At 38.8% G+C, this 72,089-nt stretch overlaps 1 protein-coding gene across 3 annotated transcripts; it reads right to left on the bottom strand.

Annotated features, from left to right (window-relative positions):
• Window positions 1–30,425: 30,425 nt before the first annotated feature.
• Window positions 30,426–38,906, bottom strand: LOC132644026 (protein NLP9-like). 3 transcript variants are annotated; one of them, XM_060360566.1, is made up of 6 exons: window positions 38,441–38,906; window positions 36,871–37,992; window positions 35,641–35,685; window positions 34,730–35,482; window positions 34,355–34,478; window positions 30,426–32,001 (listed from the first exon to the last, which is right to left on the bottom strand). In XM_060360566.1, exons 2-6 carry the CDS (start codon window positions 37,795–37,797, stop codon window positions 30,854–30,856), a joined length of 2,997 nt encoding a protein of 998 aa, XP_060216549.1. In that variant the 5' UTR covers window positions 37,798–37,992; window positions 38,441–38,906; the 3' UTR covers window positions 30,426–30,853. The 3 variants fall into 3 exon arrangements, with proteins under 3 accessions (XP_060216549.1, XP_060216551.1, XP_060216550.1); XM_060360568.1 differs by having other exon boundaries at window positions 36,871–37,926; XM_060360567.1 differs by having other exon boundaries at window positions 38,461–38,906.
• Window positions 38,907–72,089: the final 33,183 nt, after the last annotated feature.

Raw genomic sequence — 72,089 nt, 5'->3', positions numbered from 1 at the left:
AATGGCATATTGGTTAGATTATTGTGAATATTGTGCGGATTGTTTGAAACGTTCTTGAATGGATTCGGATTAGTACTTGAATGTGTGAGCAAATATGAATTGAATATAAATGGGACGCCGTTGAAGTTGTAGGAAGAAGTTGCTAAGGTTAGTATGAGTTTTGAATCGATTGTGGATATTGTTAGAATAATGTTGGCATTGTTGTTGATATTTTGGCCGAGTTAAATTCTCGGATTTGTTGTTGATGATATAGCCGAGTTGAATTCTCGGGGATGTTGCATTTACAGAGGAAATGCTGCCGAAATTTCTGTAGATAAAGTGTTGGTTTAGATTTGGATTTTTAAGTGTTATGGCTAATGTTTGGTATATATGAATATTGTTGTAGATCTTGCGAAGCGAAAGCCTTAAGTTCGGATTAGCGTAGAAAGCGGGAAAGGTATGTAAGGCTTACCTTTCTTTCTTTTGGCATGATCTTTATGAGACGAGCAAATAATGTATATGTATGATTCTAAAGAAAATCCTGCTCTTAGAGCCACTAGGATGGCTAACGTTATTGATTTCCATAAGCTACTCCATATGATTTTGATGCGTATTTATGATGTCTGAAGGTCTATTTGATATGTTTCCGAATGGTATTCGAAAGATAATCGATATGACTAGAGTCTTGATTTTCCAAATGCTAGCACGTCCGACTATTCCATCGAGTCTTTGATATACTTTGATATGTGCATATGATTCTAAAAGTTATATTTGATTTGATCTATACGATATCCGAAAGATACTTGATATGAGTGTTGCTTCGATTTTCCAAAAAAATGACTTCTGAAATGCTCGTAGAAGGTTCTGTACTTCAACGTCCATAACTTTTTCATACTAAGTCGGAACTTGTTTCTGAGCCTTCTGGAGTCGGTAAGTATGCTTGTCTATCGAGTCTTGATTTATGTGCATATGGTTTCGTATTATTCTGTTCTTGCAAGCCTCAGTTTGGATTTGACTGAGCCCGGGCCAGGACATGTTCTCGTGCGTACTCCATTGCATTATTCACCGAGTCCCTCTCACTTGCGGGCCGGGACACGTTATATGTATATGTATATGATGACATGATGATAGGGGGATGGCGGCCAGGATGGCATATGATGACTTTATCCACCGAGACCCGCAATAGAGGGCCGGGACACGTTATGTATATATGGTATATGATTCTGCCATGCATGATTCTACCCACCGAGTCCCTTAATAAAGGGTCGGGACACGTTATATGTATACATGATGCATGATGTTGACATACATGATTCTATCCACCGAGTCCCTCATTAAAGGGCCGGGACACGTTATATGTACATATGGCATATGATGTTGATATGCATGATCTCATTCACCGAGTCCCTCGCTAAAGGGCCGGGACACATTATATATATATGTATATGTGTATGATACATGATTGGAAATATACTACTTCCTTACATAAAGGAAACGCTTTGATAATTTTACACAGTCATACTGGTTCTGGAGAGTTTCTATTTTTGGCTATGATCCCCTGTACTATACTTCATGCCTTACATACTCGGTACATTTTCCGTACTGACCCCCTCTTCTTCGGGGGGCTGCATTTCATGCCCGCAGGTACAGACGTTCACTTGAGTGACCCGACAGCTTAGGTCATCTTTCTGCTGCTTTGGAGTGCTCCCTTGTTCTGGAGCCCACATTTGGTACAGACTCTTTCATTGTACATGTGTATGTATATATTCAGGGGTACGGCGGGGCCCTGTCCCGTCATATGATTCTGTTATGTTTGTTAGAGGCCTGTGGACATATGTCTGGGTCATGGGTCGCTATTGTTCGATTATGTCTGTGATTTGCGCCTAAGTGGTCCTATTTGCTATGACAGCCTTAACGGCTTGTATGTATATATATACTTATGTATATGCTTTGGACGATATGTTCTACGATAGCCTTGGCGGCTCCTATATGAGGTGTTTGATATGTGCGACCGCTTAAGATAACATCTGCCCTTAATATCTGTAATAATTAATATATGTTGGATATGGATAAGTCGTTGATATGCTGATTTGGTAATTAAGTGCGTATGGGTGTCCAGCTCGGGCACTAGTCACGGCCCACGGGGTTGGGTCGTGACAATAAGCACCTCCGAACAAAGGAGTGCTTTCAATCAGCTGATGGCTACTGCTGGTCTGGGTCGAGCTCTCCTCCCTGTCTACCTGTGGGCATGATCACAGCGTCCAAAGAAAACGGACGTCAGTACGAATATTGTACTGAGTATGAGAGGTATAAACAATTAAATAGAACAATGACATAAAGAAAATATCAATATGGAACATCTATATCTAACTGTCATGTATAAATGAATTAAGTCATGCTGTCTTACTCATACTCGTCGTCATATCATGTATGCATAATGTATAAGCTGCCCGCTCATAAGGTGCGGTGTAGTAATGTATAAGCTTCCCGTCCATATCGGATCGGTGTGATTATCATAACATTAGCCTGCGTCCAGGCCTCCCACATCCGGGGTATCATCTCATGCCGCCCACTAGTGGTGTCTGCCCATACCATTTAGCCATGGTGTATCGTATAGCTGCCCGCCTTAGTGATGACTGCCCGGCCAACTAGGCACAGTGTTATATCATCATCATACATGCTCATCATAATATTCTTATCGTAACATACTTATCATAATACATGCATAAGGCTTATGAACAACTTTACTTTATCGGGGTGACGTAAGGTCGTGATCCCCCGATTTCATTATGGAGCGATTATCGACATCCTGCCTCACCTTGAAGGAACTAACATATAAGTTGAGTGTGAGCAATAAATAATATCATGTTGTTTTAGGATCATCATATCATATCTCTTATCTTATATTACCATTCATAGATATAGGCTTTTAGCTTTCCGGAATATAGGAACTCATGAAGAGGAGGAAAATTATGCTATGAGATTCATGCCATTAGAAAGAAGGGACTAGCCTCACATACCTTTGACGTTTAACTAAGCTATTGTTCGCTTGTTCTCCTTCGATATCGCATTTCTACCTTCAAAAGAGAATTCGCATTTACGTTAGTTAATCGACTATAAGAACGCGCTACTTGTTCTAGGGAAAATTGGGCGGCACTTCCTTTGGTTATACTACTTTTCCCATATATATAATACTTATTTCATGGCCTAAATGTCATTTATAACGTATTCAAAATCGCAACACTCCATCATTCATAATCCAACCCCACTACTATCCAACCATGACACTATTCACTCACAAATGACCCATTTCCTATGTCTTTTACAATTCAAGTATCTTAACCTTCTAATACTTCAAACAACATGTTTTAGTCATGAAAATTACCTTAGATAATGGTTGAACAAGCTTTGAATGGAATTACTCCTTTAGCACCAAAACCCTACTTCACCTCTTTTGGGTTTTCTTGAGAAAGATGAACTTTAGCGTGATTCTCACACTTGATTTTGTGGGTTTCATGTAGTTGATCACTAATTTCCTTTGGTTTTCTTGTGATGAAGAGTAGAGAGTATTCTAGAGGCTTCTTGAGAGAAATATCGTGGAGTGGAAATGAATTGAATGAGGTTAGGTTTCCTTTTAATGACTTAAAATCTAATCCGGAATGAACAGTGACTGAAGTGCACAGTGGTCGTAAACTCAGTTTACGGTCCGTATTCCATTTTACGGGTCGTATATCGTGGTCGTATTTAACATGTCAAAACCAGAAAGGTAAGCTGAGGATCATGGCGATTTACGATCGTAGTTTACGGTCCGTATATCAATTTACGGTCCGTATTCCAACTCGTATTTAACCATTTGAACATTTGGCAGAAAGTTGAAGTTTCGTGAGTTGGAATACGACCTGGTGGTTTACGGGCCGTATACCACTTTACGGTCCGTATTTCACTTTACGACCAACTGGCCAAAGTGCAAATGTGCAACTTTCAAGTCTTCAAAACCTATAATTAGCCATTGTGGAGCATCACCTATCTCTTGTTCCCATTTCCTTTGGAATCTTGCTTAAGGTCATCAAACGTCGTTCCCTTCGCATTAAAACATCGTATACTCGTATTCTTCGTTAGTCTATTCGTTGTACGTTCACGGGGAAATTTTCGAGGTGTAACACCGTATAAGTGAGGTATAATCGGGTCGGGTCTTCTTTTTTTTTTTACTTTTTTCTCTTTTTATATATAGATGACCCTTGTGTTTATTTTTCATTTCCCACACTTTCCACAAGTCTTGAAGGCTCTAGAACATTCCCCCTATCATATTAATCCAAACCCAAGAGAAATCAAAGATTAAATACCAAGAATCAAGAGAATCAAGTGTGGAGAGACTCCCTAGGGTTTGTAGAATTCAAGATTTCCTTTAGTGTTGAAGTTGGAGTTTCATTCAAGTGAGATTCATTAATCCAAAGTTCATCCTTGTACAACAAAAGGTGAGTTTTACATTTATTTCATGTCATTAAGAGTATTTGGTTGTTGAATAACTTGGATGAGGGAAGAAAGTAGAAGATGAAGCTCAAATATGGATTTAATGATATTTTTGAGTAGTAAATTAACTTGAGTCATGATTTTTAGTATGCTATGAGTGTAATCTTGTTGTTATGTAAGTGAATATGGTGTTGTGTTGTAGCTATGGTTATGAATGACCTTAAAAAGGAGTTTTGAGGATTGGACAATGTTTAACTTGAAAGAAGCCTCTTGATTATGATATTATGGATGTTGCTATTGATGTTTGGGAGTTGTTTATTATATGGAGAAAGTTGACGAAAAAAAGGAAATGCTGCCCAAATTCTGTTAGCCCTTAGTTACTTTAGTTTAAGCTTAATCACGCTTTCAATGACCTAACCTTATTACGAATTCTCTTGAATGTAGAGTCGCGAGCTTGAGAGGAGAACGTTTAGTCGTTAAGGAGACGTGAAGGTATGTTAAGGCTAGTTCCCTTCTTTCAAGGCATGATTCCTATGTTGTAATTCTATCCATATTTTCCACAACCTTCTTACTTCCAAAAGTTAGAAGTTCTTGAATCTTAAAGCTTCATATGATGTTAAAGATGAGATGTTTTCTATGATGATCATGATGATGATGATTTTCTTTCTAGAAGTCCCAAAGCTTATGATTGTGATGCCATTATGAGATTATTGAGTTATTTCATGAATCCCTTGATTTTATCCATTGTTGTTGAGCTCACCTTATGAATTGTTCCTTCGAGATGAGATATAGCGATTATGATTATCCCATAATATAAATTGGAGGTCACCGATCGTATGTCACTCCGATAGAGTTGTAGCTTTTAATTGGGCTCTCATGCATGCTTATTTTTATGTATGATTACACCGTGCCTAGTTGGCCGGGTAGACACCACTACGGTGGGCGTAGTAGGCGGCTTATGGATACTAACACCGTACCTTGTTGGTCGGGCAGTCAACACTAGTAGGCGGCATGAGATGGTTACCCCGGACGTGGGCAAATGATGATTACACCGTACCAATATGGTCGGGCAGTTTATATATATGTTATGATGTTGTTTTAAAAGGTAAAAGTTAGCATGCATAGTTCCACCTTAAAAGGCAATCAGTTACAGGTTATCTCTTTATCTCATATTTCTTATTTCTTTATGATGTTCTTATTCATGCCTTACATACTCAGTACAATATTCGTACTGACGTCCTTTCTTTCGTGGACGCTGCGTTCATGCCCACAGGCAGACATGGAGAGGGTCCAGGTCTCTAGGAGCTTTATCAGCAGATATACCGGAGCACTCCACTTCTCCGGAGTTGTCGTTTATTGGTATATTCTTTTGTGTTCATATTTGGGGCATGGCGGGGTTCTGTCCCGTTCTTACGATTTTCAGTACTCCAGTTAGAGGCTCGTAGACATGTGTGGATAGTAGATATTTCATGACCTTATTGGAGTCTATTTTGCATATCATTTTGTAGCCTCGCAGGCTTGTTCATATATATATTTGGAGGTGGAATCGGAGATTGTTTCATAATGAGTTTTATTATGAGAATTACATATATTCGGATTGTGTTAATTGATAATTAGAGAAGTGGTCCACCGAGGTAGATTGGAAGAAGTATGACAAGTGGTGCTCAGTAGGCTAGCACCGAGTAACCGTCATGGCCCTCTGATTGGGTCGTGACAGTCAATCAATATAGTGACTTCATAATCTTCATCCACAAAAGCCCAAATCTTATCTGATATATTGCATAAAGCAGTTGGTAAGGCCAATCTCCTTCTGTAACTTTCTAACTTAAAAGCTTGTTGAAATAGTTCCATCAAGCCAATAAGAAAGAACTTGTACTTAGTATGCATTGTCAAAAGCCTCTTAAAGGATTTTTTAGTATCTACTGATCTAATATTCCAAATTAATGCATTCAACATCATTAAACACTGGATTTAGCTGCAATTCTCCTTGTGTTCATGTCAGGAACCTGATGTGCATTATTTTCCTTGACTGGTTTTCTCCTAGTTTTTCCTATCACCTTTTCCTGCTTAGGAGACAAATCTCCCTCTCTTGCAGCATTCATGAAGTTCTGAGCAGTAGTGTCACGCCCCGAACTATGGCCTGGGCGTAACACGGCACTCGGGCCTTGCTTGCATGTGTCCGAGCGAACCTCATGGCTTGCTTGTCAACATGGGCATCAAAACAATATAATCTATATGATGCAATTTAAATAAATCATGAAAATGTAATTTGCGGAATAAAGTCTTGAAATTTATCTCATAGCATGAAATATCATGGAAACACAATAGTTTGCAAACATAAAAGCATAACTGACTTTGTGAACTAACATATGTCTATGAAACCTCTAAAACATGTCTGAACACTAACTACCAGGACATGGCCCTGGACTACCATAAACTGAATACTAATGCAGACTCCATGTTGAACCCCGAGAGAAGTGGGGCTCACCAATAAGCTGATATCTGAAGTGATCCTACTGCGCAGATGTATGCCCCTGAAAACCGGTATCTGCACCGTGAAGTGGAGCCCCGGGCAAAAGGGAAGTTAGTACATGGTGAATAGTACTAGTATGTAAAACCTGCTGAAATGAAGAACATGGCACAACATAGATATAGGATACGAACTAAAACTGAATGTAACTTGAACATGAACATGAAACGTGAGTGAAGTCTTAAAACAGTAATCAATAGAAATACTTGTATGTAAAACTACTTGTAACGTGGGGAATGCTATAGTATAACCGACAACATGGTCTGGTACTTGCGTCCTACCAGCAGAACACTCACAACCTTGCCAGGGATATGAGATTTAAGTAATAATAAGCATGTAAGGATCCAAACTGCATAATGAAAGTGTTGCCTCCTTGCTGACAACCCTTATCCTACGGTGGCTACGTAGTTTTAGGCTATCTGAGCCTTCTCGGTTAACTAAGAAATTCCCAAAAACATGAACATAATATAGTTGGCTAAGAAGCCCATGATTTTCATGAAATAACTTGTAATCATGATTTCACGAAATAACTTGTAAACATGGTTTCATGAAATATCTGATAATATGGTTCCATAAGATAACTTGTCATAGTCTTGCAAACATGTTCTTGATTCATGAGTAATAACAATAGTTCATAATTATATATATATATAAAATTTACTTGAAAACATGCTTGTAACTTGCTACATAAAATCATAAACTTTCATATAAACATAATGAGAATACATGCGGAAGAATTCATGATTCATGGATTAAGCTAGGGTTCCTAATAACCGTAATGGAAGATTAGGAATACAATAACGAATATAGATACAAAATTCATGTACATAAATACATAAATACGGGCTACCAATATGTTGGGTTTAATGCCCTAGGGTTTGAACTTCATGGATATCAAGAAATGGAGCATGGGGAAGAACGTAGAGATTCCCACATGTGGATGGAAGTTCTACATACCTTAATTGCTCCAAAACTTGAATTAAAGACTTGAGCTTTGAAGAAGATTTTCAAAATCTTGAATTCTTGAACCTTGAGATGGGTTTTCTTGAAAACCCTAGTTTTAGAATGATAATTTCTTGTTTAGATTACAAGGATAGGTGTTAGAATTGAGTTGGAATAATTAGAGTAGGCTTACCTTGGTGTTCTTGATGATGGGAGAGGGTAGGAAGTCGTTCTAGGGCTTGAAGGAATGAAAAATAATGATTTGAACTGGTATGGACGAATATATACTGTCCTGGGAAAGTGTAGTTTACGTCCAGCACAGTGCTGGCCGTATTTCCAGTTTACGGGTCGTAAACTGAAATACGGGCCGTATTTTGCAATACGGACTGCACTGCGTCTCTTCAGTAAAATGGCCATAACTCTTTGCACAGATGTCCGTTTGATGACCATAATATACTGTTGGAAAGGTATTTCAAAGCTCTACAACTTTTATTAAGGACGTCTTCCCAAATTCCAAATAGGTTTTGAATTACGGGCCGTAAACGGAAATACGGTCCGTATTTAACCATGTGACATCAAAATGCCAAATTCCAGAATGTTCAGAAATTCTTGGTTTCAGTTTATGATTTGAAATATGGGTCGTATAGTGAAATACGGTCCGTATTTAACCATATGACATTCAACTGCCAAATTCCAGAATGCTCAGAAATCCTTGGTACCAATTTACGACTTGGTTTACGGCCCGTAAATTGAAGTACGTCCACTGTTCATGGGCGTAACCCACTATCTCACAACTGAACAGGAAAAATTCCAATCCCCACATTCATTATCTGATTTTCCAAGTCTAGGATCATGATTAAAGCTTACGTTAAAAGTACGAGGTGTTACAATACCCCCCCCCCCTTAGGATCATTCGTCCTCGAATGATGGGTCATGGTTAAGAATATGGCTGAGCATGGCTTGAATACATAAACGTAAAGAAAACATGAGACATGAAATAATGTGATTACTTGAAAACATAGATACTTCTGGCATGAGACAAGAAACATGAGTGTTGGATATATGACATGAGCGTGAAACATGAGACATAACATGACATGGGCTACAGAAAGTTACCTTGAAGGTTTTCTGCTTGCTGTTCAAACAAAAATGGGTACTTGGATTTCATATCCTCCTCGGCTTCCCATGTAGCTTCCTCAACCTTCTGGCTCCTCCACAAGACTTTCACTGAGGCTATTTCCTTAGTTCTCAACTTGCGAACCTGACGGTCAAGAATGGCTACGGGGATCTCTTCATAAGTCAACCCATCCTTAACTGTTATAGTATCAGCAGGAACAACCAACAACGGGTCTCCTACACACTTCCTCAACATGGACACATGAAACACGGGATGTACGGCAGCCAATCTTGTGGCAACTCAAGTTCATAAGCTACTAGACCGACCCTTCATATAATTCTGTAAGGTCCAATATATCTGGGACTGAGCTTCCCTTTCTTGCCAAATCTCATAACACCCTTCATGGGTGAGACTTTAAGGAACACCCAATCATCAACTGAAAATTCTAAGTCCCTTCGCCTCACATTTGTATAAGACTTCTGGCGACTCTGAGCTGTTTTCAAACGCTCCTGTATTAACTTGACTTTCTCCATATCCTGATAAACCAAATCTGGTCCTAACAACTCTGCTTCACCAACTTCGAACCAACCAATTGGTGATCTACACCTTCGCCCATACAGAGCTTTAAACGGTGCCATCCCAATGCTAGCATGATAACTGTTATTATAGGAAAACTCGATAAGAGGCAAGTGATCATCCCAATTACCTTTGAAATCCAAGACGCATGCTCTCAACATGTCCTCCAGAGTCTGAATAGTACGCTCTGCTTGGCCCGGTCTGCGGATGAAAAGTTGTGCTAAGGTTCACCTTGGTACCCAATCCTTTCTGAAAAGATTTCCAGAAGTTCGCTGTAAACTGAGCACCACGATATGAAATAATGGACACTGGTGTCCCATGCAATCTGACAATCTCATTAACATACAGCTTGACATAATCTTCTACTGAATCTGTGGTCTTGACTGGCAAAAAGTGCGCCGACTTAGTAAGCCTGTCAACTATCACCCAAATAGAGTCGTGTCTCCTAGCTGAATGGGGTAGACCTGATACAAAGTCCATATTGATCATTTCCCATTTCCAGACAGGAATATCAATATTCTGAGCTAAGCCACCAGGTCTCTGGTGTTCGACTTTCACTTGCTGACAATTCGGACACTTAGCTACAAAATCCGCCACATTCTTCTTCATATCGTTCCACCAGTAAATCATCTTAAGATCATGGTACATCTTAGTGGAACCTGGGTGAATGGAATATCTGGAATTGTGAGCTTCTGACATGATTCGCTCTCTGAGCCCATCTACATCTGGAACACACAATCTACCTCGGTACCTCAAGGTACCATCATCTCCCCCTTGTTCAAAAGTCGTCATCTTATGCTTGTGAATTCCCTCTCTCAGCTGCAACAAGTAGGGATCACTAAACTGTTTCTCTTTGGCTTCAACCACTAAGGAGGAAAGGGCTCTATTCTGAACAACTACGCCGCCATCCTCGGAGTCTAAAAGTCGAACTCCATGACTAGCCAAACGGTGAACTTCCTTGGTCATAATTCTCTTATCTGCATCAACGTGGGCTAAGCTCCCCATGGAGTGCCGACTAAGAGCATCGGCTATAACATTCGCTTTCCCTGGATGATAGAGAATATCCACATCATAATCCTTAAGCAATTCAAGCCATCTCCTCTGCCTAAGATTCAGCTCTCTTTGCTTGAAGATATACTGCAGGATTTTATGATCTGTGAAAATATCAACATGCCCTCCATACAAATAATGACGCCATATCTTAAGTGCAAAAACTACAGCTGCCAACTCTAGGTCATGAGTCGGATAATTATTTTCGTGAACCTTGAGTTGACGAGATGCATAGGCTACAACCTTACCATGCTGCATTAAGACACATCCGAAACCAACTCCCGAAGCATCACAATAAACCACGAACCCTTCAGTTCCCTTTGGTAAAGTTAAAACTGGAGCAGAAGTCAATCTCTTCTTCAGCTCTTCAAAGCTTCGCTCACAAGCATCTGACCATTGGAACTTAACTTCCTTCTTCATCAGCTTGGTCAATGGTGCTGAAATAGATGAAAACCCCTCTACGAAACGTCGGTAATAGCCTGCTAGACCCAAGAAACTACGGATATCTGAAACTGATGCGGGTCTGGGCCAATTCTTAACGGCCTTAATCTTCTGAGAGTCAACCTGAACACCCTCACCAGAAATCACATGACCTAAGAAGGCTACTGATTTGAGCCAAAATTCACACTTAGAGAATTTTGCATACAACTTGCGGTCCTTAAGAATCTGAAGAACTATATGAAGGTGTTCTGCGTGCTCGGCCTCACTACGGGAGTAAATGAGTATATCATCTATGAAGACAATGACAAAGAGGTCGAGGTATGGCTTGAAGACTTTGTTCATGAGGTCCATAAATGCTGCTTGGGCATTGGTCAAACCGAAGGACATGACACATAATTCGAAATGACCATATCTGGTTCTAAAGGCTGTTTTAGGAATATCTTGTCCCCTAACCTTAAGCTGATGGTAAACTGATCGGAGATCTATTTTGGAGTAACATTGGGCACCCTGAAGCTGATCAAATAAGTCATCTATTCATGGAAGAGGGTATTTGTTCTTGACCGTGACTTTATTGAGCTGGCGATAGTCAATGCACAGGCGCAAATAACCATCCTTCTTGCAAACGAAAAGGACTGGGGCACCCCATGGAGAGACACTGGGTCGGATAAAACCCTTGTCTAAAAGATCTTTGAGTTGAGCCTTAAGCTCGCGTAATTCAGCTGGAGCCATCCTATAAGGTGGAATAGATATAGGTTTTGTACCTGGGAGTAGGTCAATTGCGAAATCAATTTCCCTATCAGGAGGGATTCCGGGAAGATCCTCGGGAAAGACTTCTGGGAACTCATTAACAACAGAGACTGACTGAAGAGTTGGGGTCTGGGAAGATGAATCCCTAACCCGAACGAGATGATAGATATAACCCTTAGACACCATCTTTCTTGCCTTGAGGTAAGAAATAAACCTACCCTTAGGACTTACAGAATCACCCTTCCACTCTAAGACTGGCTCATTACGAAACTTGAAATTCACAGTTTTGGTTCTACAATCAACTGACGCATAACATGAATATAACCAATCCATGCCCATGATTACATCAAAATCTACCATGTCTAACTCACATAGGTCAGCTGGAACAACATGGTGATAGACTCTGATTGGACAGCCCTTATAGACATGTCGGGTTATGACTGACTCACCAACTGGAGTTGACACTTCAAAAGGTTCTTTTAGCTTTTCAGGTTCAATACCAAATTTCCTAGCAACATAAGGGGTGACATAGGATAGGGTGGATCCAGGGTCTATGAGAGCATAAACATCGAAACTGAAAACTGTGAGTATACCTATGACAACATCAGTACGGTTATCGATATCCTGGCGTCCGGTCAAAGCATACAAACAGTTTGGGCCACCGCTTGTGTTGCCAGATCTAGCTGGTACACGTCCTGCCTGAGTCTGGTTATTATGAGGAACTGATGAATTTACTGACTGAGTCCGATTACCTCCTGTGCCCTGTCTGACTGAAGGGCAATTTCGCTGAACATGGCCCGGCTGGCCACACCCATAGCAAATATTTGATCTAGAGCGGCACTCCCCAGGATGCCTCTTCCCACACTTAGCACAAATCGGATTGGTGAAGTTACTCTGAGTCACACTGTCCTGAGACTAGGAGCCTGACCACCTGAAATTCTGTTGACGGTTATCTTTCCTGAACTTGGAAACTGGAGCACTTGCCGTGGACGGAGTAGGTCCGGCTGACCTGTTCTTAAAGAACTTCCTGTTTTCATTACCGCTGAACTGTCCGGTAGACTTGGCCCTCTTGTTAAACTCCTTGTCTTTCTCTTTCTACAAGGCTTCCTCCTCCTTCAGCCTTGTCTCATTTCCCTGTACGAAAGCAACTATCTTAGAGATAGTCATTCCCCCATTCTGTGCGGCAATATTGGCCCCATCGTACAAATAGGGATCAAGACCTCCAACAAACCTCCTCACTCTTTCCCTCATATCCGGTACCATATATGAAGCATGCTTAGCCAGACTGATAAATTCTAAGTAGTAGTCCTGAACTGACCTACCATTATGTTTAAGCTTCAGGAATTGTTCAGCCTTAGCTTCTCTGACTTCTATTGGCATGAAGTGGTCCAGGAAGGCACTTGTGAATTCATCCCATGTAGCATCAGGTGCATCCTCACCTCGGGATAATTCCCAAGATTCATACCAGGTGTTAGCAATGCTCTGCAGCTGATGAGCTCCAAAAGTAGCTGCTTCGGTCTCCGTAACTGTCATAATCCTGAAGATTTTCTGAAGAGCATCGATGTAGTCCTGAGGGTCTTCATCTTTCTTTGTCCTCGTAAAGACTGGGGGATTCATCCTGAGAATGTCCTTAGTCTTAGAAGACTCTCCATTACCTCTTGAGCTTGAACCAGATTCCTGACGTTGGGCCTGAGCTGCTACCAGTTATGTGAGCATATTAATAGCATTCCTAACATCCCCATCCGAATCAATAGGAGGTGTTACTGTAGGAGCGGTTGGTGCTACTGTCTGAGTCAGAACAGTCTCTTCCCTAGTTGCTTCCGTAGTAGCCCCTTGGCTGGTGGCTGTAGCCTTTTTGGTGTACTTCCTTTTCGCAGGCATTTTCTAAAAATACGTACACGCACGAATTAGAAAGATATCCTAAAAGTACTGCTCTAACTGCACGATCTAGAATATGAAAGAATTGAGACAATCCTGAATGTCTTGGTGGTCAATTGTTTATATGTGTGGGGCCCTCACACATATAAAAGTGACCCCACTGGACACAGTTTAATAGACTCCCTAAAGACACTTGAACCTAGGCTCTGATACCAAGCTTTGTCACGCCCCGAACTATGGCCTGGGCGTAACACGGCACTCGGGCCTTGCTTGCATGTGTCCGAGCGAACCTCATGGCTTGCCTGTCAACATGGGCATCAAAACAATATAATCTATATGATGCAATTTAAATAAATCATGAAAATGTAATTTGCGGAATAAAGTCTTGAAATTTATCTCATAGCATAAAATATCATGGAAACACAATAATTTGCAAACATAAAAGCATAACTGACTCTGTGAACTAACATATGTCTATGAAACCCCTAAAACATGTCTGAGTACTAACTACCAGGACATGGCCCTGGACTACCATAAACTGAATACTAATGCAGACTCCATGTTGAACCCCGAGAGAAGTGGGGCTCACCAATAAGCTGATATCTGAAGTGATCCTACTGCACAGATGTATGCCCCTGAAAACCGGTATCTGCACCGTGAAGTGCAGCCCCGGGCAAAAGGGACGTTAGTACATGGTGAATAGTACTAGTATGTAAAACCTGCTGAAATGAAGAACATGGCACAACATAGATATAGGATACGAACTGAAACTGAATGTAACTTGAACATGAACATGAAACGTGAGTGAAGTCTTAAAACAGTAATCAATAGAAATACTTGTATGTAAAACTACTTGTAACGTGGGGAATGCTATAGTATAACCGACAACATGGTCTGGTACTTGCGTCCTACCAGCAGAACACTCACAAATTTGCCAGGGATATGAGATTTAAGTAATAATAAGCATGTAAGGATCCAAACTGCATAATGAAAATGTTGCCTCCTTGCTGACAACCCTTATCCTACGGTGGCTACGTAGTTTCAGGCTATCTGAGCCTTCTCGGTTAACTAAGAAATTCCCAAAAACATGAACATAATATAGTTGGCTAAGAAGCCCATGATTTTCATGAAATAACTTGTAATCATGATTTCACGAAATAACTTGTAAACATGGTTTCATGAAATATCTTGTAATATGGTTTCATAAGATAACTTGTCATAGTCTTGCAAACATGTTCTTGATTCATGAGTAATAACAATCGTTCATAATTATATATATATATATATATATATATATATATATATATATATAATTGACTTGAAAACATGCTTGTAACTTGCTACATAAAATCATAAAGTTTCATATAAACATAATGAGAATACATGCGGAAGAATTCATGATTCATGGATTAAGCTAGGGTTCCTAATAACCGTAATGGAAGATTAGGAATACAATAACGAATATAGATACAAAATTCATGTACATAAATACATAAATACGGGCTACCAATATGTTGGGTTTAATGCCCTAGGGTTTGAACTCCATGGATATCAAGAAACGGAGCATGGGGAAGAACGTATAGATTCCCACATGTGGATGGAAGTTCTACATACCTTAATTGCTCCAAAACTTGAATTAAAGACTTGAGCTTTAAAGAAGATTTCCAAAATCTTGAATTCTTGAACCTTGAGATGGGTTTTCTTGAAAACCCTAGTTTTAGAATGATAATTTCTTGTTTAGATTACAAGGATAGGTGTTAGAATTGTGTTGGAATAATTAGAGTAGGCTTACCTTGGTGTTCTTGATGATGGGAGAGGGTAGGAAGTCGTTCTAGGGCTTGAAGGAATGAAAAATAATGATTTGAACTGGTATGGATGAATATATATTGTCCTGGGAAAGTGTAGTTTACGTCCAGCATAGTGCTGGCCGTATTTTCAGTTTACAGGTCGTAAACTGAAATACGGGCCGTATTTTGCAATACGGACTGCACTGCGTCGCTTCAGTAAAATGGCCATAACTCTTTACACAGATGTCCGTTTGACGCCCATAATATACCGTTGGAAAGGTATTTCAAAGCTCTACATCTTTCATCAAGGAAGTTTTCCCAAATTCCAAATACGTTTTGAAATACAGGCCGTAAACTGAAATACGATCCGTATTTAACCATGTGACATCAAAATGCCAAATTCCAGAATGTTCAGAAATTCTTGGTTTCAGTTTACGATTTGAAATACGGTCCGTATTTAACCATATGACATTCAACTGCCAAATTCCAGAATGCTCAGAAATCCTTGGTACCAATTTACGACTTGGATTAAGGCCCGTAAATTGAAGTATGTCCACTGTTCATGGGCGTAAACCACTATCTCACAACTGAACAGGAAACATTCCATTTCCCACATTCTTTATCTGATTTTCCAAGTCTAGGATCATGGTTAAAGCTTACGTTAAAAGTACGAGGTGTTACAAGTAGACTCCTCATCAGGATCAATTTGACCTTCATCCTTTTTTCCACCTGGCACTGCAATTTGGAGATTGTTAGATGAAGGTCCATTTTATTTTCTTCAACACTTTCCAAGGACAAAAAATGAAGGTTTGAACTTTTTAAAGCAAATCACTAATCAATGTTTGAACTAAAAATTTAAGCGCAAATATCAATACTCAAATAATTTTAACAATAACCAACTATTAATTTTGAAATTTCACCCCAAACAAGAATTTCAAGTTTCCAAAATGGAACAACTGTGCTCTTTGTAAAAAAGAAGAGTTCGAGAAGAAACAGAAGAATGGGAGGGTAAAAATCTCAATTGTGCTATATGTAAAACCAAAGAAGGTTCATTTGCAACATATGCAAAAATGGAGACAAAAAATGAATACCAACCTCTTAGGGGGTGTTATAGCCCGTATTTTGCACGTTTGGATATTTCAAAGTCGTCGTGGAAAGTTAAAGGCGAGACCATTTTCAAAAATAAATTTGTGCACAAGTTAGTTATGAATATCATTTATGAATATTATTGGACGGAAATATTGAGAAAGGTTAAGGGCAAAAAGGAGAAATTTCAAAATGGTAAATGGTAATATTGAGGAAAGTCGAGGGGCAAAATGGAAATTTCACAAGGCATTCAAGAAAGTTATTGAGGGACCAAAGTGTACATGGTAAGATATTAGGTCATCTTTTATTCTAAGAAAAATTCAAAAAAAAAAAAAGGGGGGGGGGGGGGGGGGGGGGGGGGGAATTCTGTAGAGAAAGAAAGGATGGCCAAGTGTCCACATTCTTACTTAAGGGGCCTAAGTGTATATATAAAGAAGTGGTGGCTAAAATGAAACATGTAAGTCATCTTTTATTTAAGAGAATTCAAGAAAAAGGATGAAAGCTCTAGAAGAAGAAAAAAAAATGAATAAAGAGAGCATGTGCTTCTCACATGCTTGAAGAAGCCAAGTATATATATAGATAGGAGAGGTCATCTTTTTAAATCAAGAAGTTGTAGAGAAAGGAAAAAAAAATATAGAAGAAAGAGGAGGGGCCAATACGGCCAAGAAGGAGGAGAAAGAGAAGACCAAAAATCTTGCCCCAAAAATTTATTTCTCATAGTATTTCTACTAATTCAAAGATGCTCTCCAATATGGTATGATTGTTGAAGCAAGAGAATTATTCTTTGGTGCAAAACTCCAACCTTAGCTAAGTTGAGAAATTGTGAAGGAAAGGTAAGAATTCATCTCCTTAATTGTGTTATGAATGGTTTGGTATGTTGTAGTATGTGGGAAAGAATAGAATTCATAAGAAAATATGGATGTTGAAATTGTAGCCGAGCATGGTGTGTGTGTGGCCTTGTATGTGTTGTTGAATGTAAGTATAATGAACTAAATTTATGTAGTAGGTTGGTTGTTGTTGTAATGCATGAAAAAAAAATGAAAATCCATGGAAATATGCATGATGTAGTTGTGGCCGACTAAGGGGCTGTTTTGATAGCTATGGTAAATTGATTTTATTTGATATTCTAGTTGTAGTTAATGTGGATTCTATGATGAAAATGATGGTTTGGTAGTTTGAAATGAAGTCGTCGACGTGTAGATTGTTGATGTGGTTCTTGAAGTTAAAGGTATGAAATGTGTTATTGATGTTTCATTTAATTTGGAAGGTTGCGGATTATGTTGTGGTAGTTGGTTGGAATCTAAACAAAACACCGTTGAATTATGTGAAACGAGTTATTAATGTTAGAAGGTGTTTTGAGTAAAATTATTGAAATTGTTGGTATGATTGTTGGCATTGTGTTGATAGTTTGGCCGGGTTGAATTCCCGGATTGTTGTTGATTGAAATTGGCCAAGATAGATTCTTGGGGACGATGTATTTACAGGGGAAATGCTGCCGAAATTTCGGCAGACAAATGTTACTTTAAAATCCCACTTCTAAATGCTCTAATTAAGGTTTGGTAAATGTGACCAATTTGTAGATTTTGGTGAATTTGGAGCTTGAGTTTGGAGAAACAAAAGGAGCGGAAAAGGTATGTAAGGCTTCACCCTTCCTTCTTTGGCATGTCTTAGACATAATAGGTCGAATACGAGCCTCGGAGACAACTCTATTCTCCGGAATCCGCGCCTAAAGTTTCCCTTTTTTCATTCAGTAGAATTGAATTAAAAAGTGTGCAAAATGTTGGAAGAATTTCCTAAACCTCTAGAACTCGCATAAATAGGACCCGACTACCCTAAAACCCTCACAAGTAACGCCATGACATGTAACATATGTAAATTTGGTACGCCGCCTCATTTGATCCGAGGTGGGCCCACTGGTTCCCGGATTTACCTTATTGTTCCGCTTGACTTACTTTGAAGCTGAATCCAAAAGAAACCTTCGATCCTTATTCCATTACCAAATGACAAGTACTGTACCTATCCCAACGAGAATACTTCCATGACGATAATGATAACGATGATGTCAGAAAAGAGAATATGCCTATGATAAGTACGACAAGAATGATTCCACGACTAAGAGCCTTGAGCTAAAAATCCAATGTGAATATGAAAGTGTTATACTAGTTCTTGAACCTTAATTTTATTCCGTAGCTATGACACTAGTTTCTAAAAGACTTCAAAGCATATTTATTTGACGGATATAATGCCCATGATTTCATTCTATGCTCTCTCTTAAGGCTATTTTCCGTTGGTAGTCTCGCCTTAAAATACTCGTTCCTTCAAGGTGAGACAAAGTGACCATGATTATTCCATAACGTAATCGGAGGTCACCGACCTTACGTCACTCCGATGGACACATGACTTTCTTTGGGCTCTCATGCATGCCAATTGTATGACATATGTATATGAATGTGAATATGTATATGTATATGTATATGGGGAAAGGGGAAGGGCCACTGTTATATCACCACCTAATTCAGCTGGATTTCGTCCCGGACGCGGGATATGGGAGAGCCGGATACGGCGTCTGTATATGTGATATATATATAATATGTTGGGACGCTGTTGGGGAGGGGGTGGGAGAGCCGATGTACACGGCGTCTGTGAATGTAAATAAAGGACACCGTTTTCTGAAATGTTCTGTTTTCTGTACATGTAAATAAGAAGCACCGTTTTTCTGAAAAAGAAACTAAGCATGCATGGCATCCGCAGAAAGGCATTCATATGTACAGGTTACTTCTGTTCCAAGATAAGCTTCATATGTCTATTCCGTTATTATTCATACTGCATATTCCTTTATTATGTCACTATTCATGCCTTACATACTCAGTACATTACTCGTACTGACCCCTCTTCTTCGAGGGCTGCGTTTCATGCCGCGCAGGTACTCCCAGATGATTAGAAGACCTTACTAAAGATGTTCCAGCGGAGATGGCGAACTCCACTTGTCCCGGAGAATTGCCAAGTCCAAGTATATGCTATGATGTTCTGTTCTATGTTAGAGACTTTGCAGACAAAGCAATGGGTATTGGGTTGTCAGTCTGTAAGCGGCTCCAGCAGCCGATATGCTATTATGTTTTATGTCACGAGTCTTACATGATGTAAGAGCTTACTTATGAAAAGAAAAAAAAATATTGGAGAGCTTACTATGTATTTCTTTCTTTACTGATTCAAGGGTTTCTATACGTAACAAGAGTCAGCGGGTTCGCCCGGCTCCAGATATGGGGTCGGGTGGCCATCACACCCTAGTAAAGTCGGGGTGTGACAAAGTGGTATCAGAGCAGGTCGGTCTAAGGGGTTGTCTGCAAAGTCGTGTCCAGTAGAGTCCTGTTTATGAGTGTGAAGCCGGCCACATTTATAAACAGGAGGCTGCGGGGCATCTAGGAAATGTTGACCTTCTTTCTGTCTTAGATCGTGCGATAGAGCCAAGTCATAGGCAATAAGATTCCTTATACTAACCGTCGATTTTCGCAGACGCCTAGTGGCGACGAAAGAAGACAAGTGACGAGATGGCAAGTTACAAAGGTAAGCCTGGATAATTGTTCTGTTACTTGGAACTGGAAGTTCTGATGGCTGAATATGTCATATAGCCGCGTGTTCTGTGAAGTACTGTCGGTACTTGCTACGTACGGATTTGGAAAAGTAAGAATGGAAAAGGAGGTCTGTCAGAATAGATACGCCTAGTAGGAAGAGACGGGGGCAGAAGATACTGTAAACAGGTAATAAGTGAGATGCGTTGTTTCAGAAAGGTTATGGATTTGGGCGTGGCAACGAAGGTGAGATCGCTACCATCGGGAATCTGGAAGTCCAGGACAGGAGGTAGCCATACACACAGGCGGAAGATGAACATCGGGAACCAAAAGGGTAAAACCGTAATTGTGAAAGAAGGACGCGTTACGAAAGTGCCTGGGAGCCTGTGATACCTCGACTCGCTCCAAAACATGTAATAAAGGTCATGTGAAGAAGCGGACGCGAAAATATCGGCATTAAGGCACCGAGTTTCAGTGAAGCTTTTGGGTTAAGCGTGCTCAGGTGGGAGCAATTTCATGATGGGTGACCCCCTGGGAAGTTGGCAAGAAATTCTATAAATTGAGACATAAGGGACAAATGAAAAGCTAGGGTAGTCTAAGGAAAAATAGAGTGTATGGGATGATTGGAGACCATAGGAAGACGCGTAGGACGAGGCAAACTAGATCGGTGAAGAGGCAGAAAGTGCATTATAGCTCGGGAATTAGGATAGGCTTGAATAGTGGTTGGAAGTATTTGGTGGGCTAGTTGATAGTAATTATATATATATATATATATATATGTATGAAGGTGTAGCGTATTCTATATATGATCGTATCGGAGGACATGTGAGTCCCAGCGATCGTAGCTACGGAACAAAAGGCATTAGAAAGACCTATGACATGGAGCAATGACTCATGAAAGGTCAAGGAGTTCGATTATAAGGAAAATAAGGTAAAGGATAAGGAACGGGCATAATGGAAAGAGCAGCTATAAAAGAAACCCATGACATGGAATGAGGACTCACGTAAGGATCCAGGAGTTTGATAGTAAGGAAAGTAGGATAACATATATGGAATGGACATGGAGGAAAGGGCAACTATAAAGGAACCCCCTCTCGAAGTGCTACAAGACCCCACAAAGTCAGTTGAACATTCGAGGACGAATGTTCTAAAGGGGGGGAGGATGTTATAGCCCGTATTTTGCACGTTTGGATATTTCAAAGTCGTCGTGAAAAGTTAAAGGCGGGACCATTTTCAAAAAAAACATTGTGCATAAGTTAGTTATGAATATCATTTATGAATATTATTGGACGGAAATATTGAGAAAGGTTAAGGGCAAAAAGGAGAAATTTCAAAATGGTAAATGGTAATATTGAGGAAAGTCGAGGGGCAAAATGGAAATTTCACAAGGCATTCAAGAAAGTTATTGAGGGACCAAAGTGTACATGGTAAGATATTAGGTCATCTTTTATTCTAAGAAAAATTCAAAAAAAAAAAAGGGGGGGGGGGGGGGGGGGAATTCTGTAGAGAAAGAAAGGATGGCCAAGTGTCCACATTCTTACTTAAGGGGCCTAAGTGTATATATAAAGAAGTGGTGGCTAAAATGAAACATGTAAGTCATCTTTTATTTAAGAGAATTCAAGAAAAAGGATGAAAGCTCTAGAAGAAGAAAAAAAAATGAATAAAGAGAGCATGTGCTTCTCACATGCTTGAAGAAGCCAAGTATATATATAGATAGGAGAGGTCATCTTTTTAAATCAAGAAGTTGTAGAGAAAGGAAAAAAAATATAGAAGAAGAAGAAAGAGGAGGGGCCAATTCGGCCAAGAAGGAGGAGAAAGAGAAGACCAAAAATCTTGCCCCAAAAATTTATTTCTCATAGTATTTCTACTAATTCAAAGATGCTCTCCAACATGGTATAATTGTTGAAGCAAGAGAATTATTCTTTGGTGCAAAACTCCAACCTTAGCTAAGTTGAGAAGTTGTGAAGGAAAGGTAAGAATTCATCTCCTTAATTGTGTTATGAATGGTTTGGTATGTTGTAGTATGTGGGAAAGAATAGAATTCATAAGAAAATATGGATGTTGAAATTGTAGCCGAGCATGGTGTGTGTGTGGCCTTGTATGTGTTGTTGAATGTAAGTATAATGAACTAAATTTATGTAGTAGGTTGGTTGTTGTTGTAATGCATGAAAAAAAAATGAAAATCCATGGAAATATGCATGATGTAGTTGTGGCCGACTAAGGGGTTGTTTTGGTAGCTATGGTAAATTGATTTTATTTGATATTCTAGTTGTCGTTAATGTGGATTCTATGATGAAAATGATGGTTTGGTAGTTTGAAATGAAGTCGTCGACGTGTAGATTGTTGATGTGGTTCTTGAAGTTAAAGGTAAGAAATGTGTTATTGATGTTTCATTTAATTTGGAAGGTTGCGTATTATGTTGTGGTAGTTGGTTGGAATCTAAACAAAACACCGTTGAATTATGTGAAACGAGTTATTAATGTTAGAAGGTGTTTTGAGTAAAATTATTGAAATTGTTGGTATGATTGTTGGCATTGTGTTGATAGTTTGGCCGGGTTGAATTCCCGGATTGTTGTTGATTGAAATTGGCCAAGATAGATTCTTGGGGACGATGTATTTACAGGGGAAATGCTGCCGAAATTTCGGTAGACAAATGTTACTTTAAAATCCCACTTCTAAATGCTCTAATTAAGGTTTGGTAAATGTGACCAATTTGTAGATTTTGGTGAATTTGGAGCTTGAGTTTGGAGAAACAAAAGGAGCGGAAAAGGTATGTAAGGCTTCACCCTTCCTTCTTTGGCATGTCTTAGACATAATAGGTCGAATACGAGCCTCGGGGACAACTCTATTCTCCGGAATCCGCGCCTAAAGTTTCCCTTTTTTCATTCAGTAGAATTGAATTAAAAAGTGTGCAAAATGTTGGAAGAATTTCCTAAACCTCTAGAACTCGCATAAATAGGACCCGACTACCCTAAAACCCTCACAAGTAACGCCATGACATGTAACATATGTAAATTTGGCACGCCGCCTCACTTTAATCCGAGGTGGGCCCACTGGTTCCCGGATTTACCTTATTGTTCCGCTTGACTTACTTTGAAGCTGAATCCAAAAGAAACCTTCGATCCTTATTCCATTACCAAATGACAAGTACTGTACCTATCCCAACGAGAATACTTCCATGACGATAATGAGAACGATGATGTCAGAAAAGAGAATATGCCTATGATAAGTACGACAAGAATGATTCCACGACTAAGAGCCTTGAGCTAAAAATCCAATGTGAATATGAAAGTGTTATACTAGTTCTTGAACCTTAATTTTATTCCGTAGCTATGACACTAGTTTCTAAAAGACTTCAAAGCATATGAATTGACGGATATAATGCCGATGATTTCATTCTATGCTCTCTCTTAAGGCTATTTTCCATTTGTAGTCTCGCCTTAAAATACTCGTTCCTTCAAGGTGAGACAAAGTGACCATGATTATTCCATAACGTAATCGGAGGTCACCGACCTTACGTCACTCCGATGGACACATGACTTTCTTTGGGCTCTCATGCATGCCAATTGTATGACATATGTATATGAATGTGAATATGTATATGTATATGTATATGTATATGGGGAAAGGGGAAGGGCCACTGTTATATCACCACCTGATTCAGCTGGATTTCGTCCCGGACGCGGGATGCCCGGAAGCGGGATATGGGAGAGCCGGATACGGCGTCTGTATATGTGATATATATATATAATATGTTGGGACACTGTTGGGGAGGGGGGTGGGAGAGCCGATGTACTCGGCGTCTGTGAATGTAAATAAAGGACACCGTTTTCTGAAATGTTCTGTTTTTTGTACATGTAAATAAGAAGCACCGTTTTTCTGAAAAAGAAACTAAGCATGCATGGCATCCGCAGAAAGGCATTCATATGTACAGGTTACTTCTGTTCCAAGATAAGCTCCATATGTCTATTCCGTTATTATTCATACTGCATATTCCTTTATTATGTCACTATTCATGCCTTACATACTCAGTACATTACTCGTACTGACCCCTCTTCTTCGGGGGCTGTGTTTCATGCCGCGCAGGTACTCCCAGATGATTAGAAGACCTTACTAAAGATGTTCCAGCGGAGATGGCGAACTCCACTTGTCCCGGAGAATTGCCAAGTCCAAGTATATGCTATGATGTTTTGTTCTATGTTAGAGACTTTGCAGACAAAGCAATGGGTATTGGGTTGTCAGTCTATAAGCGGCTCCAGCAGCCGATATGCTATTATGTTTTATGTCACGAGTCTTACATGATGTAAGAGCTTACTTATGAAAAGAAAAAAAAATATTGGAGAGCTTACTATGTATTTCTTTCTTTACTGATTCAAGGGTTTCTATACGTAACAAGAGTCAGCGGGTTCGTCCGGCTCCAGATATGGGGTCGGGTGCCCATCACACCCTAGTAAAGTCGGGGTGTGACAGGGGGCTCTCAGTGCAATTTCGTGCCTCGCATTCAGGCCAATTACTTTTATGACCCATTACAAAATAAATTAAAGATATATCTAATTCAAAGGAGATTCACATAGAGGAACTGAAAATAAAAGACGTGTTATAAAATGAAGCTAAAAGAGTAACAATAATAAAGGATGAAAACAATAGAAATAGATAGACAAGAGAGGAGAGATTTTATTATTCTTCCAAAATGTGTTACAAGTTCATTACATATGAAAACTTATGCCTCTATTTATAGTGCTACATATGCATTCAATATATGAGATAATGGAAGAACCATTAATATGGTGGAAGATAATGGAAGAGGCATTATATTTGTGTAGTGGACATCCATTCTATATTTCATAACACTCCCCCTTGGATGTCCATAGATGATGTGTATCGTTAAAAACCTTATTAGGAAAAACCCTGTGGGAAAAAACCTCAATGAATGAAAAAGAGTACACATATCTAGTAATACGCTTTGAGAGCTGCCTCATTAAAAACCTTACCAAAAAAACCCAATGGGACAAAACTTGGTTAAGGAAAAAAGAGTACAACGCGTATTTCACTCCCCCTGACGAAGACCAATATTCAGATGTCGGAGTCTTCGCATTCCAATCTTGAATATCATCTTCTCAAGAGTTGAAGTTGGCAAAGATTTGGTGAACAAATCTGCAGGATTGTCACTTGAACGAATTTGTTGCACATCAATATCACCTTTCTTCTGGAGATCATGTGTGAAAAATAACTTTGGTGAAATGTGCTTCGTTCTATCTCCTTTTATAAATCCTCCTTTAAATTGATCTATTCATGCAGCATTATCTTCATATAATACTGTGGGTAATTTTGTATCACACTTCAAGGCACATCTTTCTCTGATGAAATGTATCACTGATCTCAACCACACACATTCTCTACTTGCTTCATGAATAGCTATTATCTCAGCATGATTCGAAGAAGTAGCAACAATGGACTGCTTTGTGGATCGCCATGATATAGCAGTACCTCCGCATATAAACAGATAGCCTGTTTGAGATCGAGCTTTATGTGGATCAGATAAATAACCTGCATCTGCATAACCAACAAGATCTGTACTACCTTTGTTAGTATAAAACAGACCCATATCGCTAGTTCCCTTCAGATATCGCAATATATGCTTAACTCCGTTCCAATGTCTTCGTGTAGGAGAAGAGCTATATCTTGCTAGAAAATTAACAGAGAACGCTATGTCAGGTCTTGTAGCGTTAGCAAGATACATAAGTGCACCAATTGCACTAAGATATGGTACTTCAGGACCAAGAAGCTCTTCATTTTCTTCTTAAGGTCGGAACGGATCTTTACTCACTTCAAGTGAACGAACAATCATTGGAGTACTTAAAGGATGCGCATTGTCCATGTAAAATCGTTTTAAAACCTTTTCGGTATAAGCAGATTGATGGATAAAGATCTCATCTGTCAAATGTTCAATCTGCAAACCAAGACAAAGTTTTGTTTTTCCCAGATCTTTCATCTCAAATTCTTTCTTTAAATATTCAATCGCCTTTTGGAGCTCTTCTGGAGTTCCAATTAGGTTTATGTCATCAACATAAACAGCGATTATAACGAACTCTGATTTTGTTTTCTTAATAAAAACACATTGACAAATGGCATCATTTATATAACCTTCTTTTACCAAGTATTCACTGAGGCGATTGTACCACATGCGCCCTGATTGTTTTAGACCATACAACGATCTTTGTAATCTGATTGAATACATCTCCCGAGACTTTGAGTTAATTGCTTCAGGCATTTTAAATCCTTCAGGAATTTTCATAGAGACTTCATTATCAAGTGAGCCATAAAGGTAAGCTGTAACCACATCCATCAGATGTATTTCAAGGTTTTCATGTACAGCTAAACTGATGAGATATCGAAATGTTATGCCATCCATAACGGGTGAATATGTTTCTTCATAGTCGATACCGGGTCGTTGAGAGAATCCTTGTGCAACAAGGCGTACCTTGTATCTCACAATTTCTTTCTCTCATTCCTTTTTCGCACAAAAACCCATTTATGGCCAATTGGTTTTACACCATTATGCGTTTGGACTACAGGTCCAAAAACCTCACATTTGGCAAGTGAATTCAATTCTGATTGAACTGCCTCTTGCCATTTTGGCCAATCATATCTTCGTCGACATTCTTCGACAGATTGGGGTTCCTGATCGTCAATGTCTTTCATAATATTTAGTGCAACATTATATGCAAAAACATTATCCACCATAATCTTCTATCGATTCAAATTTATCCCATCACCAGAAGAACTCAATGATAGTTCTTTATTTTCTTGAGTCTCGGGTTCCCTAATATCTTCAGGAGTATCAGGATTAGTCAGATCTTGAATATCTTCATGATATTCTTTCATAGTGTCATTTTGATCATTTTTCGTGTTTCTTTTTCTAGGATTTTTATCCTTAGAACCCAATGGCCTACCACGCTTCAGGCGTGTATCAGATTCAGAGGCTATGACACTAGTAGATTTTCCCTTTGGGACATCAATTCGGATAGGCACATTCTCTGCAGGGATATGTGACTTAGTTATCCTTTTCAAATCAGTAAAGGCGTCTGGCATTTGATTTGCTATTTTTTGCATGTGAATGATCTTCTGGATCTCCTATTCACATATGGGGGCATGTGGATCAAAATGAGCTAGTGATGGAACTTTCCACACAATTTCTCTTTTGATTTCTTTTCTCTCTCCCCCTAATTGTGGAAAATTTGTTTCATCAAATCGACAATCTGCAAATCGGGCAGTGAATAAATCTCCCGTCAATGGCTCAAGATAGCGAATAATAGAGGGTGATTCAAACCCAACATATATACCTAACCTTCTTTGGGGGGGGCATCTTAGTACGCTGTAGTGGTGCTACAGGCACATATACAGCACAGCCAAAGATTCGGAGATGAGCAATATTTGGTTCATGACCAAATACTAATTGTGACGGGGAGTATTTATTCTAATGAGTCGGTCTGAGACGAATAAGAGATGCTGCATGTAAGATAGCATGTCCCTAGACGGTAGTGGGCAACCGTGTTTTCATAAGTAGTGGTCTTGCTATCAATTGTAGTCGTTTAATAAATGACTCAGCAAGGCCATTTTGGGTATGAACATGTGCTATAGGATGTTCAACTTTTATCCCAACTGATAAACAATAATCATCAAAAGATTGAGACGTAAATTCTCCGGCTTTATCGAGGCGTATAGCCTTAATGGGATAATCCGGACACTGTACCCTTAAGCGTATTATTTGTGCCAATAATTTCGCAAACGCCAGGTTTCGAGACGATAGGAGGCACACATGAGACCATCTTGAAGATGCGTCTATTAGGACCATAAAATATCTGAATGACCCACAAGGTGGATGAATAGGTCCACATATATCCCCATGTATACGTTCTAGAAAAGCAGGGGATTCAATGTCAACTTTCATTGGTGATGGCTTAGCTATCAACTTACCCTGATAACAAGCAGCACATGAAAATTCACCACTTTCAAGAATCTTCAGGTTCTTAAGTGGATGCCCATTTGAATTTTCAATAATTCGTCTCATCATTATTGATCCAGGGTGACCTATTCGGTCATGCCAAAGCATAAAAGTCCTTGAATCATTAAACTTCTGGTTTACGATCGAGTGTGCTTCAATTGTACTAATTTTTGCATAATACAGACCAGAAGACAAAGTTGGCAATTTCTCCAAAACATATTTCTGGCCGGAGACATTCTTTGTAATGGCAAGATATTCATCATTTATTTCGTTTAATGTCTCAGCGTGATATCCATTACGGCGGATATCTTTGAAACTTAACAAGTTTCTTAGGGATTTAGAAGAGAATAATGCATCTTCTATAACAAGTTTCGTCCCCCTAGTCAGAAATATAGTAGCTCTTCCGGAGCCTTCAATCAATTTTGAATTTCCAGAAATTGTATTAATATTTCCCTTTTTTCTATGCAAGTGAGAAAAGTATTTCTCATCTTTGAATATGGCATGTGTTGTTCCACTATCAATCACACAAATATCTTCATGATTAGTCATTGATCCAAATAAAATTTGAGAAATTTTCATAGATTCTTCAAAATGAAATAATAGATAAAGTGAATATCAAAGTAGATATTATGATTAGGCAAAGCATTACACACATTTTATTACATATATTACTATTTAAACAAAGCATTACACACACTTCATTTACATAAACATGGAAACATAACCACATACAAACGACACGTATGAAATATCTAAGTTTTTACAGATCCATCACCGATCAAATGATCTATTTTCCCTTCAGGGAGTTCAAAGAAATCTGCCACATCTAGATGCATGGGCTCAACATTATCTTCAGAAATAAAATTTGCTTCAGCATCCTTTTCTGCCCTTTTGAGAGAGGCTTGATACAGCATAATTAGGTGCTTTGGCGTACGACAGGTACGTGACCAGTGCCCCTTTCCTCCACATCGGAAGCATTTATTTTCTGAATTTTTTTTTGCCCAGTTTCATACTTTTCATCTTTCCTTTTACACTGCTGGTGGTGAAGGGTATTATTTGGTGCAAGACGAGAATCATGATTAAAATTTCTTCCTTGACCACGGCCATGACCACGACTGGGGCCACGACCTCTTCCACGCCTAGAATGGCGAAAATTTGCCTCATTCACTTCAGGGAATGGGGCAGTACCAGTGGGTCGGCTTTCATGATTTTTCATTAATAATTCATTATGTTGTTCAGCCACTAGAAGATGTGCGATTAGATCAGAATATTTCTTGAACTTCATTTCTCGGTATTGCTGCTGCAGGAGCATACTCGAGGCAGGAAAAGTGGAGAATGTTTTCTCCAGCATATCATGATCAGTGATATTTTCACCACATAATTTCAACTGAGAAATAATGTTAAACATGGCAGAATTATATGCTTTAATAGATTTAAAATCTTGTAGCCTTAAATGGAGTCAATCAAAACGTGCTTGTGGAAGTATGACCATCTTCAGGTGGTCATATCTATCTTTTAAATTATTCCACAGAGTAAGAGGATCTTTAACAGTGAGATATTCCATTTTCAAGTCCTCATCAAGGTGATGGCGAAGGAATACATTGCCTTGGCACGATCTTGGTTTGATGCCTCATTTTTATCTTTGATGGTGTCTGCCAGACCCATCGCATTAAGGTGAATTTTGGCATCAAGAATCCAAGACATATAGCTATTGCCGGATATATCTAAGGCTACAAATTCACGTTTAGTAAGATTTGCCATTAGTAAAGGGAAATAGAAAGTCAATACCTTCGAGGCTTTTAAAGTATTTTCTCGGAACGGCAGAGCCTCGTGCTGATAACGTGTTATAAAATGAAGCTAAAAGAGTAACAATAATAAAGGATGAAAACAATAGAAATAGATAGACAAGAGAGGAGAGATTTTATTATTCTTCCAAAATGTGTTACAAGTTCATTACATATGAAAACTTATGCCTCTATTTATAGTGCTACATATGCATTCAATATATGAGATAATGGAAGAACCATTAATATGGTGGAAGATAATGGAAGAGGCATTATATTTGTGTAGTGGACATCCATTCTATATTTCATAACCAGACGATATTTGTTGGGTCATCTCTTTCTATTCAAGTTAATAGATTATGGTGCATCATTTCGCCCATGTACATTTCTAAGGACCACGCTTACCTTTATAAAGTATCTACGTAAAATATCAACTATCTTTGCAAAAGAGAGAGAAACTAACATTAGAAGAGGAAATTTTACATATTCTTATTGAAAAGATATTGTACAACTTATTGCTTTGACTATTCCTTAAAAGAACACTATTAAACTAACATATTTACAAAGTAGGTAAGGCACTTGAGACAAAGTTCCTTTTAACTCATTTGTGACTTGTCCAAAGGTGTGCTATCTATCTCACATGCAAAAGTAATAGAAAACAGACGACAAATGAACTTTCACCTACTATGCAGCTTCTATTGATCTTCTTATGCTCTCGGTTTTCTTCTTTGGATATCTTGCTACGAATAAGCACATTGAAGGGTACAACGAGAAAGCTCTGCCGGACCTACTAGTGTAAACTAGCAACTCTCAAACTCATCCGAGTGTCCCTGTTATGTTTTAAGTAGCAGATGTTGATTGAAGCTTACGGACCTGCACGAGGCTACAGTATTTAGGAGCCACTAGCCAAAAAGCAGTTGCTGCTGCTTGAGCTACCCATAGCACAAGGTGTATCGCGAACAAGAAATTTGACAGTTCGACCACCAACAAAATCCAGTATCTCAAGACACTCAAGCAAATCTGCATCATTTACCAACATCACCCATTCCTCCTCATCATCAAGATACTTGAGTTGGAATGTCCCAGCCTGCAATTTAAACCTCTTCGCAACCTGCTCGTAGAGTTGGAAGCACCCTGCTGAAAGCTCAAACTTAAATCGGATAGTATCTTCTTTGTAAGTGGCTTTCACAGTAATTGTTGACCCACTATCACCACAATTCGCCTCAACTTTAGAATGCTTGTGTGCACGACGACTGTGAGAGCTTGATGAACTGCCATGCATCATCGACCCAGACCCATTGGATGAGTCTGTCATGGCTGAAGAACTGGCCTGGTTATGTTCAATGACCCCACCATCACCATCCATTATATTATCTCCTTTCATCTTACTGTCAGCATCACCTCCAACAGCCATGGAATACGAGCACCGAGAAGTGAAATGACCGTCAAAGTTGTCCAAGGTACCATCATTCAACCCCCACCTCCTGCATCCTCCTTTGGTAAGGAAAGAGCCCAATGATGCATTTCCGGAATTAGACAATGGCATCGCATTCAGACTTGCAGGTCTGGATGACCCTGCATCTAATGCTGCCAATTTGGATTCGTAACAAAATCCAGATACTGCAATACTTGATTTATTCCCTCCCTTAAAAGAGGGAGTATTGATATGATTTGATTGGCCGAGTTGGTTCCCATCAACATAAGAGTCCTCTTCCATTTTCACCATAGAATTCTCTTTGTCACTGCCTGAAGTTGAGGGTACAGACACAGCATCCTGGAAAACAGAAGCAGGATTTTTGACAGAGACATCTTTGAACGGGAAAAACATGCTTTTCTGTGCATCAAAATCTTGGATGATAGAGCCAGCTGGAACTAGACCTCCAGTGGCTGGATCAAACTTCAGTCCTCCTTCTACCCCTTGGACAGATTCAAGCACTGTCTGTATCTTTTTCAAAGACCGATTGACTTTGTTTATCTTCCGGGATGGCCATCTAGATATCCCATGTTGTCGACATATCCTTTTCAAGGTAGTTGGACACACTACAAAATACACACAACAATTATTAACTTAAAAGACCACCTTTTGAAAGGCTCTACTACTTAAAAGAAAAGCCAACATAATTTTACTTTCCATTCCTTCTCATCATTATAAAATATAACGTCTCTGCATACTTTTAAAATATCACACCAGCTACTTCACATCAACTATTTCTACTTACCAACAGAGATATTAATAATGTAAAAATACCAGCATTAAGGAATGAGGCAAAAGTACAGTGTATGTAAAGAACGAAGAAGTCAACCATAGCTTCTGGCTCTAAAACATGCCGTAGCTTTGACCACCAAAAACAAAGCAATGGTGTACGTTTGAGTTTAAGATCAACTACAATGTCCTTCTTGTCTTCAAAACTCTAGCGTTTCTTTCTCTCCATATGACCCACTATACCACCTCTGGAATGGACTTCCATATGTCCATGGACGATTTGGATAAATCCAACATGGATCCCCAACTCCGCCTGTGTGAGCTCGCTCACATTGCCGGTTCCAAGCCCGGATAAAGGAGGAGGGTTGCCGAGGGTCAATCGGAAACAGCCTCCCTACCCAGGTAGGGGTAAGGCTGCGTACATCTTACCCTCCCCAGACCCCACTATTGTGGGATTACACTGGGTAGTGACCAAGACCAAGACCAACATGGATCCCCAAAACCATTTATACTTACCAATAGTGAGGATTCAGTTTTTATGCTGGCTTCTTTTTGTTTTCCCTTTGCGTTATGCAGAACTCCTCACTTAAACTAACAGTTGCATAAAACTCCACACAATATACAACAGCCATCCAAAATAGCATATCCTACTTATGAGGGTGCGGAAGAGGCCCAGAATCATGTTGGAAGGAAAACAGAGGGAAAGATATTCAACAGTTAAAGGAGAAACTTTCTCAATGGACCGTTGAATCAGAAAATTAACACCCAATGGGAGGAGGAGCTACTGTCAACAACGAAGCTAGCGTTTGGCCATAGATTCCCCCAAAAAAAAAAAAAAAAAATTGGAAAACTTGGTTTGGGTGAAGTTTTTCAAATTTTTAGAATGTGTGGCCATAATTTTCCAAAACATATTTCACTTAAAAAAAAAAAAAACCTGAAACATGATTTATCCCCAGAAGTTCTACAAACTATCAATAATACTAACCATACCAAACAAACATACTTGCTAATCCCAAATTATTCCTATGTGTTTTAATTTTGTAGTTGAATTTGGTTTCAGTACTCTTATTTTACTAATTTTGTAATTTCTTGTTGAATGCATCTCAATTTGTGTAATTTTGTTGTTGAATCACACTGTTTTCTGCATTTCAATTTGTGCAAATGTGAGAAGTCTTTGGATATGGAGACTCAATAATTAGTTAGTGGAAATTACAAGCAGTGATATAACTTTTGGGATTAAAACAATCACGGTTTGGTTAAAAACCGATACAAACCGAAATCCGAACTAAACCGATCAAATAAACTGACACTTTTTGGGTTTGGTTTGGTTTGATATAAAATATATTAAATTAAATCGAAATTACCATGAAATTCACGAAGACTAATCACATATTTTTCTTCCATAAGGATTAGCCAATCTTTTTGTGCCATAGACTATAAAGTTTCAAGAACCTTTAGGTTTTGAGTATTCTAACTTACATAGAATATATCATAAGACACTGTCTAGTTAAATATATTTGACTTGTTCAGAGTATATTTTAACGAAACGATGTTACATTTACCTAATAAAAAATTTGTCACTTTATTTGTCTGTTTAATGTGGAGAAATAATAGTACATAAAAGAAGGAAAGAGTGTATATTTATGTATTGTTAAAAACCGAATAACCGAACCAAAACCGATAACAACCAAACCGATAAATGTATAATATATTTGGTTTTAATATTTAGAAAACCGACCAAGTTGATTTGGTTTTGCTTTTGACCAAAAACTTATCCAAAAAGAACCGTGAACACCCAGTCCGCTTAGGATATAGCTTCAAGCCTTCAAACAATTCTTACGTTTTGAAGTGTTCTTGATTAATGGGGGAACATGGTAGATACAGATTAGTTGGGTCATAAATAGATGGGGGCTTTTTTTATAAAATACAAAAGATTGGGCTAATTTTTAAAAAATTTGAAAAGACCAATGGATAGATCTTGGCCCAAAAACAAGTTTGAGCCAGAGTTTGGGATTTGAAGATCTGTTTTCAAAATCTATCAAAATTTTATGGCCAAACAAAGATTTGAAAAAATATTTGAAAATATACTCCCAAGATCTATGGCCAAACGGGAGCAAGCAGTGATATATAGGTTTCCAGTATACTTGCAAATTAATGGGGGACTGATCCACTTGATGGATATATGCTTACCACCAATGCTTTTTGCAGCATCCTTCAAGCTTCCAGAGAAGTACTGTTGAAGAACACTTAAGCTGACATGTTTTTCTGCTGTACTTCGTTTTTTCTCCATCGGTCTTCTTGATCCATTCATTGTCTACAAAACGTGTTGCAATAAAACTTCAGTATACATGAATTTAGAAAATAAATAACAAAACCGACGGAACATAATCATGAAAAAATAGAACAAGCGTAAAAGAAAGAGTATGCTCAAAAGTGCAGTATGAATGTGGTGCTCACCTAGATCACACTAAACCACCGTCGACTGAAGTTGAATACTCAACCCAAACAATCTAGTTGGATGAAGATTAGATAAAATAATGCTAGTTCGATAATCGAGAGATATACCTGTTCATGAGAATCATCAGCTTGCATTCCAGCACTCTTTGAATCACAGGCACCTAAAGGAGCCCCGTTCACAGAATTTGAATTGCTGTCTAATGAGTGCTGAGAGTTCCTCCCAGACAATGCAATCGGTGGTAAATTTGGAAGAGATTCATCCTGTAACACAAACTTAGCACCTTGTCCAACCAATTCTGCATCTGACACTGTTCTCAAAGTTCTGCAAATTCTTTGCATGGTACCTGAAAGGTTATTCAAGAGAAGCTGTTGCTCGGTACTTCCCTTCATACTGATAGGAAGAAAGAACTCCAATATGTAATCGTCATTGCCAGTGAATGTACTACGTAATCTGATAGCCACAGCAGCATTTAGACCAAACTTTCGTGCATGATGAACAAGTGGGTACTCACTTATATGGTACTCCTTAACATCAGGGTAGAAGAAGGGGTGGTTGGATTGAAGAGCTTTCCCAACAAGACCTTCACCTTCCTCGAGAAAATGTTCCATACACGCATGTACAAATCCTTGCACTTCCTTCTCATTCACATAACAAGCTGTTTCCTCAACACATAACACACATTTTTCATTTGAAATTGGATTACATCCTCTAGCACGCACTCTTATTAATTCATCTCCTTCTCCTTCAGTGACACTACAGGGAATCCATGTCAGAGCAAGAGGCAGCTTATGCGCATGGCAAACTGCTCGCAGAACATCTGTTATCTCAGCTAAAGCATCTCTTTGGTTCTTTGAGAGATTCTGCAAGATGAGGAAACGGAATTTGTAGCTAGAAAAAAAGTATTACAAGGTCTGATTACTAATCTAAAAAGAAAGGGAATCAGGAAGAATATGACACAAGCAAATAAATAACACGATTGGTGTGCAGATTGCATGTAAAATTAACATTTCCAGTATACCTGAGAATGAAGTTGAGGAGGCGCAATACTCCTTAAATTCACAGCCTGCAGATGAACAGAAGCTACAAGTTAGACCATCTTTTACCACAGGATACAACTAGAGATATATGAAAGCACGTGCACAAGAGAATAAAAGAAAAGCGATCAAAATGCAGAATGATAAGAAAAGCGCATATTGGTGACATCATAATATAGTAATTGTCTCAATTTTGTAACTTTACTCTTCTCAATACTGGTGTACTTATATACTTTTGGGCAATGTGCTCTGACACACTGTTAGCATAAACTTTTGATAAAGCAGAAATATAAAGGAAAGATCTTAAGAGTTGATCAGCCAAAAAAGCATATGTACTTGAAAGAAGATTAGTATAGTCTTTTTGGGTGAGATAAAGTTGAAACAAGAATCAATATAGATAAACAAGCAAACAAGTTTCTCTTAAAGTATCCGGGTTTGGTTTCACTCACTTTTTTCCCTTTTTAAAGGTCCGTGGGTAATAGGGAGGGGCAGTATAAATACAAATGACCCCATATTTGTCATGACATACAAAAGAGTCAGGGAAAAGCGTGTTGGTATTATCACTTTGATAAGTGATAAGCAAGTTACGACTCTACAAGTCCAAATAGAACCCAATTCTTAAGGAATAACTGGTACTAAAATTCAACAAGAAAGAATTTCACATACCGTATCAAAATCTCTTGAACGGTGTATAACTGGAAAATATATAATTAAAGAAAAAAAAACAATATTACTTCCTTGTTCTAAGCAAGGTACGTAGATTGAAGAGCTAGATCAGTAAACTATGACCACAACCTCCACCCTCTTCCTTTTTAAAAAAAAATGCCTAGCATCAAGAATAGTAAAGGAGCACAAAGTTGCGTTTGTCTAGACATTCAAAATAAGAGTTTCAATAACGTAAATATGCTGAAATCCAAATTTACTAGTTTTCACAGATATTTTCCTTTTTATTATATAGCAGTTGAACAAACTTGTATTTTACAAGTTCAAACAACAAAAATTTACTATCTTTCACTCATTATTTTCTTTCCCGAACAACAGTAAATGACAATTTGCAATTAATATTAAGGATTGAACCAAAAAAAATAAAAAATTAAACTACTTCAAAGCTACAATATAAAAGAGTTCATGACTCAAAGAAAGGAAAAAGGGACCCCTACAACACCCCCGCCCCCAACAAAATAAAAGGATCATGCAAGAAAAGAGGTGTGAACCTGGAGAGCCTGGCAAACATGATCCATTTCCAAATCAAAATTGGGTTTCTCCTTCATTGTCACGAGTTCCAATACTGCACAACATGGAGTTTCACAGGCATCGTCCTCAAAGACAGGAATAGCAATAGATCCACGAACTTCATGGTCAACAGCATATTGTACACGTAAATACTCAGCCTCCTTGTAGTACAGAACATTTGATGTCCACTCTGGAATTCTTGAACTAAATACCCGACCAGGAAGACCTGGAATTGATCCTGGTTTTGTTTCTGTATCAAAGGTGAACTTCCTCGAGATCTCTCGATAGCCAGCAAGCGCCTGATCAAGAAGATATGGCTGTTCACACGTGCTCAAGACATACTGATCGCCATTCTTCATTGGAAGCCAAACTTGAGCCAAAATTCCCGCACCAGATGACTCTTTAAACATTGCCAATGCCCTAAGCATTCTCTCAGCAAGTGGTTGAGAAGGTGACCTTAGGATCATAGAGTTGCCAATATCCTCCGCACCGTCAGCCCGTTGGCTTGATTTTTTACATCTTTTAGTTATCAAACCGTCCCCATCCACAAAATGGAATCGGTCATCATCTTGCCCAAACATCATTTTATCTCCTCCATCATGAGTGCTTCCCACCATATTGGCATCCATTGGAGGAAATGCTCCAGTATTTTGTTCTGTATAACTCAATCCTTCAAATGGTACGTAACTTTGAGACATGGGATTAATTGGCGAAAATGCTGCATAAAAGGCCAACATCTGCTCTGCTGCACTAGGACTTGTGCACCATCCAGCATAAGCATCAAGGTTCATAATATCCATAACATTGTTAAATGAATCAACATTTGAAGACCTTGCGTTAGCATCAAACGAGGCAACACCCTCCATTTGACCTCTTGGAGACGCCCACAAACCAACTCCCCTCTCCATTCAAAACCAAAATAACCAACCAAAAAAAAAAAAATTTAGTTAACCAAATGCTAGAGAACTCTCAAATCACTCAAACTTGTATCAAATTTCCGGTCGTCTTCTGCTATTGGCAGTCCAAGAATCCAATATCTGAAAATCAAAATCATCTTATTCAACTCCAATATTCCAATCCACAATCCAAACACTTAAGAAAACCTGCAATTACCCACATAAAATCTTTAGTTTCTCAAATTTTTGGCACAAGCAACTAACATGCCCAACTACTTATACATCAATATATAAGCTAGCGTTTGGCCATAGATTTTGGATCAGATTTTAAAAATTTATCTTCAAATATCAGTTCGGCCATGAAATTAGATCAGATTTTGAAAATTTATCCTCAAAATACTTTCAAGTTCCAAAAAAGGGGCTCAGTCCAGTTTCTGAAAGAAATTTCACTTCCACTCACAAAACTTCAAAAAAAATTCAAATAAAAATGCATGTTCAAACACCACTTCAAAAACTCGAATTTCCAAGTTTCAGGTTTCAACTGCAAAATCTATGGCCAAACGGGAGCTTAAGTAAAGAAAGAGAAACAAAAAAGTAAGTGGTAACTATCTTCTATCAAAAAGGGTACAAAAAAAGCAGCTCTCTGAGTACTGACCTTAGGATTCAAGAACTTACACAGCATCATACAAAAGAGCAAACGTTCTTCAACTACCACAACAAAAGGTACCAATTAATCAACAAATCAAGAAAACCCCACCTAACAAAATTGAACCAAAAGCCCCTTAAACCAAAGGGCAGATTCAAATCAAGAAGTCACAGCAATATACTTGTATATATTGGGAAAAACCCTTAACCCTAAGGCCTTTGAAATACTATCAAAACATAACCGACTTAACTCCAAGGAAGGATACAAAAGAGCAAATTCCAAGGAAGATGCGGGAGAGATTAGAAAGAGGGGACCAGCTTTTACGGTGGATGAGGAAGTGCTATATTTGGGAAGTCCTTACTTAGCGGAAGAGAAAATGGCTGGCGTAACCCCTTTTTTTTGTATTCAGAGTTTGGTTACTAAAAATAGAAAAGGGCGTTTTTCTCGACTGTCAGCGAGGCAGAGATAGTATAAGGAGGTGTCAACCTGGGGATGGGGTGGGGTTAATTTGTTTTAGGAGGGTAACAATCATTTTCTCCCTCTAATTTTACTTTAATTTAAGGGTGTGTTTGGTACGACAGAAAGTGTTTTCCTAGAAAAACAAAATTCGGAAAATAAGTAGTTTTTCTACTCATTTTCTTGTGTTTGATATGCAAGTTGAAAAATGTCATTTTAAGAGTATTTGCATATACTCAAAGCAAAACCTCTATGAAGTTGTTGAATTCGTAGTGCAATTTTTGGTGGTGGGAGGACGGGTTGGTAGCTGTGGGTTGGAGTAAGAAAATTTATTTTTTATAGAATTGAAAAATATATAAAATAGAAAATTCGGGAGGGAGTGGGGAGGCGTGGTAGTGGGAGGTAAGAGATTTTTTTTCATTTTTGTAAACAATTTATAAAAATAAAATATATGAAAAAGAAAAATTTGGAGGGAGGGGAGAGGTTGGAAGGTAGGGTGGGTGGGGGTAGTGAGGTGCGTGGTGGAAGGTGGGGTATGGGGGTTGTGGGGGTGGGTGGCTTGGGGTGGGGTGAGGTGTAGGGGTTGTGGTGGTGGGTGGTGGATGGAGTGGGGGTGGTGGGGGAGGTGGAGTTGGGTTTGTGGGTGTGGGGGTGGTGGCGAGGGTAGGCGTGTGGGGTGGATTGGGGAATGCGTTGGTGTGTTTTTATTAACGGAATGGGGTCATATATAACCCTGTACTATCCCAAAATAGTTGTACCCATTTCCTGTTTGTTTTTTCGATGGTATATACCCCTACTGTTGACACCTAATTTTTGACCTCTGATAATTTTACTCAATTACTTGGAGTCTCTTGATTACAAACGGAGTAGAATATGCATTTTTATGAGTCAAATCAATTTTACAAAATCATCCCGGTGTCATTTTGCCATTACATTTGGCAAAACACTAGCAAAAGAACAACCGCATGTCATTTTACATTCTTAGCATATTTTCAAGAGAATACAAGAGTATTTATAGTTAATTACGAGTTATTAGTTTTAAGCATTTACAATTAGTCATCATTTAGTGTTCTACTCTATCAAAGTCGAGGGATTTGAATTAATCAAGTAATAAGCAGTTTATTTTGGGTAAATTAAGTGTTAAAATAGAGTTTAATTATGTTTTGGGGAATATAGCTTAGTTTTAATTAAATAAGTTGAGACAAATGAAAATACTTTCATTTTACATTTGTGGTATTTAAGAGTTTCTTAAAATATCATATATATACCACATATATACGCATGTATACACTGATGATATACATTACGTATATATGGGCATATATGCAAACTCTGGCCCTATGCAAACTCGGTCGGGTCCAGCCCAAAAGGGGCTGACACGGCCCAAAATCCTTTTTTCATCCACAGCAACAAAACGACCCCTTCACTTTCATTTTTCAAAAAAAAAAAAAACACAAATGAACCCTAAGACAATTTCCCCTCATCAAACGTGAATCCAGATGGTGAACGCCATTTTTAGCAAAAAAAAAAAAAAACGCGTCTTCTTTTCCCAGAACTTGCTTGCCCATTTCGGGCAAAGTTTTCAAAGAAATTTGGCATCCTCCCAGCAAATTGATTCAAAAAAGGGTAACTTTGACTTGGGTTGAATTCTTTTGATTTTTTTTTCAAGACGAATTTACAGTTGTGCACGTTTGGAATTCAAATTTCAAATGAATTTCAAGTTGGCAAAATGTCCCACATCAGTTGAACTCAACAGATTGGGACTTTTTGTTCTTCTCTAAATAGAACCACACTTCTTCATACTTGGACATGGTTCAGAGGTCAAAAATTGGTCTTTTACACCTCAAATAGGTTCTTGACGACCCCAAGAGTGAGAACACTCAGAAACCCGGCTAAGCCGTTGAGTTTCGAGCAAGTTCTCGCTCAAGTTTAATTTTTTGAAAATCGTTTCCGTTCGTCGGAAATCGATTCGGGTGAAAGGTAACCATTAAACTCTTGTCATCCTTTGTCACACCCCAATCCTGATAGGGCATGATGGGCACCCAACTCTTACTTAGAGCTGAGCGAACCCTCTGGTATTCACATAATGAAACTGGACATATAAATTTTTTGGAAATATAATAAAGTACTTTCAGTCAAACTATAGAAATTTGCGAACGATACTCAATTAATCAAAAATCGAGTAAGTCAAGCTGACATATCGGCCTATATGGTCGCTTTACTCAATGCATGACATCTCAACATACTAACCACAGGACACTGTCTGCAAAGTCTCTAAGAGTAAACACCTGAATCATATGAGTCGGGACAGGGCCTCGACTTACCCATACACATAGATGATAACCATAATGACTCAGCACTGCTCCACGAAGAAAATGGAGTTTGTCAATCCCAGCTGATAGCCAACCATCCTAGCTGAATACTTTTACCTGCAAAACAATCTGGGACTGTGTGGCATGAACACAGCGCCCCCGGGCAAAGGGACGTCAGTACGAACAATGTACCGAGTATGTAAGACTTAAGAACATTAAGTACAGATGAATCATGAAAACCAGTCTCAGTATCTGAATGCGTCTGAGGCTAACATCTGAGAATATCTGCGTAACTCTATATGACTGAAACTGACCCTGCGGTATATGATAGGCGTAGGTTATAATAAAACTGATAGTGCTGTGGAACGTACAACCCAATCCATATATAATATAATAGTGTCGAGGAACGTACGGCCCGATCCATATATAATATAATAGTGCCGAGGAATGTACGGCCCGATCCATATATATAATAGTGTCGAGGAACGTATGGCTCAATCCATATATAATATAATAGTGTCGAGGAACGTATGGCTCAATCCATATATAATATAATAGTGCCGAGGAACGTACGACCCTATCCATATATAATATAATAGTGTCGAGGAACGTAGGGCCCGATCCATATATAATATAATAGTGCCGAGGAACGTACGGCCCGATCCATATATATAATAGTTATAAATGCATGTAAGACTCGGAAAAGGATACTCTGAACTCCTTTGAATCGAGTCATGATTCTTGATGTGTTGTGATATAAATATGTTACAAATGATGTTGAGAACATGGGATAGGCAATGTATATGAATGAACGTAGTCGTGTGTTATGACCATGGATATGGGTGAATGGAAGCGAAGTGAGAAATATAGATAATGAGGATGAATAGAAACTATTGTTATGATATTGTGAGTGTATTATTGACGTTTGGGAGTTGATATACGATATGGAGGAATGTCGTATAAATAAAGGAGATGGTGTCCGATTTTCTCTAGTTTTAGTCGTGTATGCTAGCTATCGATTCTAATGACAGTATGACTTTAATGAAGGTAGAAATGTGAGCTTCAGAGGAGAACGTGCAAATGGTAAATAGTTGAACGGAAAGGTATGTAAGGCTAACCCTTCTTTCATAAGGCATGGTTCTCTGACCAATCATCTGAATCTTCTATAAGTCTATGATGTCCTTCAAATGATTCGATCTTCCGAGCTATTAAGCTCACGATTCTCGATATGCTACGATTGTACTAAGTTCCTCATATGACGAGTAAGCCTATGAAGATAGATGTAATGAATGACGATAATAGCGATGACAATAACGATGACGATGATGATAGTGATGTTAATAATAAAGATGCTTATGAGCTATTATGTATATGTATCTATCTATGACTATTATGGGACCCCGAGCTTATAAGGCCGAGTAGAGTATGTATGTGATTATGTAACGCGCGCACACCTCTGCAGATGGTACGGATAACCCTGAAGCCTTGGTAGGGCCAGGTAGATGTAACCTTGAAGCCTTGGTAGGGCTAGGTATATGTAACCTTGAGCCTTGGTTGGCCAAGTATGTATAAAACACTGAACCTTCGTGGTCGAGCATTCTATGTAAATGTTATGTATTTGCTATGGATATGTATATGATATAGATATGAGTATGAATATGAATATGAATAAGAATAGGTATATGAACATGATTATGGATACGAAATGTAAATGGGTACGGATACAGACATGGATGTTTGTACATGAATACGTGTTAGAAATGGAAGGTCCCTATGAGAAGCAAGTAAGTGCTTATGACGATGATACGACTATCTCCCATCTTATGCTATTTCTTATGTTGCTTATTATGCTTCTATATTGATATTGATCATGCTTTACATACTCAGTACATTCTTCGTACTGACGTCCTTTTGTTTGTGGACGCTGCGTCATGCCCGCAGGTGCACAGGGAGACAGACTTGATCCATAGATACATTCTCAGGGACCACATAGCGGAGCTCCATTTCATTCGGAGCTATAGATTTTGGGTACTTATTCTTTTGTGTACATAATTATGGGCATAGCGGGGTCCTGTCCCGCCTATATGATATGTTATACTCTCCCTAGAGGCTCGTAGACATGTGTGTATGGTTAGATATGTTTGGCCTTGACAGCCTATATTTTGGATTTCATTTTGTTAGCCTCGTCGGCTTATGTACATTGATATGGGCATAGATGTCAATGATGATATAAAGGTATTATTGTCCAATGGGACTAGTATGATTGATGAATAGAAATGTATGTTTAAAATATGTGGCTCACCTAGATGTAAGTGTAAAGGTACGCTAAGGGGTGCCCAGGTAGGCTAGCACCGGGTGCCCGTCGCGGCCCCTAGTCGGGTCGTGACAAAAGTGGTATCAGAGCAGTTCTGTCCTAGGGTGTGTCTACGAGCCGTGTCCAGTAGAGTCTTGGTTATGGGTGTTGTCACACTCTAATCTTACTAGGGTGTGATGGGCACCCGTCCCTTACTTAGGGCCGAGCGAACCCTCTGACTCTTAGTACATACATAGTTTCTTTGAACTTTTAAATCAAATAAGGATGACATACATAACAAAGCTTTCAGAAACTTTCTTTTTATCGTTCTCAAATCAAACAAAATCTGTAATTATATAAAATTTATCACATAACACAGAATGGCATATCGACTGATGGAGCCGCTTACAACACTGACATTCTAAACCCACGACTCTGTCTGCAAAGTCTCTAACTTCGATCAGAAATCATAGCACGTATACTCTGACTCGGCAATACTCCAGGAGGAAATGGAGCTTGCCAACTCCGCTGGAACATCTTCTGTAATGACTTCTACTCATCTGAGTGTACCTGCGTGGCATGAAACGCAACCCCCGAAGAAAGGGGGTCAGTACGGAATATGTGCTGAGCATGTAAGGCATGGAATACAGAAAAGAGAATCATAGCTGAAACAGAGATTTACCAGAACCAAGTACGAACTTTTAAGACATCAAGCACTTGCCTTTTTGAATTGAAAATCATGTATGTCATCATAAATCATAAATGAAAGTCATGTCTGCCATTATCATATATCATATATCATATAACGTGCCCCGGCCCTCTAGTGAGGGGCGCGGTGAGTAAATTCATGCATGTCATTACCATATGTCATATATGCATATAACGTGCCCCGGCCCTCCATTGAGGGACGCGGTAAAGGAAATCATGTATGTCATCATCATGTATCATATTTGCATATAACGTGCCCCGGCCCTCTAGTGAGGGACGCGGTGAATGAAATCATGTATGCCAATGTCATATATCATGTATGCATGTAACGTGCCCCGACCCTCTATTGCGGGACGCGGTGAATAGAGTTATCATATGCCATCCTGGCCACCACCCCGTCATCATATCATCATGTCATCATATCATATATAACATGCCCCGGCCCGCAAGTGAGAGGGACGCGGTGAATAACGCACGAGAACATACCCTGGCCCGGGACGCAGTGAAGGACACACTGAGACTTGCACGAACAGAGTAGTGCGAAACCATATGCACATAAATCAAGACTCGATAGTTACGTACACTTACTGACATCTGATGGCTCAGAAACAAGTTTCGAGTCAATCCGACTTAGTATAAGAAAGTTACGAGCGTCTAAAGTACAGAACCTTCTACGTACGTTTCAGGAGCCATTTTTGGAAAATCAAAGCAACAATGATATCAAGTACCTTTCGGATATCGTTATGGATCAAATCAGGCAGAGCTTTTGGAACCATATGTACGTATCAAAATATTTCACAGACTCAATGAAACAATCAAACGCGTTATCATTTGAAAATCAAAACTTTTAGTCATATCAATTATCTTTCGAATGCCATTCGGAACATACAGAACTTTTACGAACGTTTCAAAACAAATCCTAGATCTTTTCCGAAAGTTAGGGACATTAAAACTTATAGAACTCTTTTTAAGAACAAAACTCTTTATGCTCATCTCGTTATTCAACCATACAATAAGTTCAACTATATCGAACGTACTCATGTCAGAAGTGAATAAGAATCATAGACAGACTCGGGAACATCTCAAATAGAGCTTCGGAAATCATAGATACATATCAAAAAGGTGAATACGAATCATAAACAAACTCAGAATCACAGAATAGAGTAACCCCAAGATGCATATCATATCTTATTTGGCTCTAGGACATGCCAAAAGAAAGAAAAGGTAAGCCTTACATACCTGTTCCACATCCTATTAGCTACGTTTATTTATCCAAGCTTGCTAGTCTACATTCAAAAGAATTCACACAATCATTAGATTCGTCGTCATACACTTGCTTTAGTTTTTCAAATGAATTCACTCATAATCTGCCGAAATTTCGGCAGCATCTCCCCTGTAAATACAACATCCCCGAGAATCTAACTCGGCCAATTTAACAACAACAAACCCGAGAATTCAACTCGGCCAAATTATCAACAATAATACCAACAATCATATCTCCAACTTCAACAATTATTTCAAAATACATTCTAACATTAACAATTCCTTCTACACAATCCGACGGGGTTCCATTTATACTCAATTCAATCACATGAAATCAAGCCAATGCCAATGATCTCACATTCAAGTACTTGCCCAAGACCTTACAAGCAAAATTCAAGAATACTTCAAACAATTCACACAATATTCAAACAACCCAACCAACATACCACTTCACCCGAAACCTTCCAAATTTAACAAGAACAATAACAACACATTTCCGTCTTTCAATTTCAATTACAACAACCCAACTTACAACCTTCCAAACACATGTCTCACTTCCAAATTCATGGATTATATTTACAACCTACACATTAGCAACTCTATTCTTATAATCATAAGGAACCATACTAATGCCACATTAACTTCTTCCATAATCCACAAACGATTACAACTTCATTTCAAACCATTAAATCCTTATTTTACATCATAGAATCCACAACTACAACAATCAAATACTAAATAAAAATTTGTTCATCATTCCTACACAACATAGCATATACACGGCCAACACCCCAACACACCAAATTCATGATTTTCATTCATTTCTACATACTACAACATGTACAAATCACCCATAACACATGTAAAAGAAGATTGAACACATACCTTTCTCCACTTATCTCTTCACTCGGCTAGGTTCCCAACTTGCACAACAAGTGCTCTACTTACTCCAACAATCACTCCACGTTAAAGAGGACGTCCCAATTGGTTGGAATACTAGAAGAAAATGTTTTTTGGATAAGTTTACCATGGGGCCAAATTTGGCTAGCCATGGCCGAATGCCTTAAACTTTCTTTTTTCTTTCTTTGTTCTTCTCCAAGCTTCTTGATTTGTGGTGATAATTGTGACTAATAAGTTATATATATAGGTACACATAATTCATCCATGTGGGCCAAGCCCACCTTGACTTGGACGGCCACATGGCCAAAATGGTCCATTCAAGAATTTTCTTGAATTCTTTTGTGAAATCCCCATTTTGCCCCTAGCCTTCCTCAATTTTTACCATGAACCATTTTCCGAATTTCCCTTTTTACCCTTAACCTTTCTCAATAATTCCATACTAATAATGTTCATAAATAATATTCATAAGCAACTTGTACATTAAAATAATTTTGGAAAATGGTCTTGCCCTTAACTTTTCGCAATTATCCCGAATTATCCGAACGTACAAAATACGGGCTATAACAGGTGTGTTACGCGCCACACTTATAAACAAGAGGCTGCGGGCATTTTAGGAATAAATGTCCTTCTTTCTTCATAAGAATCGTGCGATAGAGCTATGATATAAGAACTTCTTGTTCCTTAACCGTGTGTTGTGTATTTCAGAAATGCCTGTAAAGAGAAAGGCTACAGCAGCCCAAAAGGGCAAGATGGTGGCAGAAAAGTGGGCTGAAAGAGCACCGCCACCGGTAGTAGAGGAAAGTGAGTCCCAGAGTGCGACTCAATCTCAGTCCTCCCGTTCAGTACCTATATTAGAGGAGCGTGAGGGAGCCTCAGCCCCAGCTCCAGCACCTCTGGCTCCTCCACCGGATGCTTCAGGCCAAGATGTAAAAGAGGCCATTCATTTGCTTACTCAATTGGTTGCTGTCCAGACTCAGCGGCAAAGTACAGGGCAAGGTGATATGGCTGTTAGTGCAAGGGCCCGTGACTTCATTAGCATGAACCCTCCGGAATTCTTTTGATCAAAGTCGGATGAGGATCTTCAAAACTTTATTGATGGGATGTTGAGGATGCTTCGTTTGATACATGCTTCGGATACCGAATCGGTGGAGCTAGCGTCATATAGATTGAGGGATGTCTCAATCCATTGGTACACAGTTTGGATGGCTTCACGGGGAGCCAATGCACCTACCCCGGTATGGCAAGAGTTTGTTGATACTTTCCTCCGACACTATATGCCTCCAGAAGTTCGGCGAGCTAGAGCCGATAAATTCTTGAATTTGAGGCAGGGTATCATGAGTGCCTTAGAGTATAGTCTCCGCTTCAATTCTTTGGCGAGGTATACTTCGGCCATGGTAGCGGATATGGGTGACCGAGTGCACCGTTTTGTGAAGGGCCTAGGGCCACATTTGATGGATAGGTGCTTGACTGCGTCCCTTCGGGACAATATGGATATTGCACGCATTCAGGCTCATGCTGTTATAGCCCGTATATTGTACGTTTGGAAATTCCAAAGTCGTCGTGGAAAGTTAAGGGCGAGACCATTTTCAAAAAGGGTTGTAATGTGCAAGTTGTTATAAAAATTATTTATGAATATTATTGCATGAAAATATTGAGAAAGGTTAAGGGTAAAAATGAAAATTCGCAAAATGGCTTGTGGTAATATTGAGAAAAGTCGAGGGGCAAAACGGGAATTTCACAAAAGTCTTGAAATTTCATAAAATTTCCATGTTGGTTGTGTGGCATAAGTATATGCCCACATTTCTTTGGGGGCTAAAGTGTACCAAGGAAAACATTTGGTCTTCTTTGACCAAATAAGACAATTCAAGAAAAGAAAAGAAAAATCAAGAAAATGAAAGAAAAGTCTAGAAGAGAAAGAAAGGGGGCATGTGACCATAATTGAGGGACTAGGGTGCAAATATGAAAAGATGACTTGTTCATCTTTTATTTAAGAGTTGGAGAGAAAGAAAGAAAGGAAAGAAAACAAAGGAAAAAAAAAAAAGAAAAACGGCCATGGGTGGCCGAAATTTGCCCCCTCAACATGATCATGGAAACATATTTTCTTCAAGCTTTTCTACTAATGGAAAGGTGCTCATTAACGTGGAAGTGTTATTGGAAGCGTTAGATTATTCGTTTTCATCCGTGGCCAACTTGAGGCAAGTTGAGAAGTTGAAGAAGACAGGTGAGTTTTAATCTTGTTTTATGTGTTATGAATGGTTTATATGTGTTGTAGTATGCTAAAATGGAAGAAATGCATGATAGAAATCAAGTTGAAGTTGAGGCCGTGTAAGTGGTGTTGGGCCGTGTGTGTATGTTGTGATGAAAGTTATGAATTAATGTTGATTAGTATGTTTTGAATATTGTAGTGTGAAGAAAAGAATGGAAATCATCCTTAGGTGTGTGTTGAAAAATGAACAAATTGTCGTTGGCATTCTAGTTGCCGTCGTTATGGATTCTATGATGAGAAGTGTAAATTTAATGACTCAAAATAATGTTATGTTGGTTGTGGGATGATTTGGAAATTTATGTGAATTTTATGTAATTTTTGTATTTAGGAGAATTATATTGTTAATGTGTGGGGTAATGGTGTAAGTTGTGAATTTGGGAGAGAAGAATGTGTTTGGTGTAGTTCTCGGGTTTGGAGGCAATTTCGGGTGAGTTGGAGCCCTGTTTGAGTTGTTTGAAATATTGTGTGAATTGAATTTGATATTGAAATGTTGCTAGAATAATTGTTGGTATTGTTATTGATAATTTGGCCGGGTTGAATTCCCGGAATGCTGACAATTGGCCGAGTTGAATTCTCGGGTGTGCTGTTGTTGATTTGGGGCCGAGCCATATTCTCGGGGTTGGTATATTTACAGGGGAGATGCTGCCGAAATTCCGGCAGAATATAAGTGAATGTGTTTGAAAGGTTAAGGCAAGTATATGGTAATGAAACTAATGAATGGATGAATTCTTTTGAATGTAGACTAACAAGTTTGGACGGAAAAGCGTAGCTATTAAGGCGCGGCACAGGTATGTAAGGCTTACCCTTTCATTCTTTTGGCATGTCCTAGAGCTAAGTAGGGTATGACATTGATATGTACCTTGGGTTATTCCATTCTGTGATTCCGAGTCTGTTTGTGATCCGTATGTCCTCCCTAATGTAAGTATCTAATAATCTGGATAGGCGAATTCTGACTTAAGTATTCTGACATCCGTATGTTGACATAAGTATTCTGGTCTGAGAATTTTGACATAGATATTCTGATGAAAGTATATGGCATAAGCGCTCTGATATGAAAAGTTTTGATACAAATACGTATTCTGATCTGAATATTCTGATATAAGTACTCCGATACGGATAATCAGATATGGGTATCCCCAACTTTGATATAAGTATTCTGAAGTAAGTATTCTGACATAAGTACGCTGAGATAAGTATTCTGACATAATCCTTTTGATATAAGAATTCTGGTATAAGTAATCTGTTAGGAGTAATCTGTTAAGGACACTTGGATAGTACGGTAGATTAATCCATTGAGTCTTAGTTATGTGCATTTAGTTTCTCATTTTCTGTTCGTGCATAGAGTCTACTTCCTTCACCGAGTCCCGGGCCGGTTTATATCATGCGCACGGTTCCCGAGATCCTCACCTGAGGGCCCGGCGCCGTATATAAATTCCGAAGTATGATGTGTTCGGTTCGCTGAACTGCCTATATGTATTTGTACATCCGGATATTATGATGTGTGTTAGAGACAGGAGCAAATCTTCTGAAGTATGATGTGTGTGGCGCCTAAGGCCGGGAGGCGCCACGTTTTCCCCGGGTCCTGTAAAGGACCGGATACCGTTCTTGGCATGCATGGTCTGTGTTCCAGTAAGTTGTTTCTGCTATCTTGTATATCGTACATACAATCTGTATATCTGAGTCTGATTATGATCCCGTCTGTTATATTTCTGTACTTTTGAGTCTGATTCTGATTCTGTCTGTTCTACTTCCGTACTTTTGATTCTGATCATGATTTTGTTTACTGTATTCTTGCCTTACATACTCAGTACATATTCCGTACTGACCCCCTTTCTTCGGGGGCTGCGTTTCATGCCACGCAGGTACACCCAGATGAGCGGAAGACTTGGCTAGGAGGTTTCAGCGGGATTGGCGAGCTCCACTTCCCATCGGAGTGTCGCCGAGTCTGAGTATGCATAAGTTATGCTTTCTGATTTGTGTTAGAGACTTTGCAGACAGAGTCGTGGGTACAAAGAGTCAGTTCGTAAGCAGCTTCATATGCCCACAGATTTTGTTTGGTCTGGTTTGAGATCTGTGTCTTAGGCGGCCCTATTTGCTATGGTGGCCTAAGTGGCCTATATGTTCGTATATGTATGTATGTTCAGGCGATGTACATTCCGCCTGCTTACGGCATTTGATATGATATGTTTGATGTGTTTGATACACGTGGCCGCTTAAGACGATGCCTGTTCTCTGTTTCTGTTGAAAGTCCTACTGTATGCTTCATGTGGTTTGATCTGTAAATTGGAACAAAAAAAAAAGTATGAAATGAGAGTCTGAGGGTTCGCTCGGCTCCGTATGCGGGGTCGGGTGCCCATCACACCCTAATAAGGTTAGGGTGTGACACATGCTCAGAACTTAGAAGAAAGTCTGCAATAGCAAAGAAGTGAACGTGAGCATGATAGGGGACATAGCAAGAGGGATAGATCGTCGAGTCCGATGAGTGAGTTTGGAGGCGGGCATAGATAGCACTTTTCTAGACATTCGGGCTATTCTATGATTAGTGTGCCTCCACAGTTTTCAGGCCAGAGATTTGATAGATCCACTCACTCCGGGCCGAGTCAGAGCTTTTCGGGATCTCAGTTTAGAGGTGATTCGGGTCAGGCGAGATCACACGTGCCACGATGTTCCCAATGTGGGAAGTTACATTGGGGTCCATGTTGATCGGGTTCAAATGTTTGCTATTCATGTGGTCGACCAGACCATATTATGCGTGATTGCCCCTCAGTTCAAGGTAGAGGTAGGGCCCAGTCATCAGGGTCAGTAGCCGGGTCTTCAGCATCTGTACGCCCTATGGGGCCAGATTCACATGCGCCAGTCGGTCATGGTAGAGGCAGAGGGAGAGTTCCCAGTTCTAGCAGTCCTCAGCATCGTATTTATGCTTTGGCTGGACGCCAAGATCTTGAGTCTTCTCCTGATGTTGTCACAGGTATATTATCAGTATTTTCTCATGATGTATATGCTTTGATAGATCCGGGCTCCACATTGTCATATGTTACTCCATATGTTGCGGGTCAGTTTAGAGTCAAACCGGAGTCGATCAAGCCTTTTGAGGTGTCCACACCCGTTGGTGAATCGGTAATAGCTAGCCGAGTATATAAAAATTGTGTAATTATGATTTGTGATCGTCGTACCATGATTGACTTACATGAGTTAAAAATGGTGGATTTTGATGTTATTATGGGCATGGATTGGTTGGCTTCTCAGGTGAGAGTTAGGGAGAAAGATATCCCTAAGACAGCCTTCAGAACAAGATATGGCCATTTCGAGTTCCGAGTGATGTCGTTTGGGCTAACTAATGCACCGACAGTATTTGTGGATTTGATGAACAATGTGTTCAGGCCATTCCTAGATCTGTTTATGATTGTATTTATCAACGATATCTTGGTGTATTCTAGATCCGAGGTAGAACATGCGGATCATTTGTGTACTGTCCTTAGAGTTCTTCAAACTCGAGAGTTGTTTGCAAAATTTTCTAAGTGTGAGTTTTGGTGAACTCAGTGACATTTCTGGGACACATTGTTGCAGCCGATGGTATTCGGGTAGATAGCCAAAATATTGAGGCCGTGAAGACTTTGCCAAGGCCCACAACCCCTACGGAGGTTCGTAGCTTTCTGGGCTTAGCAGGTTATTACAGAAGATTTGTTGAAGATTTTTCTTCTATTTCTGCACCACTCACAAAGTTGACCTAGAAATCAGCAAAGTTTCAATGGACAAATGCTTGTGAACGTAGCTTCCAAGAGTTAAAAGGTAGATTGACTTCTGCCCCAGTCCTGACACTTCCAGAGGGATTAGAAGGATATGTTATTTATTGCGATGCTTCAGGTATTGGGCTAGGCTGTGTATTGATGCAACATGGTAAAGTGATTGCGTATGCTTCAAGGCAATTACGAAAACATGAGAAGGATTATCCAACCCATGATCTAGAATTGGCTGCAATGGTTCATGCATTAAAGATATGGAGACATTATTTATATGGTGTCCATGTGGATATTTATACAGATCACAAGAGTCTTCAGTATATCTTCAAGCAGAAAGAGTTGAATTTGCGGCAATGACGATGGTTGGAATTGCTAAAAGATTATGATGTTGAGATCTTATATCACCCCGGAAAGGCAAATGTTGTGGCTGATGCTCTTAGCCGTAGATCTATGGGAAGTTTGTGTGATGTATGACCATAAAGGAGAGAAATGGCTCGTGAGCTCCAGCAGTTAGCTAGCCTAGGAGTTCGAGTAGTGGACTCAGGTAGCAGGGGAACTACTATTAAGAATTCGGCAGTCTCGTCGCTAGTAGCGGAAGTGAAAAGGCGGCAATATGAAGATTCCATGCTAATGCATTACAGAGATACCCTCCCTCAGAAAGAGGAGTCATCATTTGAGCTTTTAGGAGACGGAGTCCTCCGATGCCGAGGCAGATCATGCGTTCCTGATGTGGCAGGTTTATGCCGCCAGATATTGAGAGAAGCTCATTGTTACCGTTATTCTATCCACCCCGGAGCAACGAAAATGTATCATGATCTTAAGTCTATATATTGGTGGAATGGGATGAAGAAGGACATAGCGGAATTCGTAGCTCAATGTCCCAACTGTCAACAAGTGAAAATCGAGTACCAAAAGCCGGGTGGATTGTTGCAAGCTATAGAAATCCCAACTTGGAAGTGGGAGGTGATTAATATGGACTTCATTACAGGCTTACCTCGCTCTCGACGTAAGTATGATTCCATATGGGTGATTGTGGATAGACTCACTAAATCAGCTCATTTCTTACCAGTCCGAACGACGTATGTGGAAGAAGACTATGCAAAGCTCTATGTTAAAAAGATAGTGCGACTTCATGGTGTTCCAGTATCTATTATCTCAGACAGAGGAACCCAGTTTACGACTAATTTTTGGAAGTCCTTCCAAGATGGTTTAGGGACCCAAGTGAGCCTTAGCACGACATTTCACCTGCAGACTGATGGACAAGCTGAACGTACCATTCAGACTCTTGAGGATATGTTATGGGCATGTATGTTAGATTTTGGAGGTAACTGGGATGATCACTTACCACTCATTGAGTTTGCTTATAACAATAGTTATCATTCTAGCATTCAAATGGCACCGTATGAGGCTCTAGATAAAATTTAAATAAATTGCGAACTTGCTACTCGTATATGCTTTCTCGAGATAAAATTTTCCAAACAAGGATAATGCTTCTTACGAATGCCATGGAGGGTATCTCTTAAACTTTAATCCAACATAATGGGTTTGCCCTATCGGTATCGACCCTCAAGACATGTTAAGAATTTATATCTCATTTTCCTCTTTATATTCCTAGAAAAATTTGGGCAGAGGTTCCTCTGTATTTCTTACTATCCCAAAACCTGTACACAGGAAATACCAACCATGCCTCACAGGGCCAACACATATACGTATATATATATCATATCATATCGCCTCATAGCCACACGGGGCTAACAATTTCAAATAAAAGTATAAAGATGCCGAGGCTTACCTCACATGCCCAACTCAAACTGCACCTGCTACACTTTCCTGTTTATTTTTCTTTTCAATCTTCAACTTTATGTTTCAATCGTATTTCAAACACCTTACCCAGCATACATCTTTCATACCATTACTTACCTGTGTACTGTGTAGCTTCCAATATCATCAGTCGTTGTCTTACGTCGATACCGTTCTCCAGCTGCAATCAAGGGTTAGTAAAAAAAAGGAATTCATTTCCTACAGCTGGCTCTATCGCACGATCTAAGATTCAAAGAAAAGTAACACCCTAAATGTCCTGTAGCCTCCTGTTTATAGATGTGGTGCACAACACACCGATAAACAAGACTCTACTAGACACGGTCTGTAGACACTCCGAGGACGAACCGTTCTGATACCACTTCTGTCACGACCCAACCCCGTAGGCCGTGACTAGTGCCCGATCTGGGCACCCAAACACATCTATCAAATGCTATCTCAAATTTTTATCGAACACATTCAAGTATATAGCAGAAGCCGGCAAGGCTATATTTCAAATTTAGATAATTTCCAGAAAAATTTCGGCAGAGTTTCCTTTGTTTTACAGACTATCCAAATTAACCCTGCGCACAGATAATACCAACAATGACCGCCCAGGGCCAACAAAGCAACATTTACACATATGCGGACCGGCCGCCGCGGCGAATGGGATCGCCCAAACACAACATCCCCGCCGTACCCATGAACGAGAATATATAAATACAGTAGTGACAGACTGTACCAAAAGATGGGCTCTGAATAAAAGAGCGCTCCAAATGGCAGAAAAGATATCCTAGACGGACGGATCAGCAAACCTGTCGTCGGTACCTGCGCGGCATGAAAACGCAACCCCCGAAGAAAGGGGGTCAGTACGAAATATGTATTGAATATGTAAAGCCTGAAGTACAGAAACAAAATCATAGTCGAAACAGAACTTGCAGAAAATGAGTGTAATATCCAGATTATCAAATGCATATTTCCAAAACATAAAGAACGTATGCAGAAACACATGCCATATCATATCCGGCCCCCGTCAAGGGACACGGTGAACAGAACGTGGTCGCCACCCCGACACTGGCGCCACAACACATCATGCTCCAGAATAGGGAATAACTCCGTATCATAACATATCATATCAGATGGCCATATCAAATCATATCATGTCATATCAGAATGTGTGTACATGGCACAGCATACTCCACAACCCATGTACAAGTAAACCTGCCCCCTCACATCGAGGCACGGCGAACAATGCAGTGGAATACGCTTGATAACATATCCTGGCCCGGGCTCAGTGAAGGAAACGTTGAGGCATCCACGAATGGAGTAGTGAGAAACTAATGCAAAATAAAATATAGCACATTTACGGAGACCCAGTAGCATAATTCAGATGACAAACCATATGACAGAAGCGGAGCAGTAATCATAGTGTATGCATTTCGGATATCCCAATAGCATATGTCAAAATAAGCTTTTTGTAATCATTTTCATGTTTCAAAATACATTATGGGGCTTATCAAAATAATTCAAACGAATGTCATATATTTCCAGAGACTCAATAAGACCTATCGGATGACAAATCGAAATAATGAAATCGGACAGAATCATAGTGAGTGTATTTCGGATGTCATAATGGATTACAGAGAAATAACCTTTCTACGATCGTTTCCATGCTCCAAAATAGTTTATAAGACTTAAGGGAGCATTTAAAACAATTTTTTTATTTAGTAGTTAGAAGAGCAGTTAAAATATTTCCTTTAGAACCGCTCGAAGACAAATCATAGATACAAAAGGGTAAAATCAGAAATAGTGGTCCACCTCGGGACAACCGAAGCGAAGGGCTCGAATTACGTATATTATGGCTATGGAATCACCTATAGAGGTCCTAGGGACATTCCATAACTTTCTAGACAATTTGTAAAAGTTTACATAATTCTTTCAACCAAACTATCCTTAAAGGATTCAATTCCATTGAATGATAAAGGGGCATTTTTTAACGCGGATTCCGATGAATAGAACGCTTCCCGAGATTCAAATCCGATCCTAGTACACCTAGGACATGTCAAAAGAAGAATAGGGGTAGCTTTACATACCTTATTCGCTCCTTACGCCTCTCCAAATTCAAATCCCGTTTCGTCCAAAATCTACATTTGGTCACATTTACCAAATATTAATCATAAGGCTTAAGAGTCCAATTTTAACCAATACTTGTCTACAGAAATTTGGGCAGCATCTCCCCTATACATAAGGCATCCCCGAGATTTAACTCGGCTCCAAATGTCAACAACCATATCAACAACAATACCAACAACATCAACAATCGAATTAAAACGCATTCTAGCATGAATAGTATTCTTTTCTACATAGTGCGACAACTTCCAATCTAACTTCGCACTTCCAAACCAATATCAATGTTTTCATATTCATTTGCTAATCAAGATCATTCCAACACAATTAGGAAGCATTTCATATCATTCTACAAAATATGTACAAAATATACAAAAATTCCACCAAAATCATAATTCATCCGAAACCTCTAATTTTCGACATAAATATCCATAACACATTTTCATCCTCCAATTTCATTAACAAGTTAACTACATTTATTTTCATCCAAAATTCTCTTCAAATCTCATTCCATAATTCACAATACCAACGGACGAATTTATATCGCTATTTTTCCCGTTCAATCCGTTAAAACTTTAAATAAACTTGTTAGCAATGAAAAGGAGCCTTATACATACCTTAAGAATTCAGCCACCACGTTATCACCCTCCTCCTTGGTTGATTTTTACCTCAAATTGAAGACAACGCGACATACAACACTTTTGTCTTCATGGGCTTCGGGGCTCGGATTTTGATCAAAATTGATTTTTCTTCTTTCCAATACTCTTTTCTCTCTCTCTCTCCAGAACTTTCTGGTCTTCTTTGTATGAATAATGAGGAGAAAGACCTGAAATTTCATTTAAAAAGGGTGTGGGTAATGGGCCTAACCCGGTTGGGCCCGAGTTGGGCCTAGCCCACTGACCTTTCGACCTTAAAACGTCCATATCTCCTTGTACCGACGTCACCTGGGAACCCACGACCTATGGTTGGAAAGCTAATTCAATTATCTACAACTTCTATTTCTTGGTATTTTTCCAAATTCCAAACTTATAATACCGTTTTTTCCCCCAAGTCAGGTCACCCGAAAACGTTTTCTTAAAAATATTCGTTTGGAGGACTTCCACTTTGATTTGGCCCAAGGGTCCTTCTTGAGTTGTGTTTAACTTCACATATGTGATTTATATAATTTGTCACATGTCCCATAAAAAAAATCTTGACGTGTGGGCCCCACCTCAGCTTACAATTAATCCGACGTTCAAAAATACGGGATATAACAGTTTTGTTCACTAAATAAGGGATTCAAGATTTATTTCATTTCACTTCCTATATCACACCCCTTCTCTCTAAAAAATCTCTCTACATTTATTCTATAAGAATTCAAGAGTTATTAGTGATCAACAACATAAACTAAGTGAATCAAGTGCAAGAAAACCCATTAAAGATCGTTCAAGTCAAGAAATCTCATAGGAGGTGAACTAGGGTTTTTGCTCAAGTGAAATATTACCATCCAAGGCTTGTTCCTACAACATCTAAGGTAATATTTATGGTATTTATATATTTTTTAAGGTATTTGAGAGTTGAAATACTTGGATTGTAGAAGGGTATGGAAAAATGGGTCATGAATGTGGAATAGTGCCATTTTGAGTAATAGTTTGAATCGAGTCATGATTCTTGATGTGTTGTGATATAAATATGTTACAAATGATGTTGAGAACATGGGATAGGCAATGTATATGAATGAACGTAGTCGTGTGTTATGACCATGGATATGGGTGAATGGAAGCGAAGTGAGAAATATAGATAATGAGGATGAATAGAAACTATTGTTATGATATTGTGAGTGTATTATTGACGTTTGGGAGTTGATATACGATATGGAGGAATGTCGTATAAATAAAGGAGATGGTGTCCGATTTTCTCTAGTTTTAGTCGTGTATGCTAGCTATCGATTCTAATGATAGTATGACTTTAATGAAGGTAGAAATGTGAGCTTCAGAGGAGAACGTGCAAGTGGTAAATAGTTGAACGGAAAGGTATGTAAGGCTAACCCTTCTTTCATAAGGCATGGTTCTCTGACCAATCATCTGAATCTTCTATAAGTCTATGATGTCCTTCAAATGATTCGATCTTCCGAGCTATTAAGCTCACGATTCTCGATATGCTACGATTGTACTAAGTTCCTCATATGACGAGTAAGCCTATGAAGATAGATGCAATGAATGACGATAATAGCGATGAAAATAACGATGACGATGATGATAGTGATGTTAATAATAAATATGCTTATGAGCTATTATGTATATGTATCTATCTATGACTATTATGGGACCACGAGCTTATAAGGCCGGGTAGAATATGTATATGGTTATGTAACGCGCGCACACCTCTGCAGATGGTACGGATAACCCTGAAGCCTTGGTAGGTCCAGGTAGATGTAACCCTGAAGCCTTGGTAGGGCCAAGTATGTGTAACCTTGAGCCTTGGTTGGCCAAGTATGTATAAAACACCGAACCTTCGTGGTCGGGCATTCTATGTAAATGTTATGTATTTGCTATGGATATGTATATGATATAGATATGAGTATGAATATGAATAATAATTATGTATATGAACATGATTATGGATACAAAATGTAAATGAGTACGGATACGGATATGGATGTTTGTACACGAATACGCGTTAGAAATGGAAGGTCCCTATGAGAAGCAAGTAAGTGCTTATGACGATGATACGACTATCTCCCATCTTATGCTATTTATTATGTTTCTTATTATGCTTCTATATTGATATTTATCATGCTTTACATACTCAGTACATTCTTCGTACTGATGTCCTTTTGTTTGTGGACACTACGTCATGCCCGCAGGTGCACAGGGAGACAGACTTGATCCATAGCTACATTCTCAGGGACTACATAGCGGAGCTCCATTTCATTCGGAGCTATAGATTTTGGGTACTTATTCTTTTGTGTACATAATTATGGGCATAGCGGGGTCCTGTCCCGCCTATATGATATGTTATACTCTCCCTAGAGGCTCGTAGACATGTGTGTATGGTTAGATATGTTTGGCCTTGACGGCCTATATTTTGGATTTCATTTGGTTAGCCTCGTCGGCTTATGTACATTGATATGGGCATAGATGTCAATTATGATATAAAGGTATTGTTGTCCAATGGGACTAGTATGATTGATGAATAGAAATGTATGTTTAAAATATGTGGCTCACCTAGATGTAAGTGTAAAGGTACGCTAAGGGGTGCCCGGGTGGGCTAGCACCGGGTGCCCGTCGCGGCCCCTAGTCGGGTCGTGACATTTTTCTTCCTTCGAATGAAGAAAACATTATTGTTTATACAATATGGACGTTTCTAATCCTCCAAGAAGGGAAATATGTTGTTGCCTGCTCACTTTCCTCTTTCAAAAATTGTCCAAAAATATTAAGATGTTGCAGCTCCATTTTCATTTCTAGCGTGTGAATTATTCTCAAAAGAGATGGCTTCCTATTGCTAATGTATTTGTTGAAAGGTTGCTGCCTTTTTTTTCTAAAATTCTTATTCAACAAATATGACACATTCATAGCAATATTCTTTCTTAAATTAAGTGGGGCCCACGCACATATAAGCTATCCTTACTTGCTCTCATGTAAAGATGCCACATATGCATCATTATACATTGTCATTAGATGCTCTCATTTCCTTTACGACATGTGTAGGAGTTTGTCTCCTACCATTATCCTTTTAACCTATTATAATATTCTTTTATCTCCACTATAATCCAACTTTTAATCAATTCCGCACAAAATAAATTTCTTGGTCTCAACCCACTTAAACATGAACCACTTTTGACACACCTCATATACTTAATATCATAATCATGTGGTAAAATTCTAGTCCATAGCCTCTTTGCCACACATAAAATATTATTTGCAACCATCGTCGACACACTTTTCCGTCTTAAATAATTTCGGGACTTTATTCTTTTTAGACATCGAGTTCTTGATTTCCACGCTTGAATGTGACCAAATCTTCCGAGCTCGAGTAAATTTGCTCATGATGGATGGTTCAATTTCCTAGTCAAAATAGGAGATATTATAGCTTGGACCGTATTTTATTCAAATAAATTTTGAACCTCGATGAAACTTATTGTCCTCGATTTGTTTAACATCCTTACGATACATCTGTACCATCACTCTAACCACCTATAAGCTTAGGGAATAACCTCATTTCCGTTACTAATGCCATTTAACTCGTACACTTTCCAACGCATGAAAACACGGGATGTAACACCCTTGTCGCTGCACATACAAAAAGTATTTTTTCCTTCCTTCAGTTTAATTTCAGTAATTTAAATATGTAGGAGTATTATTTGTGTGCTTTAATGGTTAGATGCTAGTTTAGCTTAGTGTGACCTTGTTGTAATGTTTAATCAATCATGATTAGCAATTAGTTTGTTAGTATAGTCTTGTTTAAATGCCTATTTAACAATGATTAGCTGTAGTTTAATTATTAGTTTGATTCTGTTCATATGCCTGTTCATTCATGATTAGCTGCTGGTTTAATTGGTAGTTTAACCCTCTGTATTGTTGGAATCATAAATATCAACAGTTTGAGCTTATGCCTTTTCAATTCCTGTTTAGTCCACAAATATCATTTGCTAGCTCTTGAATCCTGTTTACATGTTGTCTGCTATCAGTTTAGTGGTTCAGTTCCTATATTACTTACTTTGAGTATAAAGATTAGTGTTTAACTAACTACTCATTAGACTTTGATGCGTTGTTGTACTCCTAGTGTGTTTACATGGCCTACATCAGTCAGAAAATATGATCACTTAAGGTATGATCAACAGAGATAATGCCTCTGTTAGGCCTATACATGACTCAAACCACCTAATCATGCTAATGTTTGATAAATAAGGGATAAGCTGGCCATTAATCTATTTAATTGTGATTACACCTGTTTAGTGTTACATCTGCCTGGCTTGAATACTTTGTGGTTACATGGTGTTTGGATTGGTTAGTCAAACTACAACTTTATGTGTTCTAAATCTGCTACTATAATCCCCCTAGTTAGTTATTGCTTCTATCATCCTGTCTAATGTTTGAATTTAACATGGATTAAACTGATTAGAACTGTGTTGAGCATGGATTCTGTGCATCATATTAGCTAAGCCTATGCTGCTTCTAAAAGTGTCCAAGTGTTATCTATTAGCTTAAGCCTGTCCAAAATAAAAATCTCACATGTCAAGAAACTAGCCTGATTCACATAATGTGGTTTATCTGGTTCTGATTCTATCCTAATCAGTATTGTTTTCCCTATACAATGTTAAGTTAGTGGCACGCCTTAGTTATGTGTTCTTGTTTGTTATGTGGCTGTTTGTATGTGCAGTATAAGTTAGAATAGATCAACCATATTTATATGCTTAAGTCTTATATGGATCAGTCTGCCTGTGCAGTCCATTATTTTGTAAATTAGGTCAAATCTGTATTAGTCTTTATTTGCAGTTTGGTTTGGTTTTAATCTTAAGAGTCATGTGCTTAGCCTGAGTATTCAACATTTGTTGACCATGTTGTGTATATATTGGATGCTCAAATTTGTGGCCTAAATTAACTCATGATTTCTGATTTACCCAAGCTGAATTCATCATGATCAGTTTATTAGTTGAAGTGTTGAAATTTTATATGGTCCATAACCTGAAATCAAAAGCTGTTTTTCTCAGATGTTTTGCTTAAAAGATGATAGTTTATTCCCCTCTAAGTTTGCTAATATGTTTTATAAGTCCTCATTAACTCTGCTTCTGCCTTTGTATTCTTCTCTTTTCTCTGAAGTTTGAAGTTATGATTTACACCTCTTCCCTGTTTGATTATTTGAAATTAGTTGAGTTATGTGGGTTGTAAGCTTGGAAGTATGCCCACCATGGGTATATTAGGAAAGGTTTAGACATCCTCCTTTTGCTTTGTTTCTGGTTTGAGATTCAATCCAGTACCTTTTCTCTTCTCCTTTATGTGTTGACTAAAGAGTGTTTGTACTAAGAGATAAAATGAGATTGATTTTCCCTAACCTTTAAGCCATGACACTCTCAAACTATGCTCATGTAAGCTGTTATTCGTTGACGTTTTATGTCACCACTACTTTTATATGTTGGAAGGTGAGATGTGAACTTGTCTAGCCATTTGGTACCAAATTTACACTAAGAGATTTCTTTTTCCAATCTGTCATTGAGAATGTAGATTGACATAGTTAATTTAGGATTGCAAGAAGTATAATCTTACCTATTTGATCAAAGAACTAAGGGTTCAATCTTGAATATTTGTTGCCAGGGTAGTTTGTGAACCTTGACATAATTAGTTAAGTATCAATTTTACTGCTTGCTGATTTCTCAGTAGCTTAAGTCCTACAATTCCTCAGTTTTTAGTTTAGATTCTTTAAAAAAATATAGGAAGTAAAACCTTTCTTCTTTGCCTTGTCACTTGAAGGTTATCTTTCTTTAAAAACCAAAAGATGATTTTGTTTAAACCTGAAATGAACTTTCTCTTTTTTTTAAACCACACAGATTACGATTGATCTTCCTTAAAATTATAATTAGGCTATCTCTTTGTGTAGTTTCTGGGATTTCTAATTGGTAAGTTCCTGCCTTGCTATGTCTTTTGTTTAGGTTTTATCATGATTACAGCATGAATACATCTCCTGCTTATCATATGTTTTTTGTTGTTTGTGGTGCTGCTTGAAAATCAAGGCAGAGCAATTGGATGGGTTTAACCCTCCTCCAGTAGCCTACCATGCCAAGGTTCTAGAAACCTTTGGATCTTGTGTGGCATTGGAAACATGGATGGTGGTAGCCCCTGTTTGTTGTCTTTTCTTTCAAAGTTGATGTTTAGTCTGAGGTTCAGGTATTGTGTGGTATGCCTATTTTTGCCTTTCTTTAAGTAAATAAGCATAGTTAAAAGACAAGAGTAGGATCAGGTGATGCAACAACTTTCATTTGAAAGGGTTGTCTCAATTGAGAGGTACACAAACCTTGTTAGATTGTTATATCTTAGCAATATATCAGTTTTCTGGTTTCAAATATACAAGAGGCTACTCTTTGTATTTCTAGTGTATATTTGGTGTTACTTTGTTGAGAAGTTTAAAAAATATAGAGTATGTATATGGATTTTCAGATTGGTTTAAGTGTAATGCTTGCCAGTAATATATGCTAATCCTTCTTCACTCTCTCTTTCCTTTGCATGGCTTTGGGGAAAATTTTCAAATCCCAAATGATCCTACTGAGCTACTGCTGAGCTCAAGTCCACACTGAGTTTGCTGCTTGTGCTTTTGGATCAAACTTTGAGCCAATTTGTGGCTTCATGGTGGCTGCACCAGAAGAAAAGATTGTGTACTTGAGAAATTTACTTTGTTGTTGCACTTTGTAAGCTGTTGTGTTACTGATAAGCTGTTTAATTTGGATTCTCTCTGTTGCTATTTTTGGGTTGAACTCTGTCACAATTGGTGCTATATGGTGGCATTAATAAAAAATGCTAAACTTTATGACCAGGTGATAGCTGCATCCTGAGGCAAATAGTTCTCATATTTTGATGAGCTTACTGCCCTAGGCTTTAAACTGAGCAGAGGTTACGCTTGAGGGTGTGGTGCTATTAAGAGAATAGATGTTACACTTGAATTTTCACCTTTGGATTACTGTAAAGTTGTTGTTTTGGGTGAGAAATGTCCTCTTCGAAAAAGGGTTGTTGATACAGCGATGAGTGCAATACCTGGGCATGTTAATGTTCACTTTGGGAATTTTAGGGGGTTGAAAATGCTATACTTGGCCATATTGTTGCTGCACTTTTGAGCAAACTGGACATTCATCATTGCTACATTTTGCTACCTTTCACTGCTGATTTGAAATGTTAAATTTGAGGCCATTACTGCTGCAACTTTTGTTCAGTATTTGAGGCCATAGCTATTGTTCTATCTTGCCCTCGTTGCTACATTTAGGTTTAGACTTTGTTGGTCTTAAAGCTATTTCTGAGCAGTTGTTATGACTTTCTAGTATTTTGCTTAAAAATAAACTGTTTACTATACTTGGTCGAAAGAATACTGATTTGAACTTGATATCACACTTAGGCCAATCGAAAAATGATTTTTGAGACCATGCCTTGTCCGGCAAGGTTATCCCTCGGTTTAGGCAAGGATGATCTCACGTTGATATCACGAGGTAGGAACCAATATGCGCTTGGCAAGGCAACTAGAATGGCCCCTAGTTTGCAGCTGTGACATGATTCAGGTTCCTTTGCATATTCAGAACCATGAGTCTGAGCCTCCGTAGTCAAAGCTCTCAAAATTTGATGTGAGTCCGAGGGATATTATTATTTATATTCCTAAACGTCACCCTGTGGGGTGGCGTATCATTTTGACTAACTATTTTCCTTTTCATTGTGCGAGGAACCAATATAACAAGCACGGAAAGCAAAAACTTGAGGACAAAGTAAAAGGATCGGATGCTTGGAGCTTCGGATGAAAGATTAGAAGAGTATAGAAGAAAGAAAACAAGACCGCAGAATGATTTGAGCCCAAGGCCATAAAAGCTAAACTTTCTTTCCATTCTTTTAGTATAAGTTTTACATTATTTTCTGTATGATATACAAATACATTTGTATAGATATTGAAACCCCTACAGGTTATAACCTAGGATTTTGGTAGACGACGTTTCAAAACTGTATCCAAACGATAAAAGAGTTGTATCCCACTTGATAAAATAAATAAAAGTGAAAGTATAGTTCTCTTGCAAAAAGTTGATTATTTCTGAATACCTCTTTAAAAGTGTCTTTTTAATTTGAGAAATCTGAGAAAAGAAAGTAAAAGAAACATTTGGGCTAGGCCCGACTTAATGAATTCAAATAATTGAAATTTCCTTCAAAGCCCGAGTTTGAGAAAGTAGTTCTCAGGATATGGTTGACTGAAGAGATAAAATGCGGATAATGTACAAATTAAATAATAGCTATACATATACATTTTTTTTTCTTCTATAAAAACACATGGCATTAGTCTTAGATGGGATGTACCCAATATACTATCCTTATAAGTAAAAGGACAAACTATTTTATCACGGATGTTTTTAATCCGAACTTAAACTAACCTTATTTAAAGAGAAATTTCTTTAATTATTTTAAAGCCAAAATGATATGCCATGACAGTATATTCTTATATGGGAAACTAAACAAAACATAAGCAGTTCATACATAATCACACATTGAAGCTCGAAGGTCAACCGTATTCTACGGATCCTTAATATTGGGGTGCCTAACACCTTCCCTAGGAGATCACCAGAACCCTTACCTAGAACTCTGGATTAGGAAGGATTTTCACTGTATTTGAATAAACCCTTCACCACTCGTTTTCCTATTTTCCTAAAAATTAGGTGGCAACTCTTTTAAAACAAAGTCCGAAAGAGCACCAACAAGTTCTTAGTAGCTTTTCCAAGCGCTAACCCCGCTCGCGAAAACGAGAAGCGTTACACCTACCGTTATTTTTTTTTAACATATATACCCATACGTCTAACGGCTCATTTAACAGGGACACGTGGCAAGATCCTAAACGTCCAACCCTTTTTTTTGCCTTTTTTATTTAATTTTGATACCCAAACCCCCAATTGTAATATCCATACTCGACCCACAACCCATGGTTATTCATTTTGATCCTCCTTCTCTTTGTTTTAGAACTTCTCATAAAATGAAGGAAAAAAATAGAGCTTTGCTTCCAAACCTCCTTTCTCTATCTAAAATGCCCTCTTTCTCTCCGCCTTCTTCACCACTTCTCATTGCGACAATTTCTCAGCTCTTTTAGCCTTCGAATCCGAACGCAGAGTTTGAATTTTCTCACCTCATGGTCTAAAAAAGCTCTTTGTTCTTGACTATCATGGAAGAATCTGAATTTTGCACAATTTCATTTTTGGTTGGAACTTTTAGAAAATTTAATTAGATCTTTCCATTTTGGGTTTTGTGAGTGAAGATGTGTAACTCAACCAGATATTTTGATGGTGGTGGACGGTGTAAGTGATGAGTAATGGAGAGGAAAAAGGGGCAAGAAAAATAATTTTTTTCTTTAAAATTTTATGTTTGGATTCGTATTTCTTTTTTGGGGATGATGACATTAGTCGTCAGGTTTCTTGATTTTGAATGATGTGACAAAGATTTGTATTAAGGAAATGTAATGACCTGTTTGATCGTTATTGCATCACTGACACTTTTGACCCTTTCCCGGGCTTGGTTAGCTAACTTTTGACTCAAGGGGACCGTTGACACGCTTCCCGAGGTGTTTAGATTTGATTCGGGTGACTTTTTGTGAAAATTGGGCTTAAAGCGAAAAATGGTTAACTCAAAGTTGACTTTTGTGTAAACAGACCTTTTCCGGAAATCCGTCGATTCCGAGAGATTCGGATGGTCATTTGGAACTTGTGTGCATATTTGATTTGTTTCCCAATGCACTCAGGTGCATTTTGGGACTTCGGTTGGAAAGTTAGTTTTGAGGTATCGGGGGTTGACTCGATCAATGAGACCTCCAACGGAAATTCCGAGGTCACGAGTGAGTTCGTAGCACGTTTTTATGTATATCTACATATTTGGTTTGTGTCCGGGAGGTTCCGGGGGTCAATTTCAAGTTTGACAGACACTAGAATTTTCTAGTGTCACTGCCGAACTGCTGAAACGATATGCGAAAACGATGGCCGAACCGCTGAAGCGGTAGCGCGAAAACGATGGCTGAATCGCCGAAGCGGTCAACGGGCCAAATTTTTTTATTTAAATGCCTTATGAAACCCTTCTTCCTCCCATTCCAAAAATTACATTTCCATAGCATTTTGGAGGATATTTGAGGGGGGTTTGGTCAGATTTCTCATGAGGCTAAGTTCCCTAATCTTAATCTCTTTCTTTTACCTTCCCTAGTAAGAATCCATGGTAGAAAATCCATAGAACTGGAAGAATGAAAGTGGGTTTAATGAGTATTCCTTCTAGGCTTTTAAATCTTGATTTGTTGGCTGGGTTAGCGCTATTAAATATGGATTTGATGGCTAGAATTTATTAATGCATGATTCTAACCTAGTAATAACTAGAATCAAAGAGGGCTTTCATGGGTTATGGGAGAAAAAGTGTTAAAAACGAAATTGTTGAATAGATGGAGTTAAATGATGAAATTGTTGATGTTTATGATAGCTTATCATGTTTCATAGAGATTTTTTAGGAACACGTGACAAGTTATATGAATCACATATGTGAAGTCAAACACAACTCAAGAAGGACCCTTGAGCCAAATCAAAGTGGACGTCCTCCAAACAAATATTTTAAGTAACGTTTTCAGGTGATCTGACTTCGAGGGGCAAAAACGGTATTATAAGTTTGGAATTTGGAAACATACCAAGATATAGAAGTTGTAGATAATTGAATTATCTTTCCAACCATAGGTCGTGGGTCCACAGGAGACGTCGGGATAAGGAGATATGGACGTTTTAAGGCAGAAAGGTCAGTGGGTTAGGCCCAATCCGGGCCCAACCCGGTTAGGCCCATGACCCATGTTTATTTAAGTGATATATCAGCCTTTTCTCCTCATTTTTCAGGACAAAACACCCAGAAAATTCTGGAGAAAAAGAGAGAAGAGAACTTAGAGAGAAAAGATCAATTTTGACCAAAATCTGAGCCCCGAATCCCGAAGTCCGTGAAGAGAAAAGTGTTCTACGTTGCGTTGCCTCCAATTTGAGCTAAACATCAACCAAAAAGAAGGGGGTGGACGTGGTAATTGCACACTTGAGGTAATATTAAGGTTCCTTTTCATTGCTAATAAGTTTATTTAGAGTTCTACCGAACTAGAACGGAGAAAATAGTGTGATAAATTCGTTTGTTGGCGTTGTGAATTATGGAATGAGATTTGAAGAGAATTTTGAAAGAAAATAAATGTATTCAACTTGTATAATGTGGAGGATGTCGTTATTGATGTTGTTAGTATTAATTTCGACTCCCTTACGGAAATAAAATTATTAAATAGTTATATCGCAAATTTGGTTGGTTGAGGAATTTAGAAAATAATGTGTGGGCTGTTTTATGGCATACGTTGGTATTGAAAATATTATGATTAATGTTGGTATTGTTGTTGTTGTTGTTGGTTGCTGAATTGAGAATTCGGGCTAGGCATATAAACAGGGGAGATGCTGCCCGATTTTCGGCAGAATATAAAATAGTATGATTTGAAATATGGTACAAATGTGCGATGAAAAGACTAAAATTAGCATAAATTCCTTTTAAATGTAGACTTACAAGCTTGGACGAATAAGCGTAGCTTATAAGCGGTCGAACAGGTATGTAAGGCTTACCCCTTCTTTCTTTTGGCATGTCCTAGAGCTAAGTAAGGTATGACCTGACACGCGCCTTGGGGTAACTCTACTCTTTGATTCCGAGCTCGGTTATGATGCTTATTCTCTTTTGTCATGATCATGTTTCGTATGGTTGAGTCTATTGTACGATTAATAAATAAATAAGCTACCTCATATGGTTTTGATATGTATCCATGATTCCGAAGCTCTGTTTGATATGTTTCCGAGGTTTTCTATGATTCTGATTCACTTCTGATATAAGTATGTCTGATCATGGAGCTTATTATATGATTGAATAACGAGATAAGCATAAAGAATTGTGTTTCTTAAAGAGTTCTGTAAGTTTTAATGTCCCTAACTTTCGTAAAAGATCTCGGATTTGCTTTGAAATGTTCGTAAAAGTTCTGTGGTAAAAATGTCCGTAACTTTCACGTACATATGGTTTCAAAAGTTATATTTGATTTGATCCATAACGATATCCGAAAGGTACTTGATATGGTTGTTGCTTTGATTTTCCAAAAACGGCTTCTGAAACGTTCATAGAAGGTTCTGTACTTCAAACGCTCATAACTTTCTTATACTAAATCGGATTGATCCGAAACCTATTTCTGAGCCTTCAGGTGTCGATAAGTGTACTTGTCCATCGAGTCTCAGAATTGATTTATATGCATATAGCTTCTCACTACTCTGCTCGTGCATGTGTCATTGCCTCCTTCCCCGAGTCCCGGGCCGGTATGTATCGTGCGTATGGTTCGCCGAGTCCCTTGCTTGAGGGCCGGGTTCCATATATATATTCCGGAGTATGATGTGTCCGGTTCTGGGGTACCGTGTATATATGTCCGGTCCCCGGGTACCGTGTATATGTTACGAAGTATGATGTGTCCGGTTTCCCGGAGTATGATATGTCCCGGGTACCGTGTATATGCTATGATGTGTTATGTGACGGAGATGTTCGGAGATATGAAATCTTCTGGAGTATGATGTGTTATGGCGCCAGAGACGGGAGTGGCGACCATGTTCCTGTGCCCTATGCATGACTTTGATATGCATCATTTGTGTTTCAAAAAGTAAGCATTCTGATATTCTGGATAAGCTACTTACCCCTCTGTATTTCTTCTGATATATGATGTCGGCAATAATATAATATATATGGATCGGGCTGCACGTTCCGCAGCAATATAATATATGTATGGATCGGGCTGCACGTTCCGCAGCAATATAATATATTTATGGATCGGGCCGAACGTTCCTCGGCAGTATATATTATTTATGGATCAGGCCGAACGTTCCTCGGCAGTATATATTATATTTATGGATCGGGCCGAACGTTCCTCGGCAGTATATACTATATTTATGGATCGGGCCGAACGTTCCTCGGCAGTATATGTTATATATATATGGATCGGGCCGTACGTTCCTCGGCACTATTATATTACATATGGATCGGGCTGTACGTTCCACAGCACTATCAGTTATATGTATATCTGTATATGATGATATGTAGGTGATGACATATGATGTCGGTACGCACAGTCTGTGTTTGGAAAGTAAGCATTTTGGCACTCTGGATGATTTACTTACTTGTTGTACTCCTTCTGACATATGACTTCGGCATATATGATTTGCGTTTGGAAAATAAGCATGTTGGTACTCTGAATGATGTACTTACCTTTGTACTGCTTGTTTCGATTATGGTTCCGTTTTCTGTATTCTATGCCTTACATGCTCAGTACATTTTCCGTACTGACCCCTCTTTCTTCGGGGGCTGCGTTTCATGCCGCGCAGGTACACCCAGATGAGTTGAAGCTATTATAGAAGATGTTCCAGCGGAGTTGGCAAGCTCCACTTGCTCCTGGAGTGCTGCCGAGTCAGAGTGTGTGCGCTATGATGTCTGATTAATGTTAGAGACTTTTCAGACAGAGTTGTGGGTATAGAATGTCTGTTTTGTAAGCGGCTCCATCAGCCGATGTGTCATTTTGTGTTATGTGATAAATTCCATATGATTACAGATTTTGTTGATTTAAGAACAAAGAAAAAGAATATTTCTGAAAGCCTACTATCTATTTCATGTTTACTTGATTTAAAGGTTCAAAGAGGTTATGTGTGTATTAAGAGTCAGAGGGTTCGCTCGGCTCTAAGTAAGGGTCGGGTGCCCATCACACCCTAGCGGGATTAGGGTGTGACAGTTTTTCATATAAAAAGGATTTTGAGGATTAGTTGAACATTCCTTTGATTTTAATGATGGGTTTGGGTTAATTGGTGTCGAAATTGGTATTTTGATCATAAAATTCCCTTTTTTCCCTTAAGTCCCATTTTCCCAAATTAAAGAGCGGGTTTGACTCGAATAGAATATAACCAATATGGGTGTTATTCTTCTCGTATTCTTACATAGAATCTCTATATGATTAGAGTTTGATTGTGTGGAGACTCACTGTGAAGGAAAGGAATTAGCTCATGGTCCCTGATTTGCTGTTCGACATTCCAGGTAGGTTACGGCTTACTTTTGTGGTGAGACTTCAACTAGCGAAGCGTATATTTAGATAATATTGTCAGAGATTTCATATAAACCCTCGGGTATGAAGTTTGGGTTGGATGTTTCCTTAGGATTTGGTACTGCTTATGACGTGTTTGATCGGGCTTGTGGCCTGTAGACTCCATAGGACCTTGTTTGGTACGTTGTGCATAAATTGGTGGATTGTTTGTGAATTGGGAGTCAAATGGAAGGACGAAATTACTTGATATTGATACTGGTACTTAGTGTACGCCTTGTTATTAGTATAGCAATCTTGGAATATTTGACCCTTATTACTATGGAAATTGGAGATTCATTATGATTACTCTGTGGATCATTGTTGATGATATTGGTGCGCTTTGTAGGGCACGGTCGTGTATCATTTGTGATATTGGTGCGCTATGTTTGGCACGGCTTGAACTTGAGATCGTTCACGGATTATACTTGCATGGTTCCATATTCATACTCATATTAATGGCATATAGATTATTGAGTCATCCTAGGCTTGTGACACGGAATGAAGGAGATAGAAATACTAATCCTAAATTGTTAGGCTTCTTGATTGGTATTGATCATAGAAATGAGAAGGAAATATTGATGACTATGTTATTGTGAGACTTGATTATTAGTAGAATTGAGAGTTGTGACTCCATTGTAGTTTATCTTGTTGCCTTGATGATGATATTACTTGTGCGCCCCTGCGTGGCACGGTTGGCTGATACGATTCATTGATATTGTACTTGTATCATATTCATACTGCATACATTATTGCATTGGATACTGAGTCATCTCTAGGCTGTGTGCGGAGTGAACGATATTCTTCTGAGACATATTTGATATTGAGTCATCTCTGGGCGATGTGCGGAGTGACTAATATGGAACACTGATATTATGAGACCTTCAGATATTTGGTCCTCTGAGCTATGTGCGGAGTGACGGTGCTTGGACTTCGCGGGTCCCTATGGGTTGTG

This window comes from Lycium barbarum, chromosome 6, assembly GCF_019175385.1.
Source record: "Lycium barbarum isolate Lr01 chromosome 6, ASM1917538v2, whole genome shotgun sequence".
Lineage (NCBI taxonomy): Eukaryota > Viridiplantae > Streptophyta > Magnoliopsida > Solanales > Solanaceae > Lycium > Lycium barbarum.
The sequence above is the reverse complement of the archived record's forward strand: the minus strand, read 5'-3'. Positions and strand labels throughout refer to the sequence as shown.

Excerpts from the sequence above, each read along its gene's own strand:
- LOC132644026 (XM_060360566.1), bottom strand. The coding sequence starts at position 37,797 with ATGGAGAGGGGAGTTGGTTTGTGGGCGTCTCCAAGAGGTCAAATGGAG. Across the intron at positions 35,686-36,870 it reads ATGTTTGCCAGGCTCTCCAG|GCTGTGAATTTAAGGAGTAT; the intron begins GTTCACACCTCT and ends GTTCATCTGCAG. Across the intron at positions 32,002-34,354 it reads TGCTGCAAAAAGCATTGGTG|TGTGTCCAACTACCTTGAAA; the intron begins GTAAGCATATAT and ends TGTATTTTGTAG.